Source organism: Mirounga angustirostris, unplaced genomic scaffold, assembly GCF_029215605.1.
Source record: "Mirounga angustirostris isolate CCGP_5_RB_7025 unplaced genomic scaffold, mMirAng1.0.hap1 SCAF_1, whole genome shotgun sequence".
NCBI lineage: Eukaryota > Metazoa > Chordata > Mammalia > Carnivora > Phocidae > Mirounga > Mirounga angustirostris.
Window position 1 is genome coordinate 93,571,815 of NW_026991709.1, and position 72,089 is coordinate 93,643,903.

At 40.1% G+C, this 72,089-nt stretch overlaps 2 protein-coding genes across 10 annotated transcripts in view; both read right to left on the minus strand.

Moving 5' to 3' along the window:
* Positions 1–5,710, minus strand: part of CLDN11 (claudin 11) — a 16,082-nt gene extending 10,372 nt beyond the window's left edge. Inside the window, exons 1-2 of the mRNA XM_045863685.2 lie at positions 4,847–5,710; positions 741–905 (exon numbers count right to left, since the gene is read on the minus strand). Of these exons, the coding sequence (XP_045719641.1) occupies positions 741–905; positions 4,847–5,072 (391 nt within the window). The 5' untranslated portion in view covers positions 5,073–5,710. The remainder of the gene's footprint in view (positions 1–740; positions 906–4,846) is intronic.
* Positions 5,711–22,065: 16,355 nt separating this feature from the next.
* On the minus strand, positions 22,066–52,139 carry SKIL (SKI like proto-oncogene). Of its 9 annotated transcripts, none has more exons than XM_064585493.1 (8): positions 51,941–52,091; positions 50,256–50,314; positions 48,567–49,627; positions 33,831–33,928; positions 31,979–32,211; positions 28,020–28,261; positions 27,511–27,735; positions 22,066–26,445 (listed from the first exon to the last, which is right to left on the minus strand). In XM_064585493.1, exons 3-8 carry the CDS (start codon positions 49,602–49,604, stop codon positions 26,287–26,289), a joined length of 1,995 nt encoding a protein of 664 aa, XP_064441563.1. In that variant the 5' UTR covers positions 49,605–49,627; positions 50,256–50,314; positions 51,941–52,091; the 3' UTR covers positions 22,066–26,286. The 9 variants fall into 9 exon arrangements, with proteins under 9 accessions (XP_064441563.1, XP_064441554.1, XP_064441557.1 ...); XM_064585484.1 differs by having other exon boundaries at positions 51,923–52,079; XM_064585487.1 differs by lacking the exon at positions 51,941–52,091 and adding an exon at positions 51,061–51,181.
* Positions 52,140–72,089: the final 19,950 nt, after the last annotated feature.

Below are 72,089 nucleotides of genomic sequence, written 5' to 3' on the forward strand. Positions count from 1 at the left end.
ATCATCACTAGTGATCTACCACCCTCAACATCTTACTTTTCTCTTGCCCTCCTCTTTCTCTACTCTTTCTTTATACATTAAATGAAGTTCTCAATTGTAGCTACACGTAAGAATCACCTGGAATGCGGTGCCTGGGTGGCTCAGATGGTTAAGCATCTGCCTTCGGCTCAGGTTATGATCTCCAGGTCCTGGGATCGAGCCCCACGTTGGGCTCTCAGCTCAGCGGAGAGTCTGCTTCTCCCTCTCCCTCTGCCCCTACCCTTGCTTGTGTGCTCTTTCTCTCTCTCTAATGAATAAACTTCTAAAAATCTTAAAAAAAAAAAAAAAAAGAATCACCTGGCAGCTTCCAAAAAATATCTTTGCTTGGCCTGATGCCCAGTAATTCCGAATGCTGGGATCTGGACAGAGATATTCCCAAGAAAGGGATCCCACTGTGAAGCCTGAGTGGAGAGCCACTGTGTTACTCTCTCCTGTCCCCTGGTCTCTCTCTTAAGTATACCCACTTTTTTCCTTTAGCTTTTTAACTTTTTTTTCATGTCCAGTGACCCCCGCAGACATTACTTATCCCTTTGCATCAACTACCCATGAAACATAAAGAGATACACATTATGGGGGGCTTTTCCCGGGTGGATACACCTGGCTGCCTTTCACATGCCTCCTGAACTCAATGAAGCAGCAGGAGGATCTGAGATTCATCAGGTTCACTCGAAGATGGAGTGCTCTATAGAAAGTTGTCTTACCCAGCAGAATGAGCAGAACGCCAGCCAGCTGGGCCCGCCTGTACTTGGCCACCCCAGGCTCCTGGCCCATTCGAATGAAGGGGAGAACCGTCAGCAGCAGGAGAATGGCGGGCAGCCCCAGGACTGAGGCTGCTATCATCAGGGCTCGGCAGGCCTGGACATAGCCTGGACACAAAAGAACAGACAGGGGCGTTAGACCATGGGTCCCCTTGGAGCCTGAACCCTGGCTCAAGGGAATTCAGCCCATCTGCCTTCCTCTGGCCCTATTCCAGGACTCAGAATATGGTAAACGCTGTTGAAGATCACTTCACATGTTTAGATTTTAAAGTCACTCCCTGACAGACAAAGGAGGTTGGAGGCTGGAGAGACTGGGTGGAGATCTCTGGTTTAGACCACCTTTCTAAGCTCCCAGGATGAAGGGGTCAAGAGTCCAATTACACCATTACATCGCCTTATGAAAGAGTCAGATTAAAACTCAAACCCTCCCGGATGTCTTCTGTGATGGTCTGTGCTGATCCCAGCCTGCTGCTGATTCGCTCTGCCTGGGTGACCGTGGGCAAGGCACGAAACTGCTATGTCTTAGCACGGTCCTCGTTGGTAACATAAAAATGGTAATAGTGCCTGTATCTCTCTAAAAGATCAACTAAGATTAACTTAGTTAACTCATGCAGTGCTTAGAACAGTGCCTGGCACGTACTAAGTATTCCAAAAAGATTAGCTATTTTTCCTGGTGTTATTACTCTGTGTCAGGGCAATCATTTTATCTCCAGGTGTACGCGGTGATTTTGTCCCTAACCATGTGCTTTTAATTTCCATTGTATATAGTGTGTGGTCCTAATTGGACTAAACTAAGACTCGGGCTTTCTCTCTTGATATTTCCGCAGAGGCTACTGTGCTCATGAATCCTGACCCCTACTGACGGTCAGGCGCTATCTCCTGCCTCACCCAGTCTCCTGGGCGTGCTTCCACTACGGTCTGGTATCGCTTTAAAGGCATCTCTGGGCCTGGGTGGCTCAGTGGGTTAAGCGTCTGCCTTCAGCTCAGGTCATGATCCCAGAGTCCTGGGATGGAGCCCCGCGTCGGGCTCCTTGCTCAGCCAGGAGCCTGCTTCTTCCTCTGCCTGCTGCTCCCACTGCTTGTGCTCTTGTTCTCTCACTCTCTCTCTACCTCTCTCTACCTGACAAATAAATAAAATCTTTACAAAAAAAAAAAAGGCATCTCTCCAGACCCAAGGATTCCTAGAGGAATCCTGCCTTGGTCTTCAGCAAATGATATAAACATGAAATTATGAATGAAGGAATAAAAAGTTGAATAATAAGAGTGGAGCAAAACCAAATGAACTTTATGCTGTCAAATAAAATGCCAGGTAACAATTTCATTAAGAAACAGATTACAGGGCGCCTGGGTGGTGGCTCAGATGGTTAAGCGTCTGCCTTTGGCTCAGGTCATGATCCCAGGGCTCTGGGATCGAGTCCCGTGTCAGGCTCCCTGCTCAGTGGGGAGCCTGCTTCTCCCTCTGCCTCTCTCTCTCTCTCTCTGTCTCTCATGAATAAATAAATAAAATCTTAAAAAAAAAAAAAGAAACAGATTACAATATGTGCAATATTTATGTAAAATAAATCTGACAAGATACTGGCAGAATATGGCAGACTTAAATGTGCTGTTTCTCACTAAAACACTCTCCCTCCTCCAAAATCAAAGGAGGGGGGTGTATTTATTACTCTCCCTTTTCCGCTCAGACGGAAGTTGAGCTAGTGGCCTGGGGGAGGCAGAGTTAGAGACAAAATGAGCCCCAATTTCTGCCTCACACACCAAGACTGTCATACCAAATCTGGTCAGCCTGCCCTGTGCACCAAGACCCAGTTGCAACACTGTCTTAGCAAGATCTAGTTTGCCAGAATTCAGACTCTTTAAGGGTACTTTTCCAACCATTGCCCATCTCAGCTTCTTCAAAATGAAAGGTGAACAATCAATCAACTGTCTGTTGACTTGAAGATCCCCCAGAGAAGAGCCACGGATTCTGAGGGATGACCTCTGACTGAAGCCCAGTGCCCCTGCAGCTTGTAGGAAGGCCAAGGTGGACACAGCAGAAGCAGTCAACTAGCAACTGAGGTTCTGAAATTCATGGTGCAGGCTGTCTACATGCTCAAGACCAAGGCCATGTCTGAAAAATCAAAAGATGGAGACAAGATCTGTTCCTGGGCCCACCCAATTGCGAGGGAGGGGGACAGCAGGAAGGATTAGGCCCTCCCTAAAATGTACTCCATCTGTAGGATGGTCTGTTCTCTGAAAATAAACCACTTGGCTCTGAATACTCAGGAAATTTAACTTCAGGGAAAGGAAAGAGAGAGAAAAGAAAGAAAGAAAAGAAAGAAAGAAAAGAAAGAGAAAGTGATTTTATGCTATAGTCAGATTCCTACAAATACCATGCCCAGCTTTTAATAAAAAATCATAGCAGCAACTTATGAAGCCTCTACTACCAAAGGAGGTTTACATTTCTTATCGCATTTAATCCCGCAAAACAACTCTGAAAGAGAGGTGGTTGGTTTGATTTTAATTTTTAAAGGAAGACAACTGGGATTCACAGAGATTAGGAAATTGTCCTAAATCATCCAGATGATGAGCACTGGATCCCAGAGTCTGACCCAGGTCTACCCAAGGCTGCCATTAAGTGAAGGTGAGTGCAGATCTGGGTTCCCAGGACTTCTGTCATTCTGGAAGTTCAAAACGGAGTAGAAGGGGTTGCCTGTCTGGCTCAGTCAATAGAGTGAGTGACAACTGATCTTGGGGTCGTGAGTTCAAGCCCCACGTTGGATGTAGAGATAAATTAAATAAAAAACCTTTTTCTTTTTTTTTTTAATTTTTAAAAAATGGAGAAGAGGGGAGTGCTTGGCAGGACTGACATGCATTGTGTGCACCAGCTGTGCTTCCGTGGCAACGCCTGGTGCAGAAGATGCAAAGAGAGCAGGACGCCATCTCTATCTTGGAGGAATTTAAAATGTGGTAGAAAAACTTTACTCACAATGAGCAAAAAAGTCAAAATGCGCCCTGATGGTGATAAGCGTCAAATACCAGGGCAGCAAGGAGGAAGGGGGATTGATTCCAACTACACATGTGGGAAAGCTTAAAGGGGAGAGCAGCGTTTCCAGGGGAGCTAAAGGATCTCCCAGGAGATGGCACAAAGCCAAAGGCTCCCAGACTGGCCTTGGGGCCCACTTACTCCGCTGATGAAAGAAACCAGGATAGGCTTTTAAATGGGTAACTCAGGGCACCTGGGTGGCTCAGTGGGCCGGGGTCATGATCTCAAGGTCCTGGGATCAAGCCCCTGGACAGGCCCCCTGCTCAGTGGGGAGTCTGCTTCTCCCTCTGCCCCTCCCCCCGCTCGTGCTCTCTCCCTCTCCCTGTATCTCTCTCAAAATAAATAAATAAAATCTTTATAAATAAATAACTAAATTTGCACCATCCTCAAAGGCTAGCGGGACAGAAGGCAATCGTGTCTAGGCTAAACCCGCTAGCAGGACAGAGAGAAAGAGCAAAAACCCGAAGGGGAGCCTGCGATCTAGCCAATCACCCAACTGGCTCGAGGTTTTCATCTGAATTGAAACTGTTGCCCAGAATTGTTCAAAAGGGAGGCAAGTGAAGATGGGCCCTCCCCTCCCCCCCACCTGGCGTCGGAGGAGGTGGAGGCTAGACAATTCTCTCCTCTCCCCTCTCAGAGACGCAGCTGGAGCGGAGCGGGCAACCCACGGTGGCTCGCCTTCCCGCAGTGTGAGCGCGCCCTCCGGGGGGCGACACCACCTCCCTATCGGACCCGAGAGGTGTAGAGGCAGGGAGGGGGCGGACGGACGCCCCCACTGCAGGGGCAAGGGGTGGGGAAAGTAAGACAGCTCCCCCCCACCCCCCTCCCAGCCTACGAGAACGGACCTGGCGGAGCTGGGAGGGCCCTGACTTGGCCAGGACTAACCTTTACAACAAGGTGGGACTGAAGGTGTCAAAGACGTGCCCTAAGGTCTTCAGTGTTTCTGTGACCGCCATCTAATGCGCCCATCCCCAGTCTGCCCCGAGGGTCAGGGTTAGGAGCAGCCACTCAGAGGTGGGGTCCTTACCGGGCAGGATGAGGATGTCCACCAGGGGCTTGCAGTGGTACAGCCCCGTGGCCATGACGCAGTCAGCCCACAGACCCTTGGAGCCCAGTTCGTCCAGCTTGCGGCAGGTGGGGATGGTGTAGCCGCAGGTCACCACCCAGTCATTGGTGGACGTGGTGACGATGATGCCGATCCAACCCACGAAGCTCGTGACGAAGCCCACTACCTGCAGGCACGTGGCTACCATGGTGGCCGCCACCTCGGCGTCCCCGGGCCTCGCCCCTCACTAGCTGTGCCCGCGCCCGGGACCGGACGGCGCCTGCCCCGGTCCTCTCTTCGCACGCTCGCGAGCCGCTGACCGGCGACGGCCGGACGTGGGGCGCTGGAGGCGGCGGCAGGCCAGGAAAGGCTGCGAGCCCAGCTCCGACGGCACGACAGGCGCACGGCGGGGACAGCGGCGCGGCTGGGCAGGGCGCCCCCGCCCCCCCTTTAAACCCCGTAGACCCGGCCGGCGAGCGCCAATCGGCGACGGCCCGGGCGAGCCGGCCAATCGCGGGGCGGGGCCCGGGATGGGGTGTGGGGGAGCGGGGTTAGGGAGGGGGGCGATGCGGCCTCGGCGCTCAGCCCCGCGTCGCGAGGTCCAGGTTGGAGAGTAAAATAATTCGCTCCAGGTCCAAGAAATGGAGAGCGTCAGGCGCGAGTTCTGTTTTGCTGCAAATTCTTTCTCTTCTTGCTGCCCGTCTCACATCTCTGCCTCTGGGTCTCCTCTTTGCTCCATCCCTCCTCCTTCTCCCCCATTCGTTCTTTCTTCCCAGCTGAGAGCAGGGACCGTGATCCTCCCAAGGGTGCCCGGTACAGTTCCTCTACCGCCCAGGACAGTAACAACAGAGGAGCTGAGAACTGCCCTGAGGAAAAGAGGCGAAGCATCCAGCATTCCAGAGTTACTAGCGGAAAGAAAATGATCCTTTCCTGTGGGTGACGATCATCAGAGGTGGCCATGGCCATAATAACGGTGTCAATAACAATAGCAACTCACACTTATCCAGCTGTACTGTCCTGTTCTATGTGCATGCATTTATATTTATGTGTCACCTCATTCTCCTAACAACCCTCTGTGATAGGAACGATTGTTTACGCGTAATACGCCTGAGGAAACAGCATGAGAGGTTAAATTGCCCAACCTCACTCAGCTGGGAAGGGGGAGAGTCGGTGGGCCCATCTCACCTTCCCTCGTTAACCATTCCTGGGAGCCTCTCCTGATTATCACTTTCTGAAAATCCCTAAAAGGCTCAAGTTCCCCGTTTTGACACCTTGAAAGCCACGCTGACTGCTCTGGCTGACAGTAGGTTATGTCTGCGCTCCACCGAGAACTCCGCCTAGCCAAGAGTGAGAGCTCTAGGAGTGTACCTATCATCACCATCATCATTAAGCCTCCTTCTCTCCCGGCATTCAAATAATATCCATTGTATGCCCTTTTTTATCATGCAGAGAAGTCCTCCTTGGGCTATGTTTACATTAAAGAGTTTCAATCCCCTTTGATATATTTGGCTTCTCTTATTCTATGCCTCTATCAACAATCATAAGATTTAAAGATGAGGAGGGTTTCCGCAAACCAAAACTTCCTATTCAATACTCTAAATCTAAGATACGGACTGTAAATCACAGCTACTAAGCTTTCCCATATCTATGCTGGGTGTCAGGGCAAATCACCATATCTTCTAGGGAAGACTAGCCTTGAGGAAAGCCCAAGGAAATCAAGTGCACAAAGAGAAAAGGCTGACAGATGGATGACAGAGTGTCAAGCCGGAGAGCCCACAATTGCCCCAGAGAGCACAGCGGAGAGCAGTACAGGCTGAGCTGCCTGGCTTCAAATCCAGGCTCTACCACTTACTAGCTGTGACACCAAGTAGCTTCATCTCTCTGGGCCTCAGATTTCTTGTGTAAAATGGGGATGAAAATAGTGCCTACCCCATGGGCTGCTTGATTATCATGTGAGTTAATATACACATAGAACTTAAAACAATGTCTGGTACAAAGTACGTGCTCAATAAACCGGAATAATGATCCAGAGCCCTTGCTTCTGCACTCTTAGGTTCTCCCTGCATTCATACAATTTGATTTGTAGAAACTACTGTATAGGAATATGTCCTTTTTTTGAGGGAGCCATTGTGTTTGGGGGCATTTCATCATCTGGATGTTTTCAGATATTTCCTCATAACATTTTTAAAAAGAGAGAGATTTTTGTGTTAAGTACAATATAAACTATAAAACCCATGCAACATCAATTCACTGAGAAAGCAACTGTGAAATCTGCACTCTTGTGACTCCATTAGCATTTGACATTTGAACAATAAAGATTCGACCAGTCAGAATTCAACAATGCTCAGGTCACCCACAGGTGACACACACAGGTATTTGTAAAGGCAGATTTCAGAACTCAGACCCTAAATGGTAGAAAAAGCTGTCAGTTGTTAAGATCTTGGGCTAGAACCTCCTGAGTTTATATTCCAACTTTATCACTTGGGTTGTCCCTTAACCTACATAACTCTCAGGTTCTCCATCTATAAAGTGAGAATAGCAGATGCCCCACTGGGTTATTGTGAGGGTCAAGTGAGAGGACTTATACCAAGATAGATAGATAGATAGATAGATAGATAGATAGATAGATAGATAGATAGATAGATAATTTATGTGTATATACACATATATATTATAAATGGGCACTCATAAATGTTAACTACTGTTAATATATTCATAGGCAAAATAGATCAATTGAAAATATGAATTGCTTTTGATAAAGATTAAAGCTAAAATAATTAGGCTATAATTAGCATTATCTATTAACAGAAGAGAAATCCTGAGTTGAATGTCTAAACAATGACAACACAGATGTACAAAAGGCCACTGGAGGAAGACCAGCAAAGGTAACCTGTTTGAATAAATCAGCTCCAAACAAAGAGAGAGCATGTCCCTTGGAAAGGAAGTGGGGCAGCATGGAAGCAGCACAGGAGAGGGTTTAGTGGCCCACAGACTCCAAGGCTCCCTGTATCATGGGGAAGTTCCTGAAGCTATTTTACTGAGGGACTTTTCCTAAAATCATCCACATTCCTTGGCTGTGGTGATTCTTCTCCCCAAGGCTTCCTTGTGATTAGGAAATGACTTCCCACATAGTGTAACTTAACTGACATTCCTAGTCTCCCACAGACCCAGGTACCCTTTTTGTTGTGAAAGTCAGTTTCTCAGAGTCCAGTCACCCCAGATCATTGTCAACAGTGGGTCCCCAGTACTCCCAGACAAGGTCTTTCCAGTTAATTTTCTCTCAGAAAACTGCCTTGCCATCTCTTCACATTTCTATAGTATATCACAGAACTAGTAAGATAAAGCTGAAATCTGATTCCACGTCTTCCGACCCTAAGTCCAATATTCTTTCTATTATTGAAAGTGTAAGAAGGGTCTTTCCTTCCTTAATCTTACTCAAAAATAGGGGCGCCTGGGTGGCTCAGTCGGTTAAGCGTCTGCCTTCAGCTTAGGTCATGATCCCAGGGTCCTGGGATCGAGCCCTGCGTCCAGCTCCCCGCTCAGTGGGGAGTCTGCTACTCCCGCTCCCTCTGCCATTCCCCCTGCTCATGTGTTCTCTCTCTCAAATAAATAAAAGCTTTTTTAAAAAAAATCTTATTCAAAAATATGTGAAGGAGAGCATGAGAATGTCAGTCACTGACCTAAACCCCACATGTGTACTAAACAAAGAAGGTGGCCTGGTTAACTGTTCTTCTACCATTTCCATCTAAACCTAGTCAGTCATAGCTTGTCATTCAGTTAGAGCACTAATGCACATGGCATTGGCAAGTGGGTTTGCCGACAAGCAGCAAAAAGCCCACATAGAAAGCGAAACTTGGGCCAAAGGAGTGGGCTTGCAGCGACTACTAGTGGTTGTCTTTTCTCATTGCATGGCTGGTAAAAACATTTTCTGTGTAAAGGGGCCTATGACGGCTGAGAAACATGATTAACAACAACTTCCCACATTCCAATGTGTGATCATTAGCCCCAAATGGAGTGTCCACTTCTTTGTAAAAAGCTTTCCTTATAGAGACGCCTGGGTGGCTCAGCTGGTAGAGCATGCAACTCTTGATCTCAGGGTTGTAAGTTCAAGACCCATGTTGGAAAAAAGAAGTTTTCTTCGCGTATTAGGAAACACGCATTTCTTTAGGAAACCAACTGGGAAAACTTAGGACATATACGATACCACTTAGGTGAAATTATTCATTTAAAAATTAAAATACTTTTAGTAAGACCCCCTCGTAAAGGATAAATTCCTCTAGTAGGAATACAAAATTGCAAATACACACACATTTTTAGAAATACTGTAGTATAAATCCATAGTGTAAACAAATGTATCCAAACATAGACTTTAAATGAAATGCCCTGTGAATTTGGGGGTTTTGTCTATCTTGTTGATCACTGAAATCTGAGTGTGGCCCAGCGTCTGACAGACATAAAGGCACTCTGTACGTATCTGTTGAATGTAGCTGAATTGAAATGTTCCCCCAAAAAAGAGAGACTGCATTTGCAAGCCTCCAAGTTTCACTAGGATGCTGTCTTTGTCTGTCCGGGCTGCTAAAACAGAATACCATAGACTGGTTTATAGACAACAGAAACGTTTCTCACAGTTCTGGAGGCTAGAAGTACAAGATCAAGGCACCAACGAGCAGATTCTGTGTCTGGTGAGAATCCTCTTCTTGGTTTATAGACAGTAGTCTTTTGGCTGTGTCCTTACATGATAGAAGGGTCAAGGGAGTTCTCTGGGGTCACTTTTATAAGGCACTAATCCCACTTATGAGGCCTACACTCTCATGACCTAATCACCCCCAAAAGATTAGGTTCAGCCTGTGATTGTGGGAGGACACAAATATTTGGCCCATAGTAGCTGGGCATCTGAAGAAGGAATCAGGAGGTAGGGATTAGAACTGGTCTGAGAGCAGGGCGCCTGGGTGGCTCAGTTGGTTAAGCGACTGCCTTCGGCTCAGGTCATGATCCTGGAGTCCCGGGATCGAGTCCCGCATCGGGCTCCCTGCTCGGCAGGGAGTCTGCTTCTCCCTCTGACCCTCCTCCCTCTCATGCTCTCTGTCTCTCATTCTCTCTCTCGCAAATAAATAAAATCTTAAAAAAAAAAAAAAAAAAAAGAACTGGTCTGAGAGCAGGCAAGAGGCAGAGGGAAGGCCCTTTGTGGTCTCAGTACCCACCTGCTGTCCTTGTAAAGAAGAGCCTTCTCCAATAAGGAATGTGTGCTGCTCAGGTCTCAAACAAGAAAATCTCTGATAAACTAGAGATACCGGCTCTGTCAAGGTATCTCCACCAAGAGCAGAGCTTTCACAAATGACTTCCATCTAGAATTTCGACTTCAACTACTGGGGAAAAAACTGCCTTCTCGGGGTCCCATTTCTTGGCCTTCTTGATGCAATTAAAAAACCATTCCTGCAGAAGCCAATTTATTAAAAATTTCCCCTCCTTCCACTTGGAGATAAAGCAAAATAATGAAAAATTGTACCCGGATTGTTAGGTGTGAGTCCTTTCCAGAATGTTTTCTCTCCTCTGCCTTCAAACAGCTATTCATCTGCTTCTCTACCAGAAGTTTCAGAATACATTGGATGGGATAGGTCTCATTCAACCTCTAAGATCATAGGTCCTGAAGACCGGTAGAAGTCCTTATTTTTAATTCAAACCAGAGATCACATTTTCTGAAAATAGAATAGTAGTGAAGTATGTAAGTACTAAAAGGAAAATAAGACAATTAACTCAAAGGCCGCACCATTAAATTCTCTTCGAAATTAAGAGCAGGTGTTTCCATTTACCCACCTAGGACATCAAAATACAGAGCAATCTGTCAAACTGTAAGTCTTGCACTGAAAAATGTATGAATTACAAAATAATCAAAACTATCGTGTGTCCTCTTGTTATTCATTCAATATATAAGATCATAAATTATGTTATCAACACTATACTGTTCCATAAAGAATTACTACAGAAGAAGTGTACATCTCAATTGTACTAATTGTTTTCTTTTGTTTTTTCATGTGTTTGTTACAAAAATAAAGATTCTACTTTACGAATTATCCTGAATGAGAACATTCCTGGACACCAAGATCCAAGGGAGACATTAGAGCAGGTGGTTAAGGGCACTGGGTTGGAATCCTAGCTCCATCACTTACCAGTTATTTAACTAGTTGGGCAAGTTATTTAACCTCTCTGTTAAGTTATTCTGTTTAGTAACTAATAATATTCTATTTCTTGCCAGTAAAATGGTATTTAAAATAGTAATTATTTTACAATAACCATGAGAATTACTATATGTAAAGTGCTTGGAGCAGTGCTTGACACATATAAGAACTCAATAAATATTAGCTTTTATAAGTAGTTAATCAGTTGGTTTTAAATCTATTTGAAACCAATATAATCTTCATATTACATAGCAGTGAAATTCAAAACATTTCATAATCTGGTAGCCGATGAACAAGAATTTGAAAGGAAAGCAAATGGCATCTCTTCTCTAACTAAAGGAGAAGGCCTTTTAACAGCCAAAATATTTCTAGCACTTCCCTCTTTTTGCCATTAAGATTTAACAACTAGATACAATTCCTTTTTAATTCTACTGTTGGTAATATTTTTGCAGAAATCAGCTTGGCCACTGGAGGGCTCTCATAGTCGCTCATTAACACTATATAAAAGGATTCGATAAAAATAACACAAAGAATGAACATTACAAATACTAATAAAACATATGATACATCCTTTTATAAAAGTAATTTAGCAATATAAGCTAAAGGATTTAAATATGTATATTCTTTGATCCAGCTTCTAAAAGTCTTCCTAAGAAAATCATTATGTAAGTATTCAATTAGTTTTTTTTTAAGGTTTTATTTATTTGAGAGAGAGAGAACACATGCGAGTGGGGAGAGTGGGGGCACAGAGGGAGAGGGACAGACAAGCAGACTCCCCACTGAGCAGGGAGCCCCACGAGGGGCTTAATCCAAGGATCCTGGGGTCATGAACTGAGCCGAAGGCAGAGGCTTAACCAACTTATCCACCCAGGGACCCCCAGTTTTTCAGTTTACATTTCAATTAAGTGTTCACTTAAGAAGCAAATATGTTGGGATGCCTGGCTGGTGCACTCAGTAGCATGTGACTCTTGATCCTGGGGTCATGAGTGCAAGTCCTGTATTAAACATAGAGCTTACTTAAAAAAGAGAGAGAGAGAGAAGTAAATATATTATAAAATATGAATTTCAAGATGCAGATTGTTAAATTTCATTTAGAAATATCTGGATGGTTGGAGATTGGCTTTTAAATACATACAAATGTATGTGGAAAATCAATGCTGAAATGATAACAAGCAGTTCCTTTAGGTAGTGAGACTGAGGGTTCTTTCCCTCTCTCTTGTTCTTTAGGCATTTTCCAATTTTCCATAATGAGTATGAGTTGATTTTAAAATGAGAAAAAGTTTTTTAATTTTTTTCATTTAAAATGCTTTCAATATTTTTAAATGTCCATGATTATAAGGGTCTATAAAGAGTACTCATGTCCCTATACACTATGTGGCCATCCTGATGATTATGTCACTCCCTCACTGGCAGTCCTTTTCACCTTCAGAACATAGTCCAAAACCTTTAGGATGCAAGACCACACAGACCCTTTGTGAACAACCCTCTCAGCAACCTCTCCCCTCCTCTGTACAGCCCCCCACCCCAAGCAACCTCCATACCAGTTATAATGAACTTTCTGGCAGTTCTTCATAGAAGAATGCCACACTCTCTCATTCCCTATGCTTTACACCTGCCCTTCACCCTGTAGGAAAGGACCTTTCTCCATCCAGCTATTTTCCAGTCACCCAAAATTAGTTAGCCCAAGAACTTCCTAAGACAGGACTTTCCCTGCCTTTTCCTATAAAGTTCTGAAGGGTTCACAAAGCACCTTGTGTATGCTTATATCAAAACATAAATTACCGGGGCTCCTGGGTGGCTCAGTCGGTTAAGCGGCTGTCTTCGGCTCAGGCCATGATCCCGGGGTCCTGGGATCGAGCCCCGCGTTGGGCTCCCTGCTCAGTGGGAAGTCTGCTTCTCCCTCTCCCTCTGTCTGCTACTCTGCCTGTTTATGCTCTCTCTCTCTGTCAGATAAATAAATAAAAATTATTTTTAAAAAAGAAAATAAAGATTTTATTTAAAAAAAACATAAACTACCAATATTATACTGTTAAGTTTCAAATTAAACTGTGTGACTGGTTTTTTCATAAAGTATAAAACTGTATTCATTACTAGCCTCCAACCTATCTGGATGTAGATCCTTCTTCCTAGAAGGCTTCCTGACACAGCCACAGCTCCTCCTCCCCAAATTCACATCTCTCAACGTTCTGTTCAGGTATCATTTGGGACAGGAACACTCCTCACCTTTCAGGTTAAGTTAAGTGTACTCTTCATGTTCCCCTGGCCCTCTGTCTAGAACTGAGACATGCTGCTTTGAAATTATCTGTTCAGGTGTCACGGAGTTCCTCAAAGACAGAAGCTATGCCTGACTCACGCTGATACATCCGGTATCTGTGTCAGGCCAGGACAAACAGTAATCATTGCTATCTGAGCTAAACACCTTCCCTTAAAGCTTTCCAAATCAAGGTTCCAGCTATAATGTATACAACTCTGTGGGTTCAACCAAGATTATTTTGGAGGAAAATTCTGGTCCTATCCTGTGGTAATCAACCTCTAAGCCAACACCCAATGATCCCTGCCTCCTGGTATTCATTCTTGTGTAGTGCCCTCCCACACTGTCCCAGGGTGAGTCTATATGAACAATAGCATATGACAGAAGTCATGGTATATCACCTGCAAGATCAGGTTATAAAATGTCTGTGGCTGGGGCGCCTGGGTGGCTCAGTCGTCAAGCATCTGCCTTTGGCTCAGGTCACGATCCCAGGGTCCTGGGATCGAGCCCCGCATCGGGCTCCCTGCTCTGCGGGAAGCCTGCTTCTCCCTCTCCCTCTGCCCCTGCTTGTGTTCCCTCTCTCACTGTGTCTCTCTCTGTCAAATAAATAAATAAAATCTTTAAAAAAAAAAATGTCGGGGCACCTGGGTGACTCAGTTGGTTAAGCGACTGCCTTCAGCGCAGGTCATGATCCTGGAGTCCCAGGATCCAGTCCCGCATCGGGCTCCCTGCTCGGTGAGGAGCCTGCTTCTCCTTCTGAAACCCTCCCCCCTCTCGTGTACTCTCTCTCTCTCTCTCATTCTCGTTCTCTCAAATAAATAAATAAATCTTAAAAAAAAAAAAAATGTCTATGGCTAAATAGGACAGTGGTAAGCCAAACAATGAACCTAGTAGCTCTAAGCTCTCATTCTCCCACAGAAACATTAAAAAAAAAAAAAAAAAAAAGGCGCTTTGTCAGTGCTCTGGAAAATAGTCAAAGGTTTATAGCAACCAAGCAAACACCCAGTCAAAAAAAAACCATCTTCTAAGATGATAAGAATGTTTGGGGATGTTTGTTTGCCCTTTTTCTTCCCCTCCGCAGTCTTGATCTTGAAGCGCCAACCCAGTTTCCAGATCCCTCCCTTGAACAAGAGGGAGCAAAGCAAACCTTATTTGAAAATCATTGTATACATCTGGGGTGCCTGGGTGGCTCAGTCAGTTAAGCATCTGCCTTTGGCTCAGGTCATGATCCCAGGGTCCTGGGATTGAGCCCCGCATCGGGCTCCCTGCTCTGCAATCTATTTCTCTCTCTCCCTCTGCCCCTCTGCCCACTTGTACACTCTCTCTTTCTCAAATAAATAAATAAAAATCTTTTAACAAAAGAAACTCATTGTGTACATCTGTTCTGACTTGTCTGGGAATACTTGAACTACTGACAAAGATTCTCATCTTCAATTTGCCTAACTTGGAACTTAAGTGGAAAAAGCAATGGGGACTGCTTATAAACAATGCCAGGTGAACTACAAATTCACAGATGCCTGGGGCAAGAGATAACAAGGTAGAAATGATCAACAGACTATCTAAGAACTGAAGAAGCAGCTAGGATGAGATTCTTTGGGAAATTAGAACATTCAAAAGCAGCTCTGTATGTGAGGGAATTTAGAAAGCCACACACATGCTGGCAAGATGCATGCCCAGAAAAGACCCAAGAAAGCCTTAAACTTTCAGTTTGGGCTGACTCCTAGGCTAAGTGTTGAAGGAGTGCTCCAACATGGAGTCAAATTGCAACAATCGGGAGAAATATTTGTACTTCTTTGTTTGCTTTTCTGTTTCTCTTTTTATGTTTTTTGTGAGTTTTTGTTGTTTTGTCTGTTTAGCTCCTGGTATTCAAGGAAATCTTTCAAAACATTAGCTGAACATGAACTAAAGGAACAGATACTTCAGTGACCACACACAATAAGGAACAGTCTTTGCAAAATAGTGTGGAAAAGTCAACCAAGAAATCTCTATTTGGCAAAACTGTCCTTCCAAAATGAGGGAGAAATTAAGACATTTCCAGACAAACAAAAACTGAGGAAGGTCATTTCCACTAGACCTGTCCTACAAGAAATACTAGAGAGAATCCTTCAGATTGAAATAAAAGGACACTCAATGGTAACTTGAAGCTTTAAGAAATAAAGATCCCCAATAAAGGAATAAAGGTGAATACTTGGACAAATATAAAAGCCAGTATTATTGTAATTTTGGTCTGTGGTTACAGTCTGAGTTCCACATGATTTAAAAACCAATTGCATTAAAAAATAATAAATCTATGTTATTAAGCACACAATATATAAAGATGTAATTTGTAACATCAATAATAATAAAGCGGGGGGAATGTAGTGGCATAGGAGCAGAAGTTTTATATGCAATTGAAGTTAAGTTGGTATCAATTCAAATTAGAGTGTTGTAAGTTTAGGATGTTAAACATAAGCCTCATGGTAACCACAAAGAAAATGTTTATAGAATATACACCCCCAAAAAATGAAAAGGGAGTCAAAATATGTCATTACAAAAAACTCAACTAAACATAAATTAAGGCAGTAATGGAAGAAATAAGGGACAAAAAAAGAAAAAAGCCATAGGACTTACAGCAAACAAATAGTAAAAAAAAAAAAGGAAGAAGAAGAAAACAAATAGCAAAATGGCAATAGTAAGGCCTTTTTTTAATCGGTAATTACTTTGAATATAAATGGATTAAACTGGAGAGTGGCAGAACGGATTTTTTTTTATTTAAGATCCAACTATATGCTGTGTACAAGACACTTTAAAACTATAAACACAAACAGATTGAAAGTGAAAGGATGGAAAAAGATACAGGAATACCTCAGAGATATGTGGATTCAGTTCCAGATTACCCCAATGAAGCAAATATCACAATAAAATGAGTCAAATGAATTTTTTTTTGTTTCCCAATGCATATAAAAGTTATGTTTACACTATACTATAGTCAATTAAGTGTATAATTCCATTATGTCTAGAAAGAACAATGTACAAACTTTAATTAAAAAAACACTTCATGGGCGCCTGATGGCTCAGTCTGCTAAGCATCTGTCTTTGGCTCAGGTCATGATCCCAGGGTCCTGGGATTGAGACCCTCATTGGGCTCCCTGCTCAGCAGGCAATCTACTTCTCCCTCTTCTTCTGCCCCTCCCCCTGCTCGTACTCTCTCTCAAATAAATAAAATCTTTAAAAAAAAAAAAAAAAACAGGGTTGCCTGGGTGGTTCAGTCATTGAGCGTCTGCCTTCGGCTCAGGTCATAATCCCAGGGTCCTGGGATCGAGCCCCGCGCCAGGCTCCCTGCTCTGTGGGAAGCCTGCTTCTCTCTTTCCTGCTCCCCCGGCTTGTGTTCCCTCTCTCACTGTCTCTCTCTCTGTCAAATAAATAAATAAAATCTTAAAAAAAAAAACAACTTCATTGCTAAAAAATGCTAATCATAATCTGAGCTTTCAGTGAGTCATAATCACTGATCACATGTCACTACAACAAATATAACAATAATGAAAAAGTTTGAAATATTGCAAGAATTACCAAAATGCGACACAGAAACACAAAGTGATCAAATGTTGTTAGAAAAATGGCACCGGTAGACTTGCTTGATGTACGGTTGCCACAAACCTTCAATTCATAAAAAATGCAGTATCTGTGAAATGCAATAAAGCAAGGTGCAATAAAACAATGTATGCCTGTATTCTGTGCAAATAGTAACCAAGAGAGAGCTGGGGTAACTATGCTAATATCAGATGAAACAGACTTTAAATCAAAAGCTGTTACAAGAAACAAAGGATATTATATATTGATAAAAGGGTCAATTCATCAAGATGATATAAGAATTGTAAACATAGGGGCACCTGGGTGGCTCAGTTTCTAAGTGTCTGCCTTCGGCTTGGGTCATGATCCTAGGGTCCTGGGATTGAGCCCCGCATCTGGCTCCTTGCTCAGCGGGAAGTCTGCTTCTCCCTCTCCCTCTCCCACTCCCCCTGCTTGTGTTCCCTCTCTCATTGTGCCTCTGTCAAATAAATAAAATCTTTAAAAAAAAAAAAAAAAAAGAATTGTAAACATATATGCACCAAACAACAGTGTCTGAAATATATGAAGCAAACATTGATAGAATTGAAGGGACAAATAATTCTACAATAAGTTGGAACCTTTCATACTCTGCTTTCAATAATGGATAAAACAACCAGACAGAAAATCAATAAGGAAATAGAGGACTTGAACAACACAATAAACCAATTAGACCTAACAGATACATACAGAACATTCCACTCAATAACATCAGAGTACACATTCTTTGCAAGTACATATGGAATTCTCCATGATAGAACATATGTTAAGCCATAAAACAAGTCTTAATAAATTTAATAAGATTGAAATCATACAAAGTATCTTTTCTAATCACAATGGAATGAAACTAGAAATCAATAACAGAAGAAAAACAGGAAAATACACAAACTGGAAATTAAACAACTCAATCTTAAACAACCAAGGAGGGGTGCCTGGGTGGCCAGTTGGTTAAGAGACCAACTTTTGATTTTGGCTCAGGTCTGATCTCAGGGTTGTGAGATAGAGCCCCATGATGGGTTCTACACTGAGCATACAGCTGCTTAAGATTCTATCTCTCCTTCTCCCTCCCTCCCTTCACCCCACTCATGTTCTCTCTCTCTCTAAAAAAGCAAACATGCAAACAAGGAGTCAAAGAAGAAATCACAAGGGAAATTAGAAAATACCTTGAGACAAATGAAAATAAAAACACAACACTACATACCAGAACTTATGGAATGCTAATTAAATTTCTATTCTAAGACAGAAATTTATAGCTGTAAAAACATCCATCAAAACAAAAAAGAAAGATCTAAAATCAATAACCAAACTATAAATCCTGAGTAACTAAAAAAAGAAGAGCACACTAAACTCAAAGCTAGTAGAAGGAAATAATAAAGATTAGAGTGGAAATAGAGAAGAGAAAATCAATAAAATCAAAAGTTAGTTCTTTGAAAAGATCAACAAAATTGACAAACCTTTAGCTAGATTGACTAAGGAAAAAAACTCAAATTCCTAAAATCAGAAATGAAAATAGGAACATTTCTACTTATTTTACAAAAATATAAAGGATTTTAAAAGAATACTATGAACAATTATATGCCATCAAATAAGATAACCTAGATGAAAAGGACAAATTCCTAGAAACACACAATCTACCAAAAACAACTCATGAAGAAATAGAAAATTTGAATAAAACTGTAACTAGTAAGGAGATTAAATCACTCATCAAAAACCTCCCAAGAAAGAAAAGCCCAAGGTTTCACTGGTGAGTTCTACCAAACACTGAAAGAAGAATTAACACCAGTCTTTCTTAAACTCTTCCAAAAAGTCAAAGCACAGAGAATATTTCCTAACTCATTCTATGAAGCTAGGATTATCCTAATACCAGGACCAAATACACTACAGAAAAAGAAAAAACAAAACAAAACAAAAACTACAGACCAATATCCTTTATGAGTATTGATGCAAAAACCCTGAACAAAATCCTAGCAAACTGAAAAATATATAAATGCATCAAATTTACATGTTGTACATCAAGTATATTTCACATAAATAAATAAATAAACAGCATATTAAAAGAATTATTCACCATGAGCAATGGGATTTATTCTTGGAATGCAAAAGATAATTCAACATACAAAAACCAAGCAATGTAATACATCACAGTAATAGAAGGGGAAAAAAACCACATGATCATCTCAAGTGCTGCAGAAAAAGCATTTGACAAAATTCAACACCTTGTCATTATAAAAACACTCAATAACTTAGATATAGATGGAATTTCTTCAACGTAATAAGTAGGCCATATCTGAAAAATCCACAACTAAAAAAAAAAGGAAAGAAAGAAAAAGAAAAAACCCACAGCTGACATCATACACAATGATGAAAGATTGAAAGCTTTCCCTCTAAGATCAAGAACTAAACAAGGATTCCTGCTTTCACTACTTCTATTCAGCATAGTATTGGAGGTTCTAGCTAGAGCAATTGGGCAAGAAAAAGAAATAAAGTCATCCAAATGAAAAAGGAATAAGCAAAATTATCTGTTTGTAGATGATGTGATCTTACATGTAGAAAGCCCTAAAAATTCCATGCACTATAAAATTGTTAGAGCTAATAAATAAATTCAGCAAAGTTCCAGATACAAAATCAACACACAAAAATTAACTGCACTTTCTACACACTAGCAATGAACAATCTGAACAGAAATTAAGAAAATCCCATTTACAATGCATCAAAAGGAAACTAATATATAAGAATAAATCTGAGGGGAAAGTCTTGTATGTTGAAAACTACAAAATATTGTTGAAATTAAAGACATAAATAAATGCAAAGCTATTCCATGCTCATAGACTGGAAGACCTAATATCGTTAAGATGACAATACCATCCAAATCAATCCAGACTCAGTGAAATCCGTATCAAAATTCCAATGGTGTTTTTGTAAAAATAGAAAAACCCATCCTAAAATTCATATGGAATATCAAGGGACCTCAAATAGCCAAAACAATCTTGAAAAAGAACAAATATGGGAGACGCGTTTCAAAACTTGCTACAAAGCTACTGTAATCAAAACAGGGTGGTACTGGCATAAGGAGAGATACATAGACCAATGGAATAAAAGAGAGCCCAAAGAGGAACCTTCTCATATATGGTCAGTGATTTTGGACAAAGGTGTCAAAACCATTCAACAGGAAGGACAGTTTTCAACAGATGATGCTGGGAACTGGATACTCATGTACAAAAAAAAAAAGAAAGAAATTGGACCCCTTAACCTTACATCATTTACAAAAGTAACTCAAAGTGGATCAAAGACCTAAATGTAAGAGCTAAAAAACATAAAATTCTTAGAAGAAAACATAGGGGGAAAGCTTTATGACACTGGATTTAGCAATGATTTCTTGGATAGGATAATAAAAGCACAAACAATGAAAGAAAAAATAAGTAAACTGGACTTCATCAAAATTTAAAACTTTTGTGCATCAAAGGACATTAGAAGTGAAAAGGTCACCTACAGAATGGGAGAACATATTTGCAAGTCATATATCTGATAAAAGATTAATATCCAGAATATATAAAGAACTCCTATAGCTCAACAACAAAAACAAATCATCCAATTCAAAAATAGACAAAGGACCTAAGTGGACATTTCTCCAAAGATATACAAATGGCCAATAAACACATGAAAAGATGCTTAACATCTAAGCCACTAGGGAAATGCAATCAAACCACAGTGAAAATAACACTCTATATCCATTTGGATGGCTATTATCAGTAAAATGGAAAATAACGAAGTGTTGGTGAAGATATGAAAATATTAGAACACTTGTGCATCCCTGGTGGGAATGCAAAGTGATGCAGCTGCTGGGAAAAAGTTTGGTGGTTCCTCAAAAAGTTAAATGTAGAATTACCCAATGATCCAGCAATTCCACTTCTGGGTATATACCCAAAGGCTCAAAAGCAGGGACTTAATCAGATACTTGTAAGCCACTGTTCATAGCAGCATTACTCAATAGCTAAAATGTGGAAACAACCCAAATGTCCATCATCAGATAAATGCATTAACAGAGGATATGCATGTATATATATACACATATATTTACAATAAAATATTCAGCCATAAAAGGGAAAGAAATTCCAATATATGCCATAACACGGATGTATCTTGAAAACATTTTGCTAAGTGAAGGAATGAAGGAAGTCAGACACAAAAGGACAAGTATTTTATGATTCCACTTATACAAGATACCTACAATAGGTAAATTCATAGAGACAGAACATTGAATAGAGGGTGTCCAGAGCTGGGAGTGGTGGGAAAAGGGAGTTATTGTTTAACAGGTACAGAATTTGTCTGGGATAATGAAAACGTTCTGAATATAGTGGTGATGGTAGAACATTGTAAATGTAGCTAATGCCACTGAATTACTCTTAAAAACAATTAAAATGTTAAGTTTTATGTTATGTATATTTTGCCATAAAAAAATTGGGAGGATATGGTAATCAGACTCTAGGATGGCCCTCAATAATCCCTTCCTCCCAGTGTTCCATACCCTTATGTAATACCCCCCAACTGCATATAGGCTGGACTTGTGACTCATGAGTCTAAGTAACAAAAGAAACTGCCATCATTCTTTCTCTCTTTTGGATCATTCATTTGGGGGAAGCCATCTACCATATTATGGAGAGCTCCATGGACAGATCCAAGAGGAAGGAAGTAAGCACCTGTCAACAGCCATATGAATGAACTTGAAAGCAGATCCTCCAGCTGTCAAGCTTCCAAATGACTTCAGCCCTAAATAACATAGTAACTGCACACTTGTAAGAGCTCCTGAGCCATCACTCAGCTAACCTGCCTTCGGGTTTCTGACCCTCAGATATCGCGTGAGATATCTGTTATTTTAAGCAGCTAAATTTAGGAGTAATTTGTTATGTTGTAATAAATAATAATGCCAGAGGTGGGAGTAGAGGAGTAAGGGAAAGAAGTGAAAGCAAGAGACCATATATCATGAAAGAAAATAATCACAAAATGCTGGCATGTTCTATACCTGAAATACTGCATAAAATTTCATATTTTGTCATTAAAAAATGATTCCTCAAGTTAATCATTTAGTGTGTAATGACTAATAGACTTTAAAGGAACAAAAGGAGAAAATGTCAATCTTAAGGGACAAGAAAGTTGAGTTCACACAGGATACTAAAAGGGCTTCAAATCAGTTTCATTGGCATTAAAAGTTTTTATTCTGAATTTAATCCACAATCTATACAAGTTATTTACAAGGCATGAAAATGGAAAACAGCACAAAATACGATTGAGGTATAAGCTGAGAGCACAGTATGTCATGTTTCAATAAATATAATTCAAAATTTGTAAACTAAGTGACCAGATAGATGAGTCTTGTTTTATAGTAAAACCATATAAAATATTTATTTCACGTGAGGTAGAGGACAGTTTTGTGTGTCATGTGATGCAACCAACCACAGCAATTTTAACCATAAAACTGTACATCATTGGCAAAATTTTAAATTGAATTATGGTCAATGTAGTCAACAACTTGTTTCAACAGTTGCAGAACAGATATTTCACTTACTGCCTTCACAGGTTAGAAATTCAGAAACAATTTAAGACTACTGTGTTGGCTTAAAATTATCAGGATAAGCAAATACTTCTAACAGGATGGTTAAAAGCAAGTATATTTTATTTCTCCCAAACTATAATTCCCCCAAAGTTGTCCTAGATTAAGCAATTCTTTTAGCAGGACTTTTTTACTAGAACTACTTTAAGTATGCTGTGCTTTATTTTCAAGTGAGGTATCTATATTGAAGAAAAAAATCATAAATTTCTTTTACATTCAACTAACTTAATATACTATTTTGTTTTCTGGGCTTAATTTTTAAATTTCAGTTTTTACATTTGATCACTTTCTAATTCAAAAACAGTAGCACTATATAAGACCTTTAATTCTATTACTAAAGAAACAAACTCCAGATTGCATTACAGTTTCAGAAGCCATCTAAAATGGAAAGATTTTATAAAAACAAAACGAAACAAACAAAAAAAACTGTCCTTTAAACAAGATGTAGTATAGAATACCCATACAAATTTCTTCCAATGATGGAAATGCTTCGGTATCCTATACTAGAAAAAAATTTAAGCTGTTTATTCAATCCCACAATGTATAATACAGCAGTAATGTATCCCTTATTGCTGACAGCTTCAATAAAAATTAACAAGTAGTTGTAAGCACAGAAATAGATGTACAGTATGAGCACAACTTATCATTACATTGATTTTTAATGTCCTGTCGTGCAGATTAAATGCATAAGAGCAAATGAAAATGAGGATTTTCCCCAAAGCAATCAAAACGTAAGTCACCGAGAAGAAAATTTTAGAAGCTGATCAAAAACCTTCAGCACCAGCTTGACAATTAATTTTAGGAAAATACCTTGAACATGTTTCGTATTACTGGAGTTTCCTTATCATTCTACGTTCCTTCAAACAGAAGCCACAGATGTGCAAATAAATTGGTCGTTCTGTCATGACTTCTAAAACCTATCGATAACCTGCAAATATCATTGTACTCGTCTATTTCACCTATTTTAGTAACTGGTTTTTAATTCAGTATGTACAAATGATTTTATATCTCAACTGGTAATATATTAAATATGTTATAAAATTAGCTCAAGGAGCATAAAACATCCTGACTCTCATGGACACAGAAATTCAAGCAAAAGAATATGCTCTACAAAACTAAAGCACAAGCCAAACTTACTTTTGTTGGTCAAATCTTTCATAGTGTTACAAGTTGCATTTGTGAAATCAGGCTGGTTTAGAGCTTCCTCAATGACAGCAGATTTTACATTTACTACCTTTATAGATTTGGTACCTTTTACTCACAACAAATACGGAAACTATCATCACCCAAATTAAACATCACCCATCACCCAGTAAGCTAATATTCTATCTTTTCTTCCTTCTTAAGATGCTCTAGCACTTTTGATAGGTCGTTCCTTTAAATGCAGCTTTTTAAAGTAAATACTTTTATATTTTTCCTAAAAAGAATAATATTACAAAGTCTGAGGAAAAATCTGCTTGCCTAATAAATTGGCACACAAAAACTAACACCAAAACAAACTTTAAGCTAGTAACCAACACACAAAATGAGCATGCAAAGAGTAGAAGAATAAGTTTATATGGATATTTCAGCAGAGGCCACTTTTAAAGTATTACAAAATCTCTCTATTTTCAACCTATGTGGTGCAGTTTAACTTAAAATTACTTTTAACTAGAATAGGTATAATATTTACAACTGACTAAAAAGCTCTATTTTCAAGGAAGTTAGACAGAAACCTATGGCACATCAATGTATCTTCCGGAAAATGAAGACTATACAATTTTACGTGGCAAGTTTTCCTTACACGAAGGACTAGAAAAAATATTTTACTCAATTCTAACTTAAGAGTTTATGATCATTTAAAGATGTTTAAGCACTGCTTAGAATTTTAAAATAAAATATTTCAAAGATTAAGCAATTTATTTTAGAAGTTTTGGGTTGAAACTTAACTTGTCATTTACTAAGTAATATAAGCACGAAGATTTTTTAGTAAATTAGAAAAACAAAATTATAGGGGCTTGAGTTTATCTCCCGAAAAGCTTAACTGTGACACAACTAAAATGAACTTTATCATAAAATGTCTTTCTGATTTTTCTTTCTCCATATCTAAATAAAAGGTATTAGGAGGGTCTATCATTTTTAACATTTATTTCTCCTTGAGGAAGCCAAGAATCAACAAATTAAATTGCAGGGTAATATAGTAAAATTTAAATGGAAAATAGAAAATACACATTTACATCACACTCTAGTAAAGAAACTATACTTTGAGAAGTACAAAAATTCTTTTAGGATATGTAAGTACCATTAAGTGAAATACGAAAATAACTGGCTAAACGATAACCTACTGATTTCTGAAGTTCTACACCAGTAGAGCATCTACTGTCTACACTAGAAATAGTATACAACCTTAACTCTAGCTGATTTATTTTAAAAATAAATTTAGCTCTCAAGTAATTTCATACAGTACCCTACATGAGAACATAAACATGTAATTCCTAGAATAATAATGTCAATTAATGGTAGCTTCAGGAAACTTCCTTTAAAAAATGCATACTAAGAATTTTACCTAATATCTTTTAAGCCAATAATTAACGAAAATGAAATTTGCCATTAAAGAATGACAGACTTTTCTGTGCAAAAAAAAAGTGCAGATTTGCCCCTCCCCCAAACTATGGAATTCCTGTCTTCTAAAAATTATCTAAAAACCTTTTAGTAGCAGGTAACTAAACTTCCCTATATTAACCTACCATACACTACCAGTTGACTGTAAATTCCTGATTTTGATATTAAGTAGTAATTGAAAATGGTCCATTCGTGCAAATATTGGTAAGACTTAACATTTAAACATACAAAAATCCAAAAGAACCTTCAAGGTATTTAATATTTTACAATTTAAGGAAAAACGAACCCATTAAGGAAAACAAATCCATTATATAAATTTCAGTAAGACCCATAACTACATATAAAAACTGTACAGGAGGATTATGAATCGTATACAAACTGATGTACGTCAATGGTATCAGTTTTTCTCAAGAACATTAACATTTTCACACCTCTATTAACAACATAAACAAAAGTTCAAAAATTACTACATGAAGTTGTTGCATAAAAAAAACTTCTAAACATAACCACATTTAAACCAAAAAACAAATTACAACTGCTTTTTGTATTTAATAGCAGTGTATAATAAAGTATGTTATCCTTCCTCATTATGCCTATGAGGTGTGCTATAACCTCATCAATGAAATTCCTCTTTTGACAAAATGTCTCTTAGGAGACAATAAAAAAAGAACTGCTGGAAATTCATACTATAATATGAACAAAATAAAAGCAAATTTTATGTATAATAATGAGTATACTGTATCAATTTAGAAAGGAGACTGTTAACGAAAAAAATGGAGATTCAACTCCTTCAGTAGCTCTATATATTTGAAATATGAAGCCACCATTGTATGTAAAGTTGAGTCTGAAATATGGGTAACAAAACTGACCACAACTATCCATCACACAATGCAGCTTTTAGAAAGTATACAACTGCTAAATTTGCATTAGAAATATAGGCAGATTATCTAATAGTTCAAATCATATAGTACTGTTTTTAAGCAGTTGAAAAAAAAAGTACAAAGAAGCATACATTTTCATTCATTTGGAAAATGTAAAAATTTATGTATTAATATATAATCTCTTCACTTTCTCTGATCTACAAATGGATAGGATGCCTAGTAATCTTCATGCAGACAAGTTACTCAGAATTCAATAACCAAAGCAAACAAACAAAAATAAACCCTGTTGGGAATACACAGATGAATCTCTTTAAAGGTTTCTATTCTTTAACAGTCTTAGATGATTTCAAAATTTGCAGCTTTAGCTCTTTTATCATCATCTCTAACTTCTGTCTTGCCTCCCGTTCCTGTCGAAGTTCATCTTGGAGTTCTTGCCTATCAGCCTCAGCATGGTCCAATCTCTGTCTCAGTTCTGCCAACTGTGAGATTTAAAAGACTGTCAGTTTTCATTCAGTTTTGTTTTTCCATTTAATCTTCACATAATAGCAAAGACCTACTTTCAAATTATTTTTTACAAAATGAACTACATTTGTAAATTCATGCATACTACAATCTCTTGAGTATCTAATAATATTCATCCAGTTTTGACATAATATTGAATTGAGGGGGGAAAAAAAGGGTCAAGAGAACTAACACCTAGAGCACTTTCATTATGCCCTACAGTTTAGCATACCTCTCACACAGCCTGCTCGAGTTATTTGTTCATCTTCCCCAAGTTGCGAGCTACTATTCATTTTTGCTCAAGTGCTTTTGAACATAGTGGGCAACAATTCATATCTGTTAATTTGGTGATTTGAAGGCCCATAAACTACATTAAGATAATACAACATTTGATATTCAGAGAGCTAGAGATTAGCAATTTGGGCAACTAAAATATAGAAACCTAATGAAAGTTTAATAAAGCAATCAAAATAAAAAAAATCATCTTGCGGGGCACCTGGGTGGCTCAGTCTGTTAAGCATCTGCCTTTGGCTCAGGTCATGATCCCGGGGTCCTGGGATTGAGCCCCACATCGGGCTCCCTGCTCAGTGGAGAACCTGCTTCTCCTTCTTCCTCTGTCTACCACTCCCCTGCTTGTGCTCTCTGTCAAATAAATAAATAAAATCTTTTTAAAAAAATCATGTTGGATGATACACCATAAACTTGTGTTTAACAGAATTACCTATTTTGAAATCTTGCCCAATGAAATGAGCTTGACAAAAAGTAACTTTAGATTTTTTTTTTTTTTTTTTTTGAGAGAGAGAGAATGAGAGACAGAGAGCATGAGAGGGAGGAGGGTCAGAGGGAGAAGCAGACTCCCTGCCGAGCAGGGAGCCCGAAGCGGGACTCGATCCCGGGACTCCAGGATCATGACCTGAGCCGAAGGCAGTCGCTTAACCAACTGAGCCACCCAGGCGCCTCCAAAAAGTAACTTTAATAGAGAAGGTAACAGCTTCAATTTCCACATTGAAAGGGTAACATTATACAAACTGAGTAATTCTTACCTGTGCTGCATATTCAGCCTCTTTGTCTTTTTCTAAATTTGAATCACAGGTACATTTTTGCTTCATTACCTGCTCTAATTTTTTCTCTAAGTCTTTCTGTTCAATATAAAATTCTTCCATTCTATGAGCATGTTCATTCTGCAAAGATTCAAGCTCTTTCTGCAAATTTTGCTGTTCTTCAGTGAGTTCCTTCATAGCTTTTGAACTACTCAACATTTCAACTTCCTGTAATATCAAGAATAACAATATAATTTTTATTTTATTTCCATCATGCTAAAAACTTCAATAAAGGAAAAAATAGGACAGAAAACATCTGAAATTCAGCTGTCACATCAGTTTTATATATAAGTAATTATCCTGAAAAACTATTTTCTCTAAAAATCTGAAAGAAAATTGCTGAGTATAGAACCCTAAATCTTAAACACATTTACAATATCTCCCTTGACTTTTCTTGAGAATGTGCAAAAGTATCTTTTCATAATAGACTATCATTTAAATAACAATTTTACCATCTGAAGTTGTTGCTTCTTCTGCAAAATTGAGTTCAGTTTTTCCTGTTGTTTTACATAAGTTCTCATTACTTCTTCCATGATCTTTCCCTTATCATCCTCACAGATGATATCTTTGACAAGAAGTGGAGATGAAGCTGCAGTATCATGGTCTATTCCTGCCTTGCTTGTGTCTCTGATGAAACTGCAAGTGGTAGACTCGGGTTTCTTCTTACTTGTAGAATTATTTGAGATTGATGGATCTTTGAGAGGCAAAAATGAAGTAAAAAAAATGAACATCACTGTTAAAAAGTCACTAGAACCCACAAACAAAATGAAAAATAATTCCATTTACAAATGAAATAAAAAATAATGAAATAGTTAAGAATAAATTTAAGAAAGATAGTACAAGACCTATAAAATGAATACTACAAAACATCATTGAAAAAAATTAAAGACCTAAATAAATGGAAAGGCATCCCATGTTCATGGATTGGAAAATTTAATATTGTTAAAATGGTGTCATGAATTGAATGTTAGTGACCCCAAAATTCATATATTAAAATCCTAATGCCCCATGTGATGATGTTAGGAGGTGGGGCCTTTGGAACATAATTAGGTCATAAGGGTGGAGCCTCCATGATAGGATCTATACCCTTATAAAAGAGACTCCAGAAGGCTCTCCTGCCTTTTTCACCATGTGAGGACTTCCACCATGTGTCTGAAGAGAACACAGACCTTTATGAACCAGGAAGCAGGCCCCTACCAGACACCAAATCTGCTGGTGCCTTGATTTTGGACTTCCCAGCCTCCAGAACTGTAAAAAATAAATGTTTGTAGTGTAAGCCACCCAGTCTAGGGTATTTTTGTTATAGCAGCCTGAACAGACTAAGATAGATGGTAAATATTCCCCAAACAGATCAACTTTTTTTTCAATTCCTATTGAAATCCCAGCTGGCTTTGTGGCAGAAATTAACAAGCTGATGCAGAAATTCATATGAAAACGCAAGGAATCCAAAATAGCCAAAATATAATATTGAAAAATAATAATAAACTTTTAGGACTCACAATGCCTAATTTCAAAGCTTATTACAAAGCTACAGAAATCAAGGCTGCCTACTTTTATGGGCAACTGGTATTTAACAAGGGCACCAAACAACTCAATCAGGAGAGAATGGTCTTTTCAACAAATAGTGTTGGGACAACTGTAATCACATACAAAGAGTGAGACTGAACCTCACACTGTATATAAAAATTAACTCAAAATGGATTGAAAAGACCTAAATATAAGAGCTACAGCTCTTACATGTAAATCTTTGTGACCTTGGTTTAGGCAATGGTTTCTTAGACATGACATCTACATAAGCAACCAAAGAAAAAATAAATTGGACTTCATCAGAATTTAAAATTTCTGTGCTTTGGGGTTCCTGGGTGGCTCAGTCTATTAAGCATCTGACTCTTGATTTTGGCTCATATCATGATCTCAGGGTTATGAGATTGAGCCCCACCTCGGGCTCTGTGCTGAACATGAAGCCTACTTAAGATTCTCTCTCTCCCTTCCTCTCCCCCTCCCCACCCTACTTGCGCTCTCTCTAAAAATAAATAAATAAATAAAAATAAATAAATAAAACTTTTGTACTTCAAAAAACACCAACAATAAAATGAAAAGACAAGTGATAGAATGGCAAATCATATATCTGATATGGGTCTACTATCCAGAATATATAAAGAACACTTATAACTCAATAGTAAAGAGAGAACTCAATTTAAAAATAGGCAAAGGATCTGAAGAGATCCAAAAAACATGGAAAGGCACTCAATATCATTAGTCATTGGAGAACTGCAAATCAAAACCATGAGATACCACTTTACAACCATTAGTATGGCTATAATTACAAGAAAGACAGTAACAAAAGTTGACAAAGATTACAGAAATTGGAACCCTCATAAGCTGCTGGTAGAAAGGAAAATGGTACAGCTGCTTTGAAAAACAGTCTGGCGGTCCCTTGAGATACTAAACATGACCCAGATATTAAACATGACATCACTCCTAAATATATACCCAAGAGAAATGAAAACATGTCTATGTTAAAACATGTGCATAAGTGTTCATAGCAGCATTATTCATCACAGCCAAAAAGCGGACACAATTCGGGGCACCTAGCTGGTTCACTTAGTAGGGCATGCAACTCTTAATCTTTCTAATCTTGGGGTCATGAGTTCAAGCCCCACGTTTGGCATGGAGCCTACTTTAAAAAAAAAAAGTGGACACAATTCAATGTCCATCAACTGATAAGTGGATAAACAAAATGTGGTATATTTATCTATACAATAACAGAATATTATTAAACCATATAAAGAAAACAAGTATTAAAATATGCTACAACATGGACTGAAAAAATATTATCCAAGTGAAAAGCCAGACAATAAAAGGTCACATATTATATGATCTCTTTTATATGATATGTCCAGAATAGGCAAATCTATAAAGACAAAAAATAAATAGAGGCTGGGGAAAGAGGAAAATAGAGAGTAACTTCTAATGGATTACAGGGTTTCTTTTTGGGGTGATGAAAATGTCCTGAAATTAAATAGCTGTGATTGTTGAACAACTTTGTGAATTTACTGAAAGTCACTAAAGTATACACCTTAAAAGGGTACATTTTATAACATATGAACTATATCAACAATTTTTTAAAAGTCACTAGAATTTGAGAAAAAAATATAACACAAATATGACATAACAGTATGTTACTAATTAGTGTTCACCATATTTAAATCCAAAAAAAGTTGAATTTTAAAAATCTCAAAATTAAAGTACAGAAACCCCCCAAAGAATCTCAGTTATCTATGAAAACAGTTAAATGACTAGTGGACACTTCAACTACTCCAAGATAGCTGAAATAACTGTCACACTTGCCTAAGCTGTAAGCAAAGCTCTGCTGCTATGTAGAGGGTAAAACAGGCAGCATTTGAGCAGACATGTCTCCTTTGGTCCACAGTATTTTAAAAGACATTGTAACTAGGCAGCTTTTTTTTTTTTTTTAAAGATGTCCAGCCAGTATTCTGCTTTTTATGCCATCTGCCTGGCTCCCATAGCTATGAGTTTTCAATCCTTGCTTATCACATGGCTAAGTTTCCCTGATTCCTATACCCAACAACTCTTACATACTTCTTAGCATTATTTTTTTCTAAGACTTTCATTCGTTTTTTTTTTTTGAGTAATTTCTACACCCAACGTGGGGCTCAAACTCACAACTCTGAGACCAAGAGTCACATGCTCTACAGACTGAACCAGCCAGGCACCCCATTACATACTTCTTAGCATTATAAAATGGTTTCTCAGTTCGCAGCAAATTAGAAAGGACCTTCTGAAGAAAACTGACAGCAAAAAAAGGGCAGGAAAGGAAAAAAAAAAACAATCACGCAAAAATCATTTGCAGTATGAAACCATGTAGACTACATAACTACATCATTAGCCTCTACAGCTATAACTGTTCTAAAAAAAGTATAGGACCTGAGGTTCTAAGAAGTCACTCAGAGTTTTGAAAGGTGCATTTTTTTAAGATAAAAGCTTCAATTATCTGGAACACTCTCTTAAATAGAAATCCTCTTTGAAAATGCTGACTAAGGGCTCCCGGGTGGCTCAGTTGATTAAGGTTAAGTGTCCGCCTTCAGCTCAGGTCATGATCCCAGCTCAGTGGAGAGCCTGTCCCTCCCTCTCCCACTCCCCCTGCTTGTGTTCTCTTTCTCTCTCTGTCAAATAAACAAAATCTTTTTAAGAAAGGAAGAGAGAAGAAAGAAAGAGGAGAGAAAGAAAGAGGGGGGGGGGAGAGAGAGAGAGAGAGAAAGAAAGAAAGAAAGAAAGAAAGAAAGAAAGAAAGAAAGAAAGAAAGAAAGAAAGAAAGAAAGAAAGAAAATGCTGAATAAATGTGTTTATTAAGTGTATGATTTCAAAAAAATAATTTCTGAATACTTACCTAAACGGCTACATAATTCTCTACTTGTTTTTAAATCCATTTTCTCCTGTTCCTCCAGTGAGACATCTGGGTAAGACACCATTTTTTGATGTTTCCCACTACTATGAGGCTTCTCTGACTGTCTTGGTATAGATCTACTTGCCTCTGTCTTTGTGACCTCTTTAGACTGGGATACAGCAGAAGTAATCGACACATTTGGGGCAACCACTTTATCACACATGTATAAGTAGTAGCTAAAAAGAAAGAAAGGCAAAATAAGACATATATTACATGTGGGTAAGAAGTAAAATACGTTAAATCTATTTCTATGGTTAAAAAATTTTATACCAAAATAGACAACATAACTCAGAAAATAAGGATCATAAGGGTATGTGTTGTGGGGAGTGCTGTGCATTGTGTAAGACTGATGAATCACAGACCTGTACCCCTGAAACAAATAATACATTATATGTTAATAATAAAAAAGAAAAGAAGGATCATAGAAAAGAATTAAGACTTCAGTACTTTAGACAGTAAGTATAAAATTATGAGTAATTTTTGTTACTTTGCAAAAAGTAATTTCTAGGCACTAAAGAGATACTCACTGGGAAAGAAAACTATAGTCTCATCTCCTTCCCTCAAAACCACCTGAGAACTAGAAGCATGAAGCACTTTAGAGCTGTGTAATAGCCCTGAATAGGTAAGGCTTATGCCAGAAAGGACACAGACCGTATGCTACTTGGAGAACTATTTTCTTGCCCACTCCCCCCCCCCCCCCCCGTGAAAGCAAGGAATCCTCACTCTTTGTTATAGAGGCTGATTCAGTCCCACACCACAAGGCTATGGCCTGATTCACCACAGGCCCAATGAGGAGCTCCCAAGGCCCTTCTTACATAGCATTCTGAATACCGCCCAGCTACTGCTACTGGGCAGTTGGTCCTACTTGTTTCAAACCCCACAGAGCAATCTTCCTAAAATACTTTAGTACTTCCTAATTTGATACAATTTCGATAAATTGCGCAAAACTAAGATTGAAGGGATAACTACCAATTTTGCTCAAAGCTCACATAAAATTGTTCAGCAGATTATCTGAGAGACCCATGGGACAAATCTGAGCTAAATACTGAAGCACTGTATTATTAACTATAATCTGCATAACCTTTAGCCAAAAAATGCAACCATTTAACTGATGTACTACTTCGTTCCCTAAACTCTAAATGATCTCTTACGTCTTATTTTCTTTATACAATAATCTATATTGTTCCTCTTTACTAATTACATGAATTCTGAGGATAAAAAGTATTCTGCTAAGAAAACTGACAGGTTTAATAATGCCCAAAGATTTACTTCAAATACAACAGGAATGGTGGGAACTGTGCAAATGTAAGTAAGACTGAGATTCTTCATCACCATGTTTGGGGGGAATATATATCTACAGCAATAAAAACCTAGGAATCAATAAAAAGTTTATCATCTAAGGTGCATTTTTATTAAAAATAGGAAACTGGATTTTGAAGGACGTGGTTACTATGAAAGCTTCTAAGTTTCAAAAAATTTCTTTGTAAAATACCAAAGTCGCATACCAAACTCTTAAAGAGTTGGTTTACCTCTTACAGGGAAACAAGGAAATTAAAGGAAAACTTCCAATTTTTAATTAGGGTGAAAAGGAAATGATGAATTCCTAGAAAGAACATAAAAACACCAAGAAAAGGTTATCTCAAATATTCAACACAATTTACAATTCATTTCATTAACAAGCCTAAAACTAAATAATGAATTCCCAGGAACTAGAACAGTACTTGACATATAGATGTCGAATGAATGAATGAACAAATGAATGAATGAACAAACAAATGAGTCAATACCCACTCACCTGGGGTGTAAAAATGAATGTGTCTGAGAAACATGGTCACCTTCCTGCTTTATAACAGGGTACCATGATTGTAATTCCATTCCTGATGGTGTATCTATCTGTAGAAAAATGTAGAAGGGAAAAAGTTCATCGAGGGAAGATGTGATAGTTAATTTTACATGTCAACTTGATAGGGCCAGTGTATGCCTCTGAAGAACCCTGACTAATAAGAGTTACATTATTTGAGAGTCCTCTTCTAACGAGGCAGCTTTCCCTTAAAGTACCAAATCTAGTCACTCACAACTATGTGAACTATCCTATAACAGAAAAAGTTTCAGTATGCATATTAACATGGATTACCAGAAATGATTTCATAAAATTTCATACTAAGGAATCTATTTTTAAAATCCATTTTAAGGGCACCTGGGTGGCTCAGTTGGTTAAGTGTCTGCTTTTGGCTCAGGTCATGATCCCAGGGTCCTGGGGTCAAGCACCCACTGTATCTGGCTCCCTGCTCAGTGGGGAGTCTGCTTCTCCCTCTCCCTCTGCCCCTCCTCCCGTTTGTGCACTCTTTCTCGCTCACTTTCTCTCCAGTAAATAAATAAAATCTTTTTAAAAAATAAATAAAGGGGCGCCTGGGTGGCTCAGTCGTTGGGCGTCTGCCTTCGGCTCGGGTCATGGTCCCAGGGTCCTGGGATCGAGCCCCGCATCGGGCTCCCTGCTCAGCGGGGAGCCTGCTTCTCCCTCTCCCACTCCCCCTGCTTGTGTTCCCTCTCTGTGTCTCTCTCCGTCAAATAAATAAAATCTTTAAATAAATAAATAAATAAATAAATAAATAAATAATAAAATCCATTTTAAATAGTACCTTGCAAATGTACAACATTGGTAAGTTTGGATTCTTCTTGCTGCTACAATCAGCTAGAATATACCCCTTCCCTCCGGTATTTGTTAGTGGATTAGATAACATTCTATAGCAATAAATACTTTGCCAGGGGAGAGATGTCACTAAGATGGCAACACAGGTTGTTCTTGACTTCACGCCCCCTCACAAGAAAAACAACTAACATCTATTCAAGAACAAGACACCACTGAGAGAATCCTTTAACATGGGAGTGTGGAGGTGGAGGCTGAAGCACCCCACTGCGCCTCAGAGACCAAGACAGACTGCATTACAAGGATGGGTGTTAACTGAACCTACTGTGGTAATCACTTCACAATATATGTAAATCAAACTATCATGCTGTATGCCTTACACTTACACAGTGATGTATGTCGATTATTTCTCAACAACACTGGAGGGGGAAAAAGGTGGATAGACAGAAGAATAGGTAGATTTATAATAAAAGAAGTATGGTGAAATGTTTAAAAAAAGAAAAGAAAAAACAAAACTTGGAGCTGACAAGGGAACCCAGTCAGAGCCTCACAGAGTAGCGTGAGTGGAGGAGACAGGATAGAACATCCAGAAAGAACAAGGCAAATCAAGTCTGCAGGTCAGAGGAAGCTGCCCAGAGAGAACTCTACAGATCTATGGAGGATCCACCTCAAGAATTCAGCATAGTACCTGAGCAGCACATGCTTGTGAGGAAATGCCTCAAAGCTGAGTAGTGCCTTTCTCTGGGCAGCTGATATGGTGAGTGATATGAGGGAGACAGGAGTCCAAAGGAGCAGCCATTTTATCCTAACATGGTAAACTCAAATGGGCATTATTCACTCCACAGCTCCCTGCCAACTTGGCTGAAACACTGATGGGACTGCATTGCACATTTTTACCTTCCCTCTACAGTCTCGCCTCCACTGCCTTCCTTTAACAGGTAACTGATCCTTAACAAACATCTTACACACCAAAAAAAAACAAAAAACAAAACAAAACAAAAAACTTCACCAGGCTAACCTTGAAAATACTTTGCTTGCTAATAACACTTACCAGTAAACCGTATTTCCTCATAAACTATACATGTGAATAAAGGAAAAGAAGGTAAGTGGGCACTTAATGAACATCTTCTTTAAGATTTTATTTATACATTTGAGAGAGAGCACAAGCGGGAGAGAGGTAGAGGGAGAGGGAAAAGCAGACTCCCTGCTGAGCTGGGAGCCTGACTTGGGGCTCCATCCCAGGAACTGGAGACCATGACCTGAGTTGAAAGCAGTCGCTCAACCATCTGAGCCACCCAGGCGTCCCTACTTAATGAACATCTGTATACCTGATAAGTACTTTATAAACCCTCCTTAATTCTAACAAGTACTTCATTAAATAGGTGTTGTGACCTCCATTTTACAGATTAGAAAACTGAGGTTCAGAAACTGAGAAAGAAAAGAATAACCTGTGACCACGAACTTCTCCCTTATTTTTTTGTTTGTTTTTTACAGTCTCCCCACTACCACCACCAACCAGCGCCACTTTGTACACACACCATATTTCAAATCACAGTAATTACCCTGCTCTTTTGGGAAAAGAGTATCTTAAAGAGGGAATAAGACTCACATGGTAGAGGAGGGAGCTGAAAGGAGGTAAGGTTTGCGTGAGCAATAAAGACACGAGGAGGTTAATGGACAACCCCAGTGGAGTAAGAGAGGATGAAATTGAGATTGAGATAAAGGAAAGATGAGACAAAAATGAGAGCTGGATATTCCTCTGAATGTCTCCACTCCCTTCTGCAACTAGGTAAGGTGTGTGGGAAATGACATCCTCATCCAATAATTCATAAACACAGCACTCAGGGGACAGCGACTAAATACTAATAAATTAGAAAAACTATTTTGCCTGATGTCCCAATATTCCAGTTTAGAACCAAGAAACTACATAAAATGGAATAGAAACAGATCTCCAGATGCTAAGCAGTTGTGATTAAAGCAAAATCAATTTGTAAACTGTCCATGGTTTGATTGGGGGGTTCCCGCTAATGGGGGAAAACAATTAAGATGAAGAAACTCAGGAGAAGTCTGGCAACCCACAGCCCCAACAAAATGGGTTGACAATTAAAAGGAAACCGCTTCTGGGGCAAACATTACACAACTTGATCAATCAGGAGAAGATTTAAGACCAATGAAAAGCCAAACATAAAAATATGGAAACTTCTATTGGTGGGAAATCAACATTTTGGTTAAGAAGGAACAAGGAATTTGAAAAACTAATGAGATCACAAGATTAGGGAAAATAATGAGATTTTCAAAGGATTTAAGAGTATTCAGTGGGGGCCTCAAGGCTCTATACAATTAAAAAAACAAACTCAGGGTGCAGGGTGGGGGGCTTCAGTTGGTTAATCCTCTGCCTTGGGCTCAGGTCAGGATCCTAGGATCTTGGGATCATGCCTCCCCCCCCCCAAACACTGGGCTTCCTGCTCAGTGGGGAGTCTGCTTCTCCCTCCTCTGCCCTTTCCCGAACCCTCCCCCCAACCCCCTTATCCAGCCCCCTCCCCCAACCCTGTGCACATGAGCTCGCTCTCAAATAAATACAATCTTTAAAAAAAAAAAACTCACAATCTAGATCAAATATTCTAAGGAAGTTCAGAATCTGAGGCAAAATCAAATGCTTATTTATAAAATAAACCAATCACTTGTTCCCATAGTTTCTCAACCTATAGCTCAGTTCTACAAGTAAATTAGAAAGGGTATTGCTGGTAATGGCAACACTAAATGATAGATGCCAGGTGACAGCTGATAGCCTAAAGAGAGGAGAATTACAAGATGCAAACCCAAAACCTGATTCAAAAAGCAAGACAATCTGAGGGCTTTATCATAGACCAGGGCAAATAATTTAATATATCTCAATTGTCCCCTACCTTCATCACAACATGTACAGTAACTGATGTTAAAGAAGTCTTGAGTTAACAGGACATAGTTGAATTATATTCTATATTTATGCCAGATAAAAATAGCGTACTATATACATATATACCATAACTATATACCTACCACTTAGAAAGATTGAAAACTAAGACATTTTAGAATTCATGAAAAAGGTTAGTTTTAAAAAACACTCTGCTGAAGAGTAGCTTCATCATCCAGAAAACTCACTTAGGCAGAACATTTTTCACCACAACACTGTATGACAAGAGGTGTTAATAAGCATGGGATAAGCTCACTCTAACAAATCAATGAAATATAACATCAGCTTGAATTAAATGAGAATTTCTTTTCTAGAAGTCATTTGTTAAACTCATTGTTTAGAAAATAAAGCAAGCTCCACTTTAAATGAGTTTTATATCCAAAACAATTCTGGATGTACTGCCCAAAATGTCAACTGTTTCCAGATTTTTTAAAATTCAAATTACTAAAATTGACTTATATATTCAGAAGTTTTTTCTATCATATCTGGAATCTCAAATCTTCAAAATAGCAAGTTCTAAACTTCTTCACCCAAAGATCTTGACTTGAACTCTGACTCAGTTTAAAAAAAAAAAAATCTAACTCAATTTTGATCACATTCATTTCAAAACTCTACAGCTTGATTTGTTTTACTACTATTCATGATCCAAACTCTGTGTATCTTTATTTCCAGGTCTCTAAACTTCAGATGCCACCATAAATAATTGCTAGCATGTTAAACACCCATCCCTCTCTAATTTCTGTCCTTTATTTTATTTTTCTAATATCACACCATCCTCCCAACAAAATCACAGTCTAGAGATTTTAAAGAAACCTTCCTTAAAGATCACTTAGTGCAATCCCCTAGCCAATGTCTGAGTTCCCCATTCAGAATCCCTAACCAGAGGCTATCCAGCCTCCAATTCAACAGAGCAGCTTGAGGTCAAGGACCAACTTCCTTACTTTTGTATTTTCAGTACCTAGCACTTGGCATAAAGTATTCCTAATACTAATAAATATTTGCTGAATGAATTCTGAATGACAGCTTAGCTCATTAATTCCCAGAGTGGCCTTTTATCAGGTTACTCTGCTATCCTGAAACTGAGAAGACAGTCTCTTTCACACTCAATATCCTTCTACTCCATGAAGTACCAAAGAAGCCCAACAGTCTCTGGGGCATATTTTTAGAAATCAAATCTACAAATTAAATAATATAACTGATGGGGAAATATACAACACTAACCATGATAAAATGATGGGATTTAATTTTATCCAACATGTGGTGAGCCATAAACACATTTATAACAACTTATCCTGTGTGTTAAAAACAATTAAGAAAAGCACATATTATACAACAGAACATTCACAGGCATGCCAGATTTTCTCATCTATTCTGCATTTGTGTCAACATACAAATTAGGTCTTCAAAAAAAGAACAATATAATTAAATGGCACAGCAGTAATGCTACTACTGATCAGGAATAAAAATTAGATACCAAGATATGAGCATCTATTGTCTCTTATCTTAGCTTTCAATGTAGGAAAAATTTATTCACTTTGTGTATTTAAACATTAAAACAGAATACATTACATTACTTGGCAAAGGAGAGAAATAGATCACTTAGTATCTTAAGTTGGAGTCTTAAACATTTTTAAATGCTTTTATTGCCCAACTTCCCCACCATTATCTATGACAAAATGAACAGATGGTATCCTCATCTGAAACACATAGGAAATTTTTCAGACATATTATTTCATTTCAAAGGTTCTTTCTCTAAGTCATAAAACAACAAATAATGTCTAAGAAAGCAAAATTTAAACAATCCCAAAGAGTTATAGAAGAATTCATCTTAAATAAGTAAAAATTAGGAAATGTTTTATGTGAGTTTCTCTAAATTTCAACTTACTGTGTTATATACACATGATCCTTTGATAATCAGATTTCTTAATAAAGAACTATTGTATTTTGGTAGTACAATGCTTATTAGTCTCACAATGGCAAATAGTTTAGAGAACTTGATTTCATTTACAAAAAAAAAACAATAAACATTTTAGTTGCCACTTTCTAGATACAAAACAATCCCACCCACTCAGCACTATTCATATATAAGCATTCCAATTTGTACTGGAATAAATAAATAAATAAAAACCCTTTACAATTCCTAGACTTATCTCCAATAATAAACTTTGCTTTTAAGTAGCACTCTAGTTTTTAATTACAATATCAGATTAATATTATCTTTAGTGAATGACAAATATTAATGAACCAAAGAAATCAAGGCAATACCTCAAGATATTGGTGGGATTTCCAAAATCTCACCAAAAATCAGAATTAAATTTTTTTAAATATGTGGAAAAAATTTTAAAAACAGAATTTATAAAGAGCTATAAAAGATACAGATTTTTACATTGTGGTGTTCGTGAGACAGTAAGCATACAAAGAATTAGCAGATTGGTAAATTTAACAGGTTATCCTAATGATGTGCTTACATAAGAAGTAAAATATAATGCATATTAAATAATCATTACTTTGTACAAGCCCAACATAAGTCATTAGCAACCTTACAAAACACATGATTAAGCAATAGCTCCTTAGATATAAAGTGAATATACCTGTCAGGGTCTTTTTACCGTTTTATTATAATACTAAGACATTCAAGTGGCCAATAAATGATTTCAGAAGGACACAAAGACACCCTACCACACAGGTGCCCACAACAGTTACTGAAAGAAACTGAATCTCTCACTAAAGGATCAAGTTTCCTCAATACTTCCAACATGTTGTGAATGAGTGTTTCAACAAATGAAACAGGAATAGTGTTAAAAGGTAGCAAATAGCTACTTAAAGAGATTTTAAGGCTTAGTCTTGTGCCTTGTTTCCTTATAATTATTAGAATTAATCAACCCAATGAAAACTGAAATATAAGCACTAACTGCCCAAAAACGGATCTTCAGGAGTTATAGCAATGTCTGCTGCTCCCCAGCACTGAAAGATACCACCTACCTCACAAAGCCAATTTTAAATTTAACGTGCTTAAAAAGGCACAGGAAAAGCAAAGGCTCACATTTTTTTTTTAAGATTTTATTTATTAAGAGAGAGGGAACACAAGCAGGGAGAGTGGGAGAGGGAGAAGCAGGCTTCCCACCGAGCAGGGAGCCTGATGTGGGACTTGATCCCAGGACCCGGGGATCATGACCTGAGCTGAAGGCAGTCGCTTAACCACTGAGCCACCCAGGCGCCCCAAAGGCTCACATTTTTATAACGTGCAACTATTATCTTAAATGGAAACAAAACCATGTGAAGTCAGTAGTATAGTACCACTCCCTTTACAATGTGAAGGAAAAAGGAGCAAACTGATAAAAAGTCCTGTTAATAAATTCCTGGTACTTTTAAAAATAATTTTTAAAGTTTATTTATTTATTTAAGTAATCTCTACACCAAATGTGGGGCTGAAACCCACAACCCTGAGATCAAGAGTCACATGCTCTTCCAACTGAGCCAGTCAGATGCCCCTAAAAATAAAGTTTTTTTATACTGGAATTCTACAGTGTCCAATCCATTTAATATTACAATAACTTAGCAATCTCCATGTCATATACATCTTTTCACTAAAATATCTGTATAAGTCTAAGGTTTTGCTTTTCTTTCTAAAAAATGATGATCTCGGATTATTTTGGTCTTCAATTAATGTATATTGACAATATCAAAATGTAGATTAATTTTATTATGTGCAATGTAGTCTATTTTTTATTTTACTCTATTTCATTTTATTTGAATGCTGGTGACCCACTAAATTGATTTCATAACCCTCCTGGCCCTTCTCAACTGGGGTTCTCAAGAGACAAGCCCAAATGCCCCAAGGCATCCATTGTATGCAACGAATCAACTTCACTCCAAAGCATTTAGAACCGTACTATATACCATCTTTGGGAGAACTGATGAAACCATCACTCAGATCATTTTCTGTAGGGCTTAATTTTCCTCTCGTGGAAGCCCGGATGAAAAAGGGTGCATGAGTGAAAAATTCCAATTTGAAAAACCTTGCTCCAAGTGAACTGTCTTATAATTGGTTCGAAAGTATTATTTCAACAACTGGTCCTGTATTAATAACACCTGTGTACTGTGCAGGTGCTTTTGCAGATTTACAAAGCATTACGTATGTAAAGGAATTACCACTCTATGTTGCAATTATGAATTATGAAATTTTGTTTTCTTCTTTGCACTTGTTTAGGATTTACTACTATGGGCCTATACTGCTTTCATAATCACACCAAAAAAACTTTTTAATATGGAATAAAAGCCCTAGTGTTACCAAAATGGTCTTTAGTGAGTTTCCTAAACTTCTGTATTCCTTGTCCCCATAACACAGACAAAATATGCACTTTTAGTGCTATCTGAAATCTCAAAATAAATTCAATACCATAAATAAAAACAAAATGCTGCTTTGCTTTAAAACTAAACCTGGTTTTCTCCTAGAAAATCACTGGTAACTTTATAGGGCTAGTAAGACTTTTCATCCAGTTATTCAAACCTTTATTAAACATCTACCACATTCTAGATTCAGAAACCAGAAGATAAATTCCTGCCCTAGGGGGCCTGCATTTAGTCTTTATGTACATATTTCTGTGACGCACTTCTAAGTCTAGAAATAGGTGGAGCCACCCTCCACCCTCCACCCCCTATAAAACTGGGCGCCTGGGGCTCAGTCAGTTAAGCTTAAACAGGCTCAGGTCATGATCCCCAGGTCATGATCCTCCTGGGAGTGAGCCCTGAGTTGGGCTCTCTGCTCAGCGGGGAGCCTGCTTCTCCCTCCCCTTCGCCTGCCGCTCCCCCGTTTGTGCTGTCAAATAAATAAATAAAATCTTTTTTTTAAAAAAGTAATTTTATATTTTTCCTAGTCATTCCTTCTTCTGCCTAGCATGGTGCTGTAATACTTTATTTAGTCACTGATGGGCGCCTGGGTGGCTCAGATGGTTGAGCGTCTGCCTTCGGCTCAGGTCATGATCCCAGGGTCCTGGGATCGAGCCCCGCATCGGGCTCCCTGCTCCGCGGGAAGCCTGCTTCTCCCTCTGCCTTTCTCTCTCGCTCTCTCATGAATTAAAAAAAAAAAAACAAAACACAACTTTATTTAGTGACTGAGGCAAACCGTACCTTAAGGTTAGAATTTAATTATATATTTTCTTTTTTTGCTTCTTGTAGTCTAATGAAATCCCTAAGTTATTTTATGTATGAACCTTCATTAGACCAAAATTCTGCATGTAGACAAAATACAGGTTCCAGCTATTACTAAAGCTATTCCCAAACTAGTTCCACCTCTTTACTTGAACAAGTTGAGTTCTGGCTCCACACTTTCCTCTCCCAGAACTCTAAAAGGACTGAAATTAACCCAATTCTTGATTACTTCCTTGTTCTCCCAGTGGCAAAATCATAATGTATGCACAGCTATGAGAACACTATTGGCTGCCTACACATTGATTCAGGTGTACCCTTTTTCTTCTTCAAGTTTCTTAATTTTTTCCAATTTCTCAGACCAAAAAGAATAAACTTCTAAGTTTTTTATCAGAAGCCTTTTGAAAAATGTTAACATTTATAACTTTTATCATTTTTTAGTGGTAAAAACAAATATAGGCTCTGTATTTTCTAAACCATAAGGGGGCACTATTCCCAAAGCCATTCTAAAGATTTTATTGGACCGTCCTTAACGTAATTCTTATAATAGACCCGTTTCACACTTTTCTTCTTGCGTAACTTTGTTTTAGTAAGTAAATATCCAACTAGTATAATTACTGTGTACAAATAACTAAGAGTGAGATACATATGAACCCAATACTCAGTTATTTTATTTGTGTTAGAAATATCTTCACATAATTCTAAGTTAAGTCAAAAAGATGTTTGGAGAGAGGCGCCTGGGTGGCTCAGTTGGTTAAGCGGCTGCCTTCGGCTATGGTCATGATCCCAGGGTCCTGGGATCAAGCCCCACTTTGGGCTCCCTGCTCAGTGGAGAGTCTGCTTCTCCCTCTCCCTCTGCCTGCCTCTCTGCCTACTTGTGCTCTCTATCTCTGTCAAATAAATAAATAAAACCTTAAAAAAAAAAATGTTTGGAGAAAGGAAAAGTCCCCAAATACACATTAATAAATATTTCAATAATAGTTTGAAGCACCACCCTACATTCCTAGACTCTTCCAAAATGCTTTCACTTCCATTCTCGTATTGGATCAGTTATCTCATTCAACAGTTTATCTGCAAATTACATTATGTGTTTATTTCCAGATCAAACCATCATTTTTCCAAAAAACTCCACATATTCTAAAATATAATGCAGTGTTGCTTTTCAAAAATTTATTCAGTTAATGGGGCGCCTGGGTTGCTCAGTCGTTAAGCATCTGCCTTTGGCTCAGGTCATGATCCTGGGTCCTGGGATGGAGCCCCGCATAGGGCTCCCTGCTCAGCGGGAAACCTGCTTCTCCTTCTCCCACTCCCCCTGCTTGTGTTCCCTCTCTCACTGTCTCTCTCTGTCAAATAAATAAGTAAAATCTTCAAAAAAAAATTTATTCAGTTAAAAAAAGGAATTCGCTGAGTGCCTTTGACGTGCCAAGCACTAAACTATGTCCTGGGAAAATAAGAAAAAGATAGTCTCTAAATTCAGGAAGTTAGTTATTAATTTTAGAAAGTCAGATAAAAATATTCATACTGGTCCTCCATATGAGCACAAACACTTCATCTGATTCTAACCTTATTTATCCCCACTTAATCAAAATTTATGCTAATCACAAAATGCACACTATATCACTGATATAAAAATTACCACCAAATCTGCCCCAACTATTACTGGAACACATTTTGTCTCAACACTACTGTTTGTAGTTGCCCATTCTCTCTAGTGTATTTCCTTACCTCATTTAGATTTGGACTAAGAAACGCATTTCCTAAACAGAAGAAAACAGTTTACAAGATGGGAAAATTTTTTTGTACTATTATTATTCCAATGACCTCTGCAGAAATGATGAACTGAAAGAAAAAGGCAAAACTCAAAGTAGGAAAATGTTTAATGGGTTTTAAAAAAACGATCTAGTTAATATCTTTAGATCATCTATTTATTTGCATCATAGATAATCTGTAGGGGGTTTTTTTCCCTAAGCAGAGTAAAAACCATATTATTTTACTTACTTAAGAGTAGTCCAGTCTAAATGTTAGAATCTAAATTTTACTTTAAAAAAAAAAAATCAGGACATGGGGCACCTGAGTGGCTCAGTCGGTTAAGCAACTGACTCTGGTGGTTTCCGCTCAGGTCATGATTTCATGGGTTGTGGGATGGAGCTGAAATCAGGCTCCACACTCAGCAAAAAGTCTGCTTGGGATTCTCTCCCTCTGCCCCTCCCCGCCCCTTGTACACAGGTGCACATGAGCTCATGTGCACACACATACTCTCTCCCTCTCTAAAATAAATAAATCTTCAAAAAAATATATAAGGGTATACACCATCCTTAACTTAAAGATTGTCAACCACATTCTTTAACAGTAAAGAACCACCTATGACTACAAGTGGACTTTTCTACTATGCTTGAAAATAATCTTAAGTAAATATCACCCTTCAAATTTTATTTACAAATAACCAATTTGCAGGGCATCTGGGTGGCTCAGTCAGCTAAGCGTCCCACTCATGATTTCGGCTCAGGCCATGATCTCAGGGTCATGGAATCAAGCCCTGCATTGGGCTCTGGGCATGGCATGGAGTCTGCTTGGCATTCCTCTTGAGATTCCCTCTGCCTCTCTCCCCACTCACACGTGCTCTCTTTCATTCTCTCTTTCTCTCAAATATTTTTTTTTTAATGGGCAATTTGTTTAGCAACCTTTTTTCCATAGACAAAAATGTACAAACAACAAAATCAGAATTAGACCAAATAAATAATACCCACTGAAGATGTGGAAAAGAAATATAACATTCTTGCATACATCCACACACTGTAAAATACAATAACCTTATTTCTAACAAAAAGCACAAAAAGCTTGGTGATATGAAGAAATAAACAGTTTAAGAACACCATTTTGCAAAGCCACCTAGGCAGATCTAAAATCAAATGTGTTTCTTGTCATGACCTAAGTAAGAAAGAGTTCAAAATATACCTTTAGTTTCTACATAGAGCCAGTTCCTCTATACTGACTTTATACCACTTATTTCTTCCATCTAAATACAGCTACTAACCATGCAAATTAAATGTAGCTATTAGTCATGCAAATAGTTCGGTGATCATTACTAATAAATTTCCATCCTTGGAAATAATTTTTAACAGTTGCTACATTTCAATCAACTGCCTATTGAGTTTCATAATTTTGTTTTTTTAATCTAAAACAATACTTTGACTATATTAACTATATAAACATATTGAATTACATTAGTATTTACACTAAACATTAATGTTCTTTATATGAGAGATTAATATATTTAGTATACTCTTCTATTTAAAAAAAAAAGAAGAAGAAGAAAGCTTGTCTTGACTTTTTCAAATGAGCTTCCTCTGGGTCTATTTGGTTTATTTGGCAACCAACTCACTGACTCACAGAAGATAATAATAAATGTTCCCCAGTCAAGGATATCTCCTAGCCCCCCTCCCAGTTAAATACCTCAGTCTTTAATTCAAGTTAATATAGAGGTTATGAACCAATATACTAAGGGAAATTGATAAGAAAAGTTAATGTTTCTCAAAATTCAGTTTCTACTACTAAGTTTGCTTTAGGAAAAAGCACTGAAAATTACTAGACTTCAGTCAGAAGAACTGCATTCAACTCCTGATTCTATCACCCAATAGTTATACAACCAGGAACATGTGACACATCTGGGACTGGTTTCTCATACGAGAAACCTTGATCACAGACCTTCAAGCAAGAACTACCTCACAAAGTTTTAAGGAGTAAATTTTCAAAATATGAAGTGGCAAGCATAATAAACCACTCAAGTATGTATTACACGTGAACCCAAAAGTCTTCTTTCTTAAAGATCTGATTGCTAGAAATTTTCTTAAATTCCCTTAAATTGCTTACAATTCACATAAAACTGGAAATAATACCAAAATACCTAAAACACTGAAGTAAATCCTGCAAAAAGATAACATAGCCAAAAGGTGGGAGAAAAATCTCACACCTTCCTCAAATTAAAAAATGAATTCAAATTAATAATTTCTGAGACAATAAAGGGCTACATCCAGATGAAGAATGGTTTCAATTTTACCCCAACCCTAGCACATTCAGTTTCAGTTAAGTAAATTCATCATCTTTTTCTTTTTAACCTTTATGATGGTTCTCAAATGTTTTTCTCACAAACATAGAGCAGGACTATCAGGCAAAGTAGTTCATCCCAAAAATGCTTATGTCAGAGCAATGAAGATTGGAGCAAGAATATCTGGCAAATAATGTGGTCACCTACGGACACGTAAGAGTAGGGCCTCTAATTAGCTTAGGGCAAGGTATCATAAATATCAAAAGGGGCATTCCACATTTTGAGAATATAGATAATTTCCAAGCACAAGCTTCAGCGTGGGACCAATCCAGCTGGTAAGCAAGTCCAGCAATTTGAGAACCGGCTTGAGGTCAATCCTGCTTCAAAATCAGTCAATAACTGCACATGAACAATATAAACTTATCTAGGAGCCACAGACACGGAATTTCCAAGTGTTGACCCTTTGGAAGCAGCAAGTAGCAAACTATCCTGAATTAGAGTCTAAAATTACCTTCTTGAGCTTCAGAAGCAAATCACAGTTTTATAACTAAACTGTAACTAAATTTCCCTCAAAACCTTAAAGGAACTGTAATAAAGCACACGACACCAAATCTTAGATTCTAGCCCAAGTTCTAAGGTTGCTGTGAATAAGCTTCAGTCATTTAATACACCTCATTCATGTCTTCTGTGAAGTAGAAAAGGCAGAGATGATTTCAAGAAATAAAAACTAATAGTGGAAAAATTAGACTCTTAAGATGAAACATAGCGAATCTTTTGTTGTACGAATCAAATAAAATTATACATGTAAAACTGCTCAAGAACAATCTCTGCCACTTTTTAAGTGTTAAATAGTGCTAGCTAGTATCTGGTTTTAATCAAGTAGAAAAATACATATAAAAACCAGATCAACAAACTGAATATTTAATAATCCAAATCCTGTTTTACCCAGACATTCAAACTCTTAGAATAAAGATCTTAGTTACCAGATAATGTGTTGGAAATATACTACTTAAGATCTCTTTGCTGACAAGTTTGTATGTTAATATTTAGTCTAAAATAATCTTTTTATTCTAGCTGTCACAATTTTTTAAAGTTATTTTTCTTTTAAAAAAAGAAAATCACAAATTCTTCAGATAAAGCCACCTTTTCCATTAATTTCCAATACTGATCAAGCCTGAATATCCAGATAGAGAAACAATGTCACAAATCCAAGATCTACCTCTGAAAAATGCTGTTTGAAGCCCACAGTCAGAATTGTTTTGGCTAGCTATTATACCATTTGCAAATGGAAATAACACCAAAGTGTAAATTATCTTGAGTCCTGGGACAACAACAGATCTAGTCATCAAAAAGCAGGATGTGTGAAAAAGAAAGAGAACATCACTTGAGAAAGAAGCCCCAAATCCTCCACTCCCTGGCTATATAATCTTGGGAAAGCCACTTGGTCTCTCTGAGCCTCATTCTCTTTATCTGTAGAATGGGAATAATCCTACTTCTTGCACTAGGTTGTTTGGAAGATCAAATGAGCACACACACAGGAAAGCACTTTATAGCCTAAAATGTGTAATACAAACATAACACATTACATAGATCAGTATTGTTTGTCGCTGTTGCATGAGCAGTAACAGTTTCTTAACGCACAGGTTAAGTAATAGTCTAAATATAGACTTGATTTCAAGGTAAACTACTGCCATTATTCAAAATTACTATTTAAAAAACAAAACAAAACAAAACTTGCCTTGGATTGAGTTCTCTTTCCATTTCTCATGCTGAATTTCTCCTTCATTTCTTCTAAAATTATCTTCAGTTTCTTTTCTTCAGGTGTCCCTAAGTATTTCTGGTTCACATGAAGATAGCAATGCCATTTGGCTGACTCAAAGCCCCAGTGGCAAGTCCTTTTGTCAGGTGATCTGTGAGAATGCATCACAAACGTCTGGGGCGCAAACATTCCACAGCATTCCAGACACTGAATACATGGAGCATCAGGCTGAACATAAAACTGGGGTGCAAACAGACCCTGACATTTGCCCAAGCATTCATGTTCCACTTCAAAGGCACTGCCAGTTTCCTTTAACTGGGCCAATGAGTTTTTAGCAGGAAGTACACTACCATTTTGAGGAAAAGTGCGTGGCCGCAATAAAGCATTACATAGTCTTTGTGCATCAGTTAATGTGATCAGCCCACAGGATGGGGCATTGAATGGGAGTATTCCCAGGACCTTTAAGATATGAAGCTGGTCTGAGGTACACCGTGAACAATAGATGTACAATTCGTCACACACTGTATTTATTTGCTGGAGTGAAAATTCCCGGAGAACAGAATTTAAGACTTGGGGCAAACAGAGTCTCTTTTCTCCTCCAACCTGAAAACAAGAAATAGACTCCCCTTCCAACACAGTCTGGGTGAGTTCTGTGGAGCTATCAGAAGGGATGAGCAGGGGGCCAGGAAGAACCTGAGGAGATGGAAGAGGCAGAAATACAGTAGGTGACATGCTTTCTTGGGAATACCGAGCAGAAAATGCCGCTGGTCCACCCAGAGAGCTCTGACTACTTAAGTGGAATTGCGCCAAAGTGTGTTTCAAACTGGGATTTAAATGTAAGGGTTCAGGCACAGAGGCACAGGTTCGCTTCACATGTTCCCCATCAGTTTCCATTGGCACTTCGTAGTCATCCAAGTGTTCCTTCTTCACTGTTGGCATCTTGTTGATCATCATTTTCCCATTTGCGTGAATGTCTGTCATCATTTTTTTCACTGGAGGGCTGCCATCAGCTCCCATCCCATTCAGTTTTTTATTTGAGCCTTGAACCAAGGAAAAATTTGTCTGTAGGTTTGCCATGGCTAACAACGGTTAGGTTAAATAAGTAAGTCTGAAATTTGCATTGTTCTTTAGTCACTCATTCGAAGAGAGAAAACCAACGTATATCAGTACTTATGGTAACTTACTCCCAGAAAATTTAAATTTTCAAAGAGAAATCTCCCTAAATTACCTGATAGATTTTGCAACTTTATTTGGTTCTGCTTCTACTCTAGTATAATTTCACTGCCAGTGCTATAAACTTTCTTCTTTTGTCTCTAAAAATAAAGAATATAATTGTGAGGCACACCTCTGAGGAAGCCTTCTTTCTTAATTCTTCAAATATATGCATTAAAATAAACCTTATCAATTCTCTCAATTCAAGAAGTCCAGAATCAATGCAATGATTTGGTTTGGTTTTAAGCAAAACATGTGAAAAGTTTGTGATTACTTGTGTCATAAAACCTAGACACAAACCCAAATTTAGTTTTTGGCACCAGGGACACCAAAAAAGGGTAAAAAAAAAGTATCTTCTCTAAAAGTGATGCTCTGGTCTGTGTTGACAAACTGAAGGCTCACACCAGTAAGAAGAGCTTCTGACTCCACTTGAACTTCTACAATTAAAAATGATACCTAAAGAAAAACTGCCCAGCTATCTTCATGGATTACTGTTCATTCTTCTTTTAATTAATCTGGAAGATAAAGGGGTGGGAGAGAGTTACATCTGAATTTGCTCCAGAGGCCAAAGGGTCAGTTTGAAACTAGTTTCTTAATCTTATACCGAGTTCACTTTACCAAAGGTGACACTTGAGCAATTTCTTTAAATCTAACACCAGTTAACTAGAAGAACTTCATTTAAACAGGAAAGCAACTTGGCGAATGAGTAAAGGGAGCAATAACATCCCTCAAAAGAGAAAGGGCTACTCCAACTCAGAATAGGAAGAACCTTAAATAGATCATCTCACCCAAAACTCAGTACCAGAGGCTTTCTCAGTTATGCCATTTTAACTACAATAATCCCTTACTTCATCCCTTAATTTTAAAAAAAATATACCAGTTTCATCCAAAAAAAAAAAAAAAATCAGATAGGAGTTAACATATCTACCATATGTAACTAAGTTACAATTTTAAGTGCATTAATTCACCTAGTCAGTGTATGCTATTTTTTCTGGAATGACTGTAGGCAAAAATTAACTTTCCCTTTAAAAGGTTAGTGAATTTGCTTAATGGAAGCCAAAAGCTATAGACACCACTCCTGGGAATCTCCATCCTTAACAAGACTAATCCCGGACAAAAAACACAAGGCAGACAGACCTCACAAAGAATGCAAATGGAGGAAGAGGGAAAAAGAAAAGATTCTTCTTCCACTTCCTTCCTTCTTTTCCGAAAGAAATCCAATAAACAGAAATTTTTGCCTCCCAAACTCCCAGCAGTTTACCTTAAAATATACCCGAAGGGTTACGGACCAAGGCCACTAGCCAATGTTCTGACTTTCGCCCACCACAGGAACACCTCAGCCAACGCAGGCCGAGAAAGAGGGCAGGAGGCATGACCTACAATGGGGAGCCCCCAAACCCTGAAATCCTCAGCCCACGCAAATCCACCCACCCGTCACAAACCCGAGGGGGAGGGCGGAGTGGTGGACAAGGGACCCGGGACGCCTTAGGCTGTGCAAGGGGGGGGGGCGGGAAGTGGAGGAAGAGGAGTCCCCCAACCCCCACCCACAGCCTCGGGACAACCTCAAGTGTCCTCCCAACACTGCCCCACTGCGGGGGTCGCGGGGAGGACTGTGGAAATCCCCCGCGTACCCTCTCCCCGGGAAGTTCTCGGGTGTTACCCCAGCACCCCTAAGACTGCACCTCCCCCGCATGCCCGGGGCCAGAAGGGAGAAGGGTTTGCAGGCGGGTGGGGCGCCTAGTCGGGATCCCCGCGCCGCTGGGCGCCGACAGACGCCCGGGGCATCCCCGAGGAGTGCAGACAGGCGGCTGGGGGAGGGTGGGGGGAGTGACGGGCGTCCGGGTCTCCGGGGTCCCGACGGCTCCGGTCAAGTGCAGCGCCCTTCCCGCGTCCGCGCCCACCGCCTAGGGTCAGCGAGGCATGATCCGCCGTGGGACACCCGCCCCGCGCCCTCTGTGGCCCCGACACCACCCAGGACCCGCGCATCCGGGCCCCAGACTCCGGCCTCCGCGCCCGGAGTAGCTCAACGAGCTTTGTTAACTCCCCACTACCCCCAGCACCGCCGTCGGGCTCCCCGGAGGCCGCGCGCCCCTTGCCTCCCGCCGCGCCCGCCGCGTCCTCACCGCGAGCCGGGGCCGCACCTGTGCCAGCCGCCGCCGCTCGCCCGCTCCCTTCGGCTGTGCCGGCGCCGCTCCGAACCCCACACACATCGCTACACACAGCCCTCTGACGTCACCGAGCCCTCGGCCCGCCCACGTCACTGCGGAGACACACGGCTTCCCGCAGACGCCGCCGCCGTCTCCGGCCGCCCGGGGGAGAGCGAGGGCGGCGGGTAGGGGGAGGGGTGGGGAACGGAGCCAGCGGCGGCACCGCGCGCGCGGCCCCGCTGGCGTCGCTGCCGCCGCCGCCTCTCGGCTCCCAGCCCCTCGGGGACGCGCGCGCCGTCTGGCCTATTGTGGCTCCTTAGGGCTCCCCCCTCGCCCCGTCGCCTCGCGCGCGCCCCTCCCCCCAAGCGCGCGCCCGGCGCTCCTGGCCTCGCGCGCCGTCTGGGCGGCTGGCGCGCGGCGCTGTCTGCGGTGCACCCGGCGCAGACAGGATGTTCCCTCCCCGCCCCACCCCCCACCGCCGCCCTCCCTCCTTCCTTCCTCGAGTCGCCCAGCCGGCTGTCTGGGGCCGCCCCCGCCCCGCCCCCCGCCCCACCCGCTGCTCTGTGGTGACGGGCCAGACCCCGGGGCGCCCTGGCCGCTCGGCTGCCGCGCGACGGGGAGAGAGGGGGCAGGGCGGCCGCGCGGTGCACTGTGCGCGACCCCAGCAGCCGGCAGGGCCCGCCCGGCAGAGCGCCGCCGCCCGAGGTCAGGCACCGGCGACCTTCCCCCCGCCCCCGCGAGGCCACAGCTGGGCCGCCCCGCCCTGGAGGCAGCCGGGTGGCGGCCGCCCTGCAGCGCCCCCGGTGTGGGCCCTGCTCTCCCGGGCGCGCCGGGGCTGCCCCCCCCGCCCCCGCGGGGCCTCCCGCCCGCGGGCCGCCCTGCCAGCTGCCTGCGCTCCGCCCCACCTCGGCGGCCCCCGCCTTGCTCGGGCGGCCTCCGCCCAGACGCCTTCCCCGGCTGACCTCCATCCGCCATCCGGCCAGGCTGGAGAGCTGGCCAAAGTTCCGGCAAAACCGAGAGAAAACATTTTTGTCCCTACTTCTCAGCCTCCCTCCCCCCACCCTCTCTCCCCACTAGGCTTCTCCCTCGGTTCCAAAAAGGAGCTAGAAATTACAGGTTTCTACAGTGTTTACTGAGGGCTTCTTATTATTTGGGTTTTGTTTTAGCGGGGAACACGAAATGAGATGAGGAAAGGTACGACCTAGGAGCTTTCGGCTTTGACCCTCAGGGGCGAGCAGAGTGGTCTTCTCGGTCAGTGTTCCCAGGATAGCCAATTAGCATATTAAACTCTGCCGAGTTGCTCCGTCATATTTCGAAACACCAAGAAATCCCCTTTTCTCCACCCCACCGCAAGATCAGGAACCGAAATAGTCCACCGAGTTACACTGCACAGAATTCAGAAGACTCGAGCTTCGTCTCGGGTTTCCCCCCCCCCCCCCCCCCTTTTCGCCCATTTTTGTCCAATATCTCCTGGTTTGACTGCTTCGAGGTCGCTCCTACGGGGTCCGCATTTGGAGCTAGCCGACTGGGAATAGTCCTGTGCTCACAGATTTTCTTTTTCCCCTCTTTTCCTCCCAGGAGGCCTGCCAAAGGCTCACAAACCTCTCATTCGCCCCACTCCCACGTTCCCGTTCTTACGCCCCCGACGTCGTGCTCCCGGGTCGTGCCCCTTCGCCCACCCCCCACCTTCCCCTCCTTCTTGACTGTCTCCTTTGCGGAACATGAATAATTCCGCAGCACTTCCCATCTGTTATTGCCATAGAGACTGAAGCTCGGCAAAGATAATGATGTTCTGTGCAGAGCCAGTGGGGGGAGAACAGCATCTGTGAGTCTGGGGGATAGATTTTCTAACCGCGAGAATATTTAGCAGGCCCGGCTGCAGATCCAGTGTGGAAGACTGGACAGTCCTGAGACCTGGCATCCGGGCAACTCTTGGCACCTGGCTGGTATCTCTCGAGAAGAAACAATTTTGGGGAACGAAAATGACAGATTTTTAAAAAAGTGATTCCAAACGGCAATTAATGATAAATGTTTAGTACTCATTTTATCAGCCATAAAAATAATTACTTGCTAGTATGTCCAAAGGCCTAAGGACCAAAATAAACTGGACAGTAAATAGACTTTTGAGAAATCAAACGCATTATCCCCTCTACTGTTCTTTTGATTTGCTTTCCCCAGGAATCTATTTTTTGAGGGAAGGATCTTTTGTGCCTGTTATTTTATGTACAATGGTTTGAGAAATAGTGACAGGCAAATGTAGCTAGAACCAGTCAAGCTTGGAGGGCATTTTTTTTCCTCATTATTCATCAAAGTACAAAACGTACCAAATTAAAATTCACTTTGCCCTCGAATTCCCAACATCTCAGCCTCAAAGGTACAGTTTTGAATACAAGTGAAGCTAAGCAGGGTACATTTACAGAGGTCTCATGCAGATGGGGAGGCTCTTTCTAAGCCAAATTTTTGCAGGCTGACTTAAAGATTTTCAGGAATTATCAGCAAAATTGATTGTATAATAGGAAAAAAAGAACACAGAAGCAAATGATAATGGTTCTCTATCTCAGAATGAAGTGGACACAGAGAATACAATCCGTAGAAAAAATAAGCACTGTAAGGTAATGAATGTTATAATTCCCATATACTGATGGTCTTCATCAGTGTTGAAAAGTCAACTCAAGTATTGGTTAGTAAATAGCTATTAGATAGGTTTCCAGTGGCCTCCTACCTCACCTTGTTGGCTGCCAGCAGGAGCTGAGCAAGACCACTGTGAGAGTGTGTGCCTGTGTGCATTTAAAAATTCCAGGGGAGCCTGGGTAGCTTAGTCATTAAGCAGCTGCCTTTGGCTCAGGTCACAATCCCAGGGTCCTGGGATTGAGCCCCACATCTGGGCTCCCTACTCCGCGGGAAGCCTGCTTCTCCCTCTCCCACTCCCCCTGCTTGTGTTCCTGCTGTCGCTATCTCTCTCTGTCAAATAAATAAGTAAAATCTTTAAAAAATAATAATAATAATTCCAAATGATTGGAGGGGAGAGCCTACCCATTGTCTCATCTTCCATTAAGCAGTACAGCTAGAAGATCCAAACTAACTGGTACTAGATGGTCTAGAACTTCTTCATTCGTTATAACTCTCTGGTAATAAGAGAAACCAAGAATTCAAAGGTTATAAATTCAAAGACTAGTTCTGACCTGTGACCTGATAAATGATTTGGGGCAAATGCTTTCCTCTTGTCTCCATTTACCCATCTATTGATAATGACCTGCCAATATTAATTATGAAGAATATGAAAATGAAAAGGATAGAGTAAAGTGCAAACGCTCAATGTAAAGTAATTTTATTTTCATGAAGGAGGGGGAAGAAAGGTCAAATAAATGTTAACAGAGCACACAAACACTGGCTTGTGTTTTTGTTTACACCCCCTTGTGCTCTTTTCCAAGGAAGAAAAACCAGTTGTAGCTTGATGGTTCTAGTGCCCCTCTCCTTGATCTTCAACAAAAAAAACTTGTTTGACATATTTTCTAGCAGCAAATCAGATGCTACAAGGTCCTTCAATTTCACAAAAGAATCTCAACTATTTCCTTTTCCACCTCATTGTTTTCTGTAGCTTTTCATTTATTTCTGCTTGTCTGAATTATGACGATGCTGATGCTCTTTAACTTCCTCACAGCACTCTCTTCTTTTTCCTACCTATCCCTCCTCCCCCCTTCCGTACCTACACTCTCCCACCCCACCCCCTTCACCCCCCAAACCCAGTGCACTTTAAGCCCCATATTAGTTTAATGCTACTGTCCCTGCTGGTGCAGAGTTCTTTCACCTCATTGCCTAGTCTTGCTTCTCTTATCTGCCAAATCAGTACTATATCTACAAGATCCTAATCCCTATTTTCATGCCTTAAATAAGATGAGAACTAGATACTTAAAAACTATTAACCTCCTCTTCCCAATAGTTTCATGCAGCACTTTGTTTTCTTTGTGTTTTTTTTTTTTTTTTTTTTTCTTTTCAGGCTTTCACTTGGGCTCTGTGAAACTGGAAAGGAAGTATGAGGAAGAAAGCAAAAAGGAATAGCCAGAAAGGATAAAACAGAGAAAGATCATGTTAGAAGTATTTGAATTTTCAGTGTATAAATTGCAACAAACTCTAAAATCAACGTAACAGACACATGAAGTGTATTTCATTGTCAATTCTAGGAATTTCATGAGTGTTTAGAAAGTGTGGCAAAGTTTGACTTACTGCAAATCCGAGACCTTTTCTCTTTTCCAGGAAAAAAAGTCATAATTAGCCCTATGATATTGCCAAGCTATGATTTGAAACCTGCGAGGCAAGAGGTGTTGTCTAATTGTGGTGCTAGACTATAAGTAGCTCAAAATGCTTCACATTTTCCTATGAGATACATACAAGAAATTCCCTTTTCAACAAAAGAGAAGTTGAGGCAGAGTTTAGGTTACAAGCCAAACCACTATGCTGATCAGTGGCAGAACAGGGGTTAGTAGGACATGCATTTGACCCACATCACTGGGGTTTCCATTCTTCATTTCCTCACTCTTCTTGGTGTGAGCACCAAGAATAAGGTGCTCATAAGCTGTAAGGACAGATTCAAATTAGCCAAAAAAAAAAAAAAAAAGCAAATATTGAAATTACAGGTTGGTAGCATTGTACCAAGCTTTGGGGAATATTTATCACAACCCACAGTAATACCCTTACTATGGAGTAATGTTCTCTGATAGTCTACTCTCTATTCTGAATCTTTATATTTCACTACTTTATATTTCACTACTAATGCATGCAACCTACAATTTAGGAAACAATCCATTAAAGAATAATAACCAGTGTTAACATTTATATAGTATTTATTATTGCTAGGCTCTGTTCTAAGCATTTTATGTATAAGTCATTTAATCCTCAAAACAACCCAATGAAAGAGTAGCTATCATTACCCCATCTTACAGATGAAGAAACTGGCACAGAGTTGTGCTCAAGATCATATACATCCTCCCCTTCAAATTGTAAAAAATATTATATACATGATTTTCAAATCTGAGTTCTATGTAAGATCAATCTGGATGTAAGAAACAGGATTAAGTTTTATGTTATATGATCTGACGGTCCCAAAGATTCTATCACCCCACTGCCTCTCTGACATAGTGTTTGAGATTCCCATGATATATTATTTTCGTTAAGATCCAGGTTAAACTGCAAATGTATTACATAGAAGGGAATAAACATTATGATTATTTATCTCTATTAGTATATAATTATTAATCTCACAACACTGTCTCAGTTTAGGTAATATTACCCCTACTTATCAGATGAGAAAACTGATATTCTGGGTTTATCTGAAATCTTTGCTCTGCTTTGCTGTCTACATCAGATTCATTGGTCACCTAGCAGAATCCTATTATATTGGTACACAAGATAGGGAAACTTTGATTAGAGGAGGATGTAGAAATACAAGGTATTCATGTATAGCTCAGGGAGGGAAAGCGCAGGTAAAGGACCAAAGCAGGGAGTTCTGGGCCACCAAATGGTAGATTGAGAATTGTAGTGGCTTCCCATAGGGTTAGCTGCCCAGTTCTGTGTCTTTTCCTGGTTCCTGTCCCACTCTCTGAACCACATGGCCACAACAGCAGGGCTTCTGCCGCTACGGTTGACCCTGCCCGCAATCATAGCCAGCTGGACCAGGAATAGACACCTGAGCCAAGTTAGACCACTGAGCACCATCCCAGAAGTGTTTGGAATGAGCACTAAAAAGAGTCTAACCTCAACCTGGCTGGTGTATTGAATGGAGAAAATATAACCTCCAGAACTTTTGGTGGTCATGCTTGCTGTATCGTGGAGTGGAAAAGCAGTGTAAGCCAGTCTGCCGGGAGAAACCAAAATGAAGCAGGTATAAAGAGAAGAGCAGATAGAATGCTGATAAGACTTGAGGTTTAGGCTCCAGTGTGTTCCAATCCTGAGCTGTACTCCTGTCCTTGGATGCTCCTGTGTCTCTGAACTGAATCCCCTTTTACGCTTGAGCTAGTCCCAAGTCCTTGCAACCGAGAGTCAGAAAGAAGTGGAAGGATGGGGTAGTGGCAGAAAGACCTGCCCACGTCAGTTTTACATATCACTGGACTTAGTTTCAATTACCAAATCTCACTAGACTTAGATTCCTCAAGCAAAACCAAAAACCAAAAAACAAAAAATCAACTATTAAAACACTCCATCTGGGACGCCTGGGTGGCTCAGTCGGTTAATTGTCTGCCTTCAGCTCGGGTCATGATCGCAGGATCCTGGGATGGAGCCCCACATCGGGCCACTGGCTCAGCAGGGAGCCTGCTTCTCCCTCTGCCTGCCGCTCCCCCTGCTTGTGCGCTCTCTCTCTCTCTCTCTCTCTGACAAATAAATAAATAAAGTCTTTAAAAAATAAAAAATGAATTAAAAAATAAAACGCCTCATCTTTTTTGCCTTTGGCATATAAAATATTTAAAGAATTTCATGCTTCTTTTAAATGTAGGGGTCTTCAGGCCTGTGTTGTCCAATAGAAATCTCTGCAATGATGGATTCATTCTCTATTGACATTGTCCGATAAGAAGCCCATACCTACATGTGGCTGTTGAGTACTTAAAATGTGGCCAATACAACTAAGATACAGAAATTTTTAATTTTATTTTAATAAATTTAAGTTTAAATAGCCACTATATGAGTCTAGTGACTCTCACAATGGACAGCATAGCTCTCTAGTAATTAAAAATAGGTTTTCTGCTGTGATAAAATACAAATAGTACAGTTGGTTTGCAGTGTCAAGATGAGAATCAAAAGAAAACTGGGAGTAGTGCAGAAATACCAGGGAACAACTGTGAAGTGCCTAACTCAGTCATTGTAAACTACATCCCTACCTCCCAATCCATATTGAGCTAGAAAAGGATAATAGGAATTACTTGTAAAACAAATAAAAAGAAAGAAAGGAATAAAAAAGGGAAGAAAAGGGACGCCTGGGTGGCTCAGTCAGTTAAGCATCTGCCTTTGGCTCAGGTCATGATCCCAGGGTCCTGGGATGGCCCTGTGTCAGGCAACTTGATCAGCGAGAGTCTGCTTCTCCCTCTGCCTGCCATTCCCCCTGCTTGTGCTCACTCTCTCTCTCTGTCTGACAAATAAATTAAAAAAAAAATCTTTAAAAAAAAAAGGAAGAAAGGAGGAAAGCAGAGAGAGGCAAAAACACTTTGAAGACGTAAAATGGCTCTCTGGGGGCACCTGGGTGCCTCAGTTGGTTAAGTGTCTGACTCTTAGTTTTGGCTCAGGTCATGATCTTGCAGTCCTGAGATGGAGCCAGCATTGCAGAGTCTGCTTCAAATTCTTTCTCCCTCTTCCCCTCTCCCTTTTGCCCCTCCCCACTCTCTCTCTCTCTCTCTCTCTAATAAATAAAATCTTTAAAAAAATAAAAAACAAACATAAACATATAAAATAAAATAATGTAAAATAAAATAAAATAATTCTCCGGTCAGAAAAAAATTTACCTGATGGCAGGGGTGCTGGGCTGGCTCAGTCAGTAGAGCATGTGATTCTTGATCTTAGGGTTGTGACTTTGAGCCCCACGTTAGGTGCAGAGATTACTTAAAAATAAATCCTAAAAAACAAAACAAAAACTTTACCTGATTGCATTAACAAACCTACAAAATAAATGTATCCCTCAGAAGGCATAACTGGTCAGCAAGATTAGCAAGGCTATCTCAATTGTGGAGATGAATGAATGCATCAGCCTTGAGGCATCCAGAGAGCAAATTGTGTATTTAACCTTCCTTATTCTGAAGCAAACTTCTGATTATACTTGAGCTTCCCAAACCACTGGCATGTGGAGAAGTCCATGTCAATGCAAATGTGCAGTTCCTTTCTAACTATAAACAAATGCATGTCATGCTGACTGTGTGCACCAGATGTTGTGAGTTTGGTTAAAGTGAACCTGCTCACAAACAGATCCAACCTTGTTTGTTGACAAAATTAAGGGCATGAACCTTCAAGACCAAAAACCAGGTTCTAATTAATCCAGATAATGGGGTCTATCCTTGGCGGACAGCCAAATGGCCTCCTCACACAATCTCTGACCTGTCCCAGGGACTTGTCCTCAAAATATTAATTCCTAAAGTTGAATCAGAAGAAACTCTAGAGCTCCTCAGTGGATTCTGGCAGGGGCCAATAAGAACAGGAGAACCAGAGAGGTTAGGAATGGAAGACTGTGAGACACATGAGTTAATTAAAAAGGATGGATAGTAAGAGAAAGCAAGGGCCAGCAGCATTCTTGTTAGGGAAGTACTGGGTTTGAAACAGAGTTCAATTTCTTCTTTAAGATGCATCCAGATCTGGGGTGCGTGGTTGGCTCAATCAGTGGAGCATGCAACTCTTGATCTTGGGGTTGCAGATTTGAGGCCCACATTGGGTGCACAGAGTACTTAAAAATAAAATCTTAAAAACAAAACAAAACAAAAAAGATGCATCCAGATCTGACTTACTGAAACAAAGAGTAGCATAACCATTTTTTATAGGAAAATTTTGTTAAATAGACAATTTTTACTTTTTATTTCCTCCCACCCAAAAAGTACCCATTAAGTCCCCAAAGCAATTTTTCTCAAAGTGGGGTTTACCAAGCACCTGCACCAGAGTCATCTGAGGAACTTGTTAAAGATCTAGACTCTTGGGCCCCAGAACTACCGAATTAGAATCTCAGGGCTTGGAGTGTGGGAATCTGCATTTTCAACAAACGTCCAGGCATGTCTCTGCCCTCTCAAGTCTGAGAAGCTCTACACCAAGGGAAGTATACAGAAAAGGCAGAGGGGAGAATTCTTCTACTTGAACCAGTCTGGCAGCAGAACCACTCAGACCAGGCACTGTGGCCCATAGGGCCGAATACCAACGCAGCATTTCCAGAGACAACAGCCAGGCTCACTTTCCAGACTCTGTCAGCTGTGCCCCCACACTGAGGGCCGTTTGGCTTCTGTTTTTTGTTTTACTCTTTTACAGAACTTGCAAAATTAAGTGAAAAAGAGCACCTGGAATTTTATCTTTTTTGCTCCCTTGGATGCTAGCCTCCCTAGCAGCAGTCAAGCTGCCCTCACCTTTCCTTGAAGTAAGAAAATTCTAGAGATGTGACTATTTCCCAAAACATAACATTAAAAGTCTTTCGTCACAGTTTCACAGAAAAACAAGAAGGAGAGCCAAGTGGTAAGGCTCAACCATTTTTGTGAGCTGATTGCAGAAGTAAAACTTGTATTTCTTTTATGTCTATCCACATGGAAAGAAGGGGTATTATATTCTTGGTGTTCAGTAAGAGATGAACATATGGTAAAATATGGCAGGATAGGTAACAAAATTAAAAGTTTTCAGATCCTTTGACTTAGTTACTCTTCTAGAAATTTATCCTAACAGAGTTAATGGACAAGTGCAAAAAGATATAAAACAAGGGTGTACGTCAGTGTTGTTTACAATAAAGAAAGGTTGGAAACTTCTGATATGAAACACATCAACCACGATGCCAGCAACCCCTCCATCCTCTTAACAGAACCCATCCTGCTCAGTCTTTTGCTATGACCTGGACTATTCCTTGAGCAAAGGGCGGTCACTGAATGGATCAGGAGTGGGGCCTGAATTATAGTCTGGCCAATAACTTAGACTAAGCCTGACCCAAAAGTCCTGGCCCAGAGGGGTTGACACTAATTAATTAGGCCAATTAGACTTTCTCCTTTTACAGTTTCAGAGAAAAATACAGAACTAGCAATTGGAATCGACAAACACATTTTTCTTTATAAATAAATTATAAAGTTATATATTAAAACGTCAGGCAAGAAAATGATTACTTGAAAATATGCCCAATGTAAGTATAGAAGTTATTTTCTTAAGAAAATATTAACAACACTGTTGTTTTATCCATTAATGTCTCAACCATTTACCAGTTAAATTAGTTACAGTAGGTGGTCAGCATATTCTTTCAACTGACAGCATAGGAAATAAGTGTTGATACTAAAGTCTTATATTCACAAAGTTAAATATCTTGGATTTTGAAGCTCGCTAGAATTGGCCTCTGTGGGATATGAATATTGGCTCTGTTACCAAAATCAGAGACTGGATTTCTAATGAATAGGTTTTTTTTACACAGGTAATATAGATTTTAAAGAAACCACAGGGGCTCATTAAAGGTTAATATAGATGTGAAATTACTACCCTGAAGTTCCACTAGCCACTTTGTTGATTTTTAAATAAATCAGCTTGTCAAATAAAGCTCTATATAATATTTTCCTCTTGTGCTCTAGCCACTTTCTTCTGCATGGACAAGTGCCAGGCAGTCAGTATGTTTTACACATTTAAAAATAGATAAAATAAACATGGCATTACCATGATTTTAGGCAAAGGGAGAACAACTTGCCAATAAACGTTACAAAATTATTCCATTGTAAGCAATCATCCATACTGGAACTTCTAAGGTCCTCCACAAAATACATGCTGCAGGGATCGTGGTGGGCCATAGTAATTCCCACAGGCCTCTAGGACCCTACCAACCCCACTCCTGCTCAGATGTTCTATTGAGACCCATACCTAAACTGGAAGATCTTCTGGTGTCACCTATCCACGTTTGTCTCTTTGATGCCAAACACCTGCTCCATTGATTATTTGCATATCAAAATGTCAGAAATATGCATCTACTGTGAAACAGCTATATCCAATTTCTGCCATGAAGGATATAACCTCTCTATTCTTTAATTCAAGGAATGCTATTCATCAAACATTTCCTGGAGGACTGGAAGGCTGTCCACTCCTCTAGGCATGTTATATTTTCCCTCCTTAGACTTTTTCTTGGGATCAAATCAAACATCAATGTTCATACTTAAAACAAGGAGAGTTCCCTTCCTTAGCCAAATTTGGTGTTATGCTCTTCGTTGGTGTAATGGATATTCGAAGAAAGAGCCACCTGTCTTTCATTGGTTAAGGATGACGTGGGGTTTCCCTCATGAGGACCCGTGAGAGGTCTTTCCATTGGGCCTCAACTGCTTTACTTCTGTCTTACAAATACTAAAAAGGTTGTTATTAACCACATTTCCCCCCAACTAGTTACAAGCTCAGAATCAGATTTGTAGACCACATCCAGTCACAGTCGTGTGCTGGCTCTACACCAGGTTTGATTATATTTCTCACCTTAAATTTCTCATCGCTCTCATTTCATCCGTGAGACAAGGAGGGAGGGGGAGAGAGAAGTTGGAAGTAAGAGAAAGAGAAACTGGAAGTTCTGGTTAACTCATGCCACTTCTCACTTCCTGTTGCATGCAAATGTAAGGGTAATGTCTACCATAAAAATTCTAAGATGACTTTCAAGGTATTTGTACCAAGAGAGCCTCAGAGCTAAGAGAGAGGGCAAAAAGTTACCATTTCCATTCATCTTGTCCATGTAATTTAATCAGATGATTTGGTTAAACAGATATCCATTCCATTTACTTCAAGTCACTTAGAGGTGGAGGATTACAAGGACACCCTCAACTGGAACCAGAAAGTCCTCAGGCTCCTAGGTAGCCTAGTACCACCACCAAAGTTCTTCAGAACTTTGACTTACACATGGCATCCTTTCATTTGAGCTCTTTTCATGTCTCTACCTTTAAATTGTCAAAAAGGAGACTCTCAAGGGCTCAGAAGGTCATTCTAAGCCGGGCTATGCTGGTCAGGCCACACCTGAGAATAACATTCCTGGGTCATGTAGCCAACTTTCACTTAACTTGCTGGAACAGAGGTCATGGGTATTAAAACATGACTGCCTAGAAGAGCCTTTGGACAAGTCAGCTTCTTTAGAGGGAATGCAAACAACATCTAGTATATCATGAAAGAATTAGATAAGAAGGCTCTCTCCCCGCCTTAACATCTACTAAAATTTGGGCCATCCTTCAAAGCTAGCATCATTTCCCAGATCTTTTGTGAAGATTTGCCTTTCTATCTCAGCCTTTCCTGATCTCACAGCCATTGATATTTACCACATTATGTATTAGAATGTAATTTTATGATCTTAGATCATCATCTGTATTGAAAGATCTGACAAGGCAGGAACTGCATCTTATTCATGTCCATATCTCCCACAGGGTTTGGTACGGTTCCTTTACAGGGTACTCTCAGTAAGTATTTGTTCTTGACAACACAGAAGTTGATATGGTCAGCCTTCCTATTAACCCACCACATGAGCTAATCCTATCAGCAAGATCCTAAAACACACCAAAAATCCTGTTTTTTTGTAATACTGTCCTACCACAGATATTTCTCTAATACTTAGGGAGGGAGAATCTCATAATTATTTTTTTAAAGATTTTATTTATTTATTTTTGAGAGAGAGAGAGAGCACAATGGGTGGGAGGGACAGAAGAAGTAGACTCCCTGCTGAGCAGGGAGCCCAATGTGGGACTCCATCCCAGGACCTGGGATCGTGACCTGAGCCGAAGGCAGACTCTTAACCGACTGAGCCCCTCAGAATTATTTTTAAATTGAATAAAAATCAACCAGTCACAGGGAGGAAAGAAGTAGGTTTCTGCTTCTTTCCTAGGCCCTTAATCCTCCTCCCACTGCCCTTTACTCCCTTACAGTGTCCAAGAAAATCTCTGGTGACTGCAAAGTCTAGACATGCCCTTTGCCTTTGTGTATAATGGATGCCCTTTGGAGCCAATCAATGTGGCCACAGCCTGTCAGTCCTGACTGGGGCACTTCTGACTCTCCACCAGGATGGATTTCCTGTCTGGCTCACACCCTTGGTGTACAGATTCTTATCATTAGGTCAACACAGACAGGCTCCCTATGGGACAGCCTTTTTCCTGGTCGTGCATTTCCTACCCATTCTTGCTTTGTCAGTTTGATAAGTGAAATATTTTTTAATCTACTCTGACCAGGCGATAGCTAGTCAGAGTTCTCTATGGGCTGTCAAAGAAATGGATATGGCCAAAAGTTGTGCTTCCAAGAAAAGTCTAGATTCAAAGCTCAAGTATAGGATAAGGTTTGGGTCTACTGCAGGGATCATGAATTTGACGAAAGTCTATAGCTTAGACCGTGCTCTTTGGTCTCCAGTGTTCTCTCTCTTTCTGTGTGTCATCGAATTTGAATGCTTTCAGATAGAGCATGCGCTCTTCAATTTACCATGGCCCCAATACTCCCTAGCATTGGCCCTGGCACACATTTTCACACTCAGCAATTACTACCACTCACAGTGCCAGCCATGCTGGATCTTCCTTGGCTCTGAAGACCCAGTCTGATTCCAAGGGCCCACACAGCGTGGGCTCTGTGACAAGCCAGAGGAGGCCTGGGCATCTACACTAGGTTTCTGACTCTGTTGTAAAGAGAGCCAATCCCGCGGGATAAGAGTTGGTGGGACAAAGAAGACAAGCCAAAAAATAAGCCTCTCTTTACTCTGGTATGTACCTCTAAACAACAAATCTTTTTTTTTTTTTTTAGATTTTATTTATTTATTTGACAGAGAGAGACCTAGTGAGAGCAGGAACACAAGCAGGGGGAGTGGGAGTGGGAGAAGCAGGCTTCCCGTGGAGCGGGGAGCCCAATGCGGGGCTCGATCCCAGGACCCTGGGATCATGACCTGAGCCGAAGGCAGACGCTTAATGACTGAGCCACCCAGGCGCCCCTAAACAACAAATCTTAAAACATAATCACAACACCAGTACCATACCTTAACTACTTAATAACAGTTCCTTAATATCACCAAATATGCAGTCAGTGATCATATTTCCTTGGTTGTCCAGTAAAGTCTTGTTTGTTTGCTTCTTTTAATAGTTGGTATGATTCGGGTGTTTCTGAGTCTTTAAATCTACAGGTACTCCTTTTTCTTTGCAATCTATTTGTGGAAGAAACTGCCATTTGGCCTGTACAGGTGCCTATAACCTGATTTTGTTGACTGCATCCCTATAATGTCCATCTTTCATGTTCCTGCACCCTCCATTTTCTTTGATAATGGTAGTAAAATCTAGAGACTCGATCAGATTATGTGTGATTTGTTGGCAAAAAGAGTTTATTGGCAATGTTGTGTGCTTCCTATTTATATCACCGGAGACACACAATGTCTGCTTGACTCTTTTTTTTGTAAGATTAAGATCAATCATGGTTTTCAGCCTGTTCTCAGCCGATCAGGTGTTGTCAGCTTGATCCATCTATTATAATGTTCCCCATCAGTTTTCAACAAATGATTTCAGAGGCCACTGATGAACATTGCCTGGATTTGTTATTTCATTAGAGGTTGCAATATCATTTACTCCTTCCTCATGTATTAGCTAGAATGAGTTTTTATTTGCTGTATTTATTTTTTAAAAGGTTTTTATTTATTTATTTGACACAGAGAGAGAGAGCACAAGCAGGGGGAGCTGCAGAGGGAGAGGGAGAAGCAGGCTCTCTGCTGAGTAGGGAACCAGATGCGGGGCTAAATCCTAGGACCCTGGGGTCATGACCTGAGCCAAAGGCAGACACTTAACCGACTGAGCCACCCAGGTGCCCTTAGAATGTGTTTTTAAAAGAACTCTCCCATGGGGTGCCTGGGTGGCTCAGTCGTTAAGCGTCTGCCTTCGGCTCGGGTCATGATCCCAGGGTCCTGGGATCGAGCCCCACATTGGGCTCCCTGCTCAGCCGGGAGCCTGCTTCTCCCTCTTCCATTCCCCCTGCTTGTGTTTCCTCTCTGGCTGTCTCTCTCTCTCTGTGTCAAATAAATAAATCTTTAAAAAAAAAAAAAAGAACTCTCCCACGTCATCTATTGGTTACCCTGAGGTATAGGGTTTGTTTGTTTCAGGGAACGCAGGATGTTTGCCTTTTATTTGCTGGTTTTCAGGATAATGAGCATCCTCCAAAGATGACCAAGGAATATTTTAGGTTTTAATCTTTGTGTTCTTATGAACTCACACATTTTAGCATATTTTCCATATCTCAATCTATTACAGTGTGTTTTTGTTCAAAAAGTTCCACTTTTGTTTTGGTTTTTTTTTTTAAGATTTATTTATTTATTTATTAGAGAGAGAGAGAGCATGAGAGGGGGAAGGGCAGAGGGAGAAGCAGACTCCCCCCCGAGCAGGGAGCCCGATGTGGGACTCGATCCCGGGACTCCAGGATCATGACCTGAGCTGAAGGCAGTCGCTTAACCAACTGAGCCACCAAGGCGCCCCAAAAAGTTCCATTTTGGCCATAGGAGCTGCTTTGGTTCTTAGAGGTGAATGGCCCACAGTCACCTAAGCGTTTACTTTCCCATATGTCTAAGAGCTACTTTGCAGAACTTACAAAATGACATGTTATGAATTACTTAAATCCAGTATTTGTAGACCAAAATCTCTGTGCTCCTAGGGTATGAGGACTCTGCCTTCCTCTGTGAAGTCCACCGGTTGTGATGATAGTTGGAGTCAGCTCCAGCTGAAAGAAGGGACTTCACTTCGGTGTGTCATTGGTCTTGTGCTGCTCGCGGTTTTCAGGTGCTCCTGGTTCTGTGTGGTGCTATCATGTACCCTACAAGAGTGAGGTGGGGAAATACCACATTCCTACTACCCGACAAGCAGCCATCCTCTAAAAATGATCTGTGCGTCTTTCTGAGCCCTCATTAAACGGGAACTAAATGAGTAAACAAGAACAGCTGACCAAATGCCAGAGATAAGGACACGGGACAGAAAGATGGGACTGATGTGGGAGGGAAGCCCCAGGTGACAAGCACGTTCCAGGCGAGGTGAGTGCAGGAGAATGAGAAATGACAGAAAATGACACATTTCCTCATGTTTGAACAAATTGAGAGAGCCCTAGTGTGTAGTGAGAAAATTTGAAGATGAATGAGTGATAAATGGGTATACAGAAAACTAAGCCAAGTTGTTTGGTTTTGTGTTTTTAGGTACTAACTAACTCTAGAAAACAAGTCATTCAAGAAAGGAAATCATAATGTATTACCTGGTTCCCCTATAAATAAAACTGATATAGTAATGTAAATCATCTATAAATAACCAAAATTGTGAAATTGTGATATAACTATATTGAGAGGATGGAGGGGAGGTAGAGTGTGTGTGTGTGTGTGTGTGTGTGTGTGTGTCTGTGTAAGGGAGTTGAACTTTTATTTTCCATAGTGAGAAGTCCTTAGATAATATATAAAACTCAAAAACTTCAGAAGTAGTATGAATTACCTTATTTAGAATTATGGAGGTAAATGTGGGAAGAAATAGCTAAAAAAGTTGAAGGTGGTTGTTCCTGGGAAGTGGGAATCTAAAGTGTGGAGGTGGGGTGAGGGACTTTTATTTTCATTTCTATTTGACGTTTCAAATTATGTAACTATGTACATTTATAAATTAAGATATTTTTCATTAACAACTTGTCACATTTCAGGGGCGCCTGGGTGGCTCAGTTGGTTGAGCGTCTGATTTCAACTCAGGTCATGATCTCGGGGTCCTGGGATCGAGCCCCACATTGGCCTCCCCACTCAGTAGAGAGTCAGCTTGTCCCTCTCCCTCTGCCCCTCCCTGCCCCCCTCATGTTCTCTCTCTCTCTCAAATACATAAATCAAATCTTTAAAAAAAAAAAAAAAACTTGTCACATTTCTATTTCAAATAATTCTACTACCAGGAAATTAATCTCAGGCATGATTTGGAATCCTTCTCTCCCTAGGTCATTCAAGAGTCCCAGATGGTCTCATGTTTTCTAGAACACGTGGGGCAGGTCCTCTGGTCTCTAGTGTACATAGGTTCCCATGCCATGTCCAATCCCATAATCTCTTTGGTTCTTGGTCCAAACTTGGGCAGAGGAGTCTTTCACTGCTACCTTCAAATCTTAGCATCTCCCTACACTTGTCATCAGAAAGGTCTTGTCACCTCTGGGGCCCCTATGTGGAGTGGGACTCCATCGCCCCTGCCCATAGAACCTGAAAACATAGGCACTGGCTCCTTCTCCACTTTGTTCTTTCCTTTCCTTCTCTTCTTAATAAACTTTTAGAAACTCAGAGCCTGTTCCTCTTTACTGTAAGGGGGTGGGGGAATATTGGGGGGGTTGGAGGGGGGTCATGGGCAGGGAGAGAAGATCATAAGCAGCATCTGCCTTAGTCCCTCCCCCATAATCTTTGATTCCAACAATTGACAATTTTGCAATCTTATGTAAATTTCTGTGTACAGATAGCTTCCCGTTAGATCTCGCTGCCTCTCACTTGGCCCCTCCTCCACTTGCCCCCCAACCAACTAACTTCTGCAGCTGCAACTGAGGAGAGCCTCCTGCTAGCCTTTTTTTTTTTTTAACTCAAGGTGTAACATTTGTAATATTTTACTTTGGTTGTACTTGTGTAATCTGTGTATTGTTTCAATTTTTATTGTAATTTTGTTTCTCTCCCATTATAAGCACCCAGTTCCCCTACTCCCCAAAGGAGTGTGATAAATGGGTCCTTTGCCTCATCAAGAGCCAGTTCTAAGGTAGCGATTTCCAAAGGAGCATGTGCACATCCCAGGGGTACACATGGTGACCATTGGGATGTGGGGAGAAGATACTGAGACTTCTATTCATGTTTGCTTCCTATTTTTGTATGTTTTCTAATGTACATAAAGTAAATTTTTTTTAAAGATTTTATTTATTTGACAGAGAGATAGAGACAGCCAGAGAGCACAAGTGAGGCGGGGCAGGGAGGCAGAGGGAGAGGGAGAAGCAGACTCCCCGCTGAGCAGGGAGCCCGATGCGGGGCTCGATCCTAGGACCCCGGATCATGACCTGAGCTGAAGGCAGACATTTAACCAACTGAGCTACCCAGGCACCCCATAAAGTAAACTTCTAACAAAAAATTTACATTTTGGGGGTGCATTCTCAAACTTTTTTTCATTGATGAATTGTTGTTGTTGTTGTTTTAAGAGTTTATTTACTTCAGAGAGAAAGAGAGAAGGAGCACAGAGGGAGAAGCAGACCCCCACTGAGCAGGGACCCCAATGTGGGGCCCAATCCTAGGACCCTGGGTCGTGCCCTGAGTCAAAGGCAAACGCTTAACCAACTGAGCCACCCAGGCTCAGTTCATTGATGAATTGTGTGATCTAAGATACTTGAGAGTTATGTTCTAGGCCAACACTGTACAATAGAAATGTAATGTGAACCACAAATGCGAGCCCCATATGTAACTTTAAGTATTCCATAACCACAATTTTAAAAAGTAAAAAGTATTTTACTTTTTATGTAAAAATATAAATATACAAATATATTTATATAAATATATTAAAATATATTTTGTTTAACACCTTATTTCCAAAATATTCTCATTTCAACATGTAATAAATATAAACTTTTACATTTTTTTCTAACTAAGCCTTAGAAATCTGGCATGTGGTCTATACTGACAGCTCGTCTGAATTTGAACTAGCCTAATGCTCAGTAGTACGTGTGGCTCCTGGCCAACGCATTAGATGGACAGTGCAACTCAAGGGCATCTGACCAGACTCTAGGAACTGCGTCTAAGATGGGGACCTCCTGTGGTTGAGACAGGAGTGCACCTGCTTCGTATCTGTAGCACACCCAAGGCAGTAAGGAGAACGGCAGTTCATGGAGTACCCGCTCTGCACTTCAAGTGCTGTTTCCATCCATCCTATTTCATGTTCTAGCATCCTGTTTGAGATAGAGATTATTAAACCATACGAGGTGACGAGACAGAGACTTGCATCATGGCGCTATTTAGAATCCTAGTCTTCTTCATCCAAAGCCCTGGCCGGCAGATTCTTCTGAATGACCCTCTATTCCTTCCTCTACAAGCTACGGAACTGATTGCCCTCACTGTTGTGTAATGCTATTACCTACTGAGAACGCTTTCAGAGAGCAAGTGAGCAAAATCTGTGGGAGGACCACAGGGTAGTCAGGATGCCCTCCCCCACCCCTTAAAGAACAAAAACTGAAAATTATACTACAGGGCATTCTCCTGCCCTCTTAGACTCTCCAACTGCTCACTGTCAGATTTCCTAGCAGAGGACCTTCCTGGTTGGGGCTCCTTTATGTGAAGTCGATCTGCAGTAGATTAATTAAACACCGTATTGATTTTCTATTCTCTGGGGTATTTCTAAAAGGGTTATGTTCTTGAAACCCCTTCTCTGAGGTAGTAGAACATTTCCCTTTTGGAAATGTGATACTTGGAACTATCTCACCATCCTCCCACCCACCCCTACCCAGACATCACCCCCACCCCAATCACTTGGCATAAAATCTGACTTCTTGCCTGTCCCAAAAGACGGTGGTGGCAAGAAAAGGGGGAGGGAGTCCTGCTGGTTTTCAGGTCATGTTGATTTAACACTTCATGATTTATGCATCCTGTCTGTCTTGCTTGTAGCTTTTCATTTTTGCATCTTGCTAAATACCTTGCAGGGGTGTTGTTCTTCTTAATTAGTTAATGTTTGTAAGGCACGTTACAGATGAAAATGCTGTGTCAGTGCTAAATACGAACGCTCAGTATCCTCAAGCTGTCCTTTGTCTGTCTGCACAGGGGTTTTCGTTTGTAAGACAGATCATGAAAGATCTGTATTGGAAAAAAGCTTGGGTATTCTCTCCTGAACTGTAGATTTTATTAAACTATACATACTTGAGAGTTAAGAGTCGCAAGAAATACAGGGCTATCTGCATTCACACATTTTTCCGACCCCGATGTAACAGTGCTCGCCCCACTTAGTCAAAGTGCTATGATGGTGGGGAGTGAGTGAGAAAGGAACCTGCCGTGTGAATTGGGCTGCGTTAGTGGTAGGCCTCCACCTTCCTGATATGCACCAAGCAATAAGTCATTTTTTGGTTCAGAGTGTGGGTGACTGAAACAGTGTAGCTGCATCTTCAATGTGTCTGAGTAGAAAAAAAGATTCATTTAAAATTACAGCATATTGAATTAAGTGTTGAGTAATGTTTCACTAAGAAAAATTTTTAAATACCAGTTTCATTTGCTTTTGTGAACACAGTCGCTAAAACTGACTTTATCAAATTTCTAAATGTGTAAAGAATCCTCCTTATGAAGGTATTGATTTCAATGGCCCATCTCGGAACACAAATAAAAAATGTTTTCTTTTAGAAGATTGAGTGGTTTTCCTTTCTTTATTGTTTTCTAATCCTCAGCCCTCAAGATAGATTTATATTTTAGAATAAGAAAACTGCTTGAAATGGAACAGAGAAAGTGGCAGGCTTCTATTTTAACAGCAAGGGTTTA

Excerpts from the sequence above, each read along its gene's own strand:
- SKIL (XM_045903399.3), bottom strand. The coding sequence starts at position 49,664 with ATGGCAAACCTACAGACAAATTTTTCCTTGGTTCAAGGCTCAAATAAA. Across the intron at positions 32,212-33,830 it reads CATTCATTTTTACACCCCAG|CTACTACTTATACATGTGTG; the intron begins GTGAGTGGGTAT and ends CTTTCTTTTTAG. Across the intron at positions 28,262-31,978 it reads AGAATTATGTAGCCGTTTAG|ATCCATCAATCTCAAATAAT; the intron begins GTAAGTATTCAG and ends TGCCTCTCAAAG.